Consider the following 72,089-nt stretch of genomic DNA (forward strand, 5'->3'; position numbering starts at 1 on the left):
AAAATAGAGATCATGTGAAGTACATTTTACGCGCTATTCGCTTTCTTTGCCACCAGGGTCTTGCTTTGAGGTGTCATGACGAATCAGAAACATCTGCAAACCGGGGTAACTTAGTTGAATTGATAAAGAAAATGTCTAAAGGCAACGAAAATCTGAAGGCCCAGTTACAACACTAATTTGGTCACTATTGCAGTCATCAGTACTAAAATGACGCAGTTAAACTGATAGGAAATGCTTTACGCCAAGATATTCTTTCAGAAGTAAAATCAGTTAATTACTTTGCTATTCTTGTCGACAAGACAAAAGATGTTCCTAGAAAAGAACAATTAGCGATCCTACTCAGGTACATATCAAACGGAAAAGTAGTAGAGCGACCAATCGGCTGCAATCACATGAACAAATTAGACGCCGAGAGCTTATCCACCTCGATTTGTGAAACCATAGAAAAGTATGGTGTACATTTGATGCGGTGTATTGCCCAATGTTATGACGGCGCATCCGTAATGAGTGGGGAATTTAACGGAGTTCAAGCAAAGTTTAGGGAGAAGGTACGTCATGCAGTTTATGTACACTGTCACGCCCACAAATTAAACTTGGTTTTGACAGACTGCCTAAAAAATATCAGCAAACTTTCAGAATTTTTCTCTGTGGTGCAAAGACTTTACGCATTTATATCATGCAGCAATACTCAACACGAGCTATCTATGGAATCCCAGCGTTTTAGCGGGCAAAAAGTCTTGGAGCTTGAGAGGACTGTCTAGACTCGCTGGTTTTACGCAGTCCGCTCTATCTCGAAGGTGAAGGCAAGATTTTATTGTATTGTTGCTGTGCTTCCCACAGTCTCTGTTAGTTCCAACGGCGAGGCAGCATGTTAGGCAAAAGGACTACTGGACAAAATCAACTCTGCCTCTTTTGTCTCAATTTTGCAGATAATGGAAAAGGTATTAGTCATTGGAAATTGTTTATGAGAGCAACTACAATTCGAAAATTTTTTGATTTATAAGGCCTTTGCACTGATTTCTGGAACATAAGAGACACTCCAAAAGCTAAGAAATGATAAAAATGGAACAACTTAAGTGAAAATATATCCAAATTCTTGGCTTTACACGATATCCAGGAATACAAATCTCCACAATCTAAAACCAGCGCTCGAAGCAAGAGAAGCCATTTCCATTCGTCTCAAAGATTTTTTTTCAAACTCAACAACCGGTAAACGCATTACCAGTCAGCCAGTTCAATCAGACTCCGGTGAATTTCTGTACTTTGAGGTAATACACCGTTTTTGCGAGTGGAATGGGCCAACGTTTCATGCAAAATATACCTCTGCTCGACGCTTTATCTGCCTTCGACCCCTCAAGTTCCGATTTTCTCGAACTTTCGAAAGTGGAAAGGTTTATGTGTCATTATCAAGGGATTCTCGATAATAATGACCATGCCATAGAATCCCAGCTTTCTCTTGCAAAGCTGTATCTGTCGAAAAGTGATATTTCAAAGATGGAGCTTCTTTGAGCTATCAAATCTTATCCGACCTCCCATTTGCCTATTCTGCAGTGCTAAAACTGATGAAGCTAGTTGCTACTTTGCCTGTGACCACTGCCAGCAATGAACGATTCTTCTCGGCATTAGGGCATGTGAAGGACTATATGCGATCGACGATAGGAAACGACAGACTCAGTGATCTCATGATAATGGCCGTTGAAAAGCAGAATGTAAAGAAACTGGATTTGGATAGATTAGTCGACAATTTTTCCAAGCAGCGAAGTCACCGCTACCCCCTGTTTTAGGTATGTTTGCTCAATGCTGCTCAACTTCTCAACTTGCTCAACTTCTGAAAGGAGAAAAAAAAGAGAAAAAAAAGAAAAAAAAAGGGAAACAAGAGGGAAAATTAAACAAGCAAACTTGCCCACTCGTGCTTTAAAATTGCTGGTTTTGTTTTTGCCGGCTAATAAGTGTCTCAACAGCTAGATTTGAGTCCGCTAGGTTGTAGCACCGAATCAGAAAACTATTTTTTGTCCAAGGTGGCAATTTTAGTAGGTACTTGGCCAAACGGAAAAATAAAGAGCGGAGTTTAGACTTTTCACGGTTTGCCGATAATTTCCAGAAAAAGGTCACATATAATATATGTGGCAGAGCGGTAGCGTTGTAAATACTTGCCAGAAGTTGACGGTTTAATCTCAGAGTGGATTTAGCGATCAAAGCATAGGAGCTGGAAATTCGCCGTTCAAGATGTGAGATCAGGAGGGAGCGGGTATGCTGTAATGAGGTACCTATTGGCAGCCCCAGATATACTATTTTATCAACTGGTTTTGCTGAGCAATCACCTAGTGTGATATTAGTAGGAGGGTCATTCTTCCAATTTTAAAGCAAGACTTCCGACTTTTGGGAGTTAAATCTCAGACCGACTTTCTCTTAATTGGACTGCAGACATGAGAATATTTCTGAAAGGCGATAAAGCGTCCGGCTGAGATTCAGCGTGTCATCAGCATAGCATACTAGAGAGATATCAATGGAACTGAGAATGCTGATGAAGGATAGCTGTCTTGAGGCTCAATAATGTAGTTGTTGAAGAAATTGGGGGATAAAACTGCCCCCTGACGGGCACCTTTACGGACTGGTATCAAAGCTGACCGTGGGGCTGGCGGAAGGCCTTTATCGGGAGGGAGCTTGAGTCGCACGTGAAGGCGAGAGTAAAGATCACGGAAAGCCTGAATGATATTTGAGTTCGCTCCTCTTTTAGCTGAGTTTAGCAACATAAGTGCATGAATCAATGAATCAAACGCTCTCTGCAGGTCTAAGCCCCCGATCACTAGGCTTTCTTCTGCTTTGTGTGCATCCAGGAGTGCATATGCAACGATATGGAGAGCTTCAGCACAAACAACACAGAGCAGGAAGTTGAATTATCTTGGCGGACGGTTTCACAGTTTTTCAAGTTAATCTACAAATAAAAATTCAAATCACTTACGTAGAGTAGTAGAAATCATGCTAGGACGGACTAAAAAGTGTTACATGGTAATTTTTCCTTTTTTAGAAACTGGTATAAGATCTCCCACTGATACAGTGGTTGAGGCAATACCCTGAATGAGGATAATCTGCATCAGGAGAGTTACATGATTAATGAGAGCGGCCCACCGCTTCTTAGATGGAGTGCGCTGATCCCGTCAATTGCGAAAGACTGTTTAGGTTTTAGGTGAGAGATGGCCTTGCATACAGCTCCCTCTGTTACAACATAATCACCCTAAGGACAACTATCTAAGAAGTCGTTCAACTCAGCTTCTTATCTTTCGTTGAGGGCTGGGCCAGGAGGCAAAAATTCTGACCCATAGTACGCGTACCATTCAGAATCAGGGATAGCAGATGCGGACAAAGACTCAACGCTTTTAGAGGACAGAAAACGCCAAAGGAGAGAAAGATTAATTTTGACCCTTGTAGATTCTATATCAATCATCTTTTTTCTGTGAGCTTTTAGCTCCTTCGCGAATTTTCTTTTTGTGAGCAGGCGGATTGAATTGACTACCCCTGAACGGGGTCGTCCACAAGAAACCCAAATTTGAAGCCAAAATTTAGACTTAGAATGGGTATCCACTAACTCTGGATTTTCAGACCAGCCAGGAAGGGTAGGATGACGGGGTCTACTTAGAGGGACGGCAGCTTTTTTCAGCACAGCGAAGGGCATGACCAATTTCTGCGCAATAAGTATCGACTGATAGTTGTGTTTCCTCCTTAAAAGAGCAGTTTATCTAGAGAGAAGAATGAAAGGGACACGGATCTTACTATGGACTCTGGCGGCTTCTTCTTGAAATAAAAAGGGTTAATTTTACGTCAATCACGGCGAGACCTAGGAAGTGTTTTCGAAATTGTTTGTGTTTGTGTATCTGAGCTGTGGCAAGGAATCTCGGCTGAGAACTGTATTGGTAAGTGATCAGATAGCTGAAAATCAAGCACAACCTTGAGAGGTGAAATCCTGAGATTTGCAGACGCAACGACTTGATCGAGATCGGATTTAGACATTGAGGCGCGTACGTGTGTAAAATTTAAATCTTTGCTTTTGAGATCAAACTGGTTACCAAAAATACTAAGCAACAACGTAGAACGTAAAGACCTAGCATGTCTCGTTGAAATACAAGTTATTTCTGAGCGCAAGCTAGACGAGTGGAAAAACTCCAAAAGAAGCTTAGTTAATAGTGTTAGTTTTAGTAATCCAAAAGATAGGTACCCACTAACAAGACCCCAATTTTGCAAAACTTTAAATTAGATCATATCCAAGATACGGAATTAAGAGAAAAATTATGCGAATTGCTCTGGAACTTTAGATATATATTTTCTACGTGTGAATAAGACATTGGATTGATACTGTTCTATGAACATTCTATCAAAACTACAGGGCTGCCTGTAGCTAAACAACCCTATCGTATCCCTCATTCCTACAAAAATTGGTTAAAAAATAAAATTCACGAATTAGAGAGAAACAATATTATACGCCCCAAGTATAAGCTTGAACTTAGTCCCTGTTATACTAGTGCCAAAAAAGAACAAGGACCTTAGTCTCGTAGTAGACTACAGAGCCCTAAACAAGCAAGTAGTTAGCGACAAGTTTCCCCTGCCCCGAATCGATAAAATCCTAGACTCTACCTCAAACAAAAATAAAATTTTTACATCTCTCGACCTGACACAAAGTTATCATCAAGTCAAGATAGCAGATAATGACGTTTATAAAACGGCATTTCCTACAACTGAATTTGGCTCTTATGAATATTTAAGAGTACCTTTTGGACTTAAGACTAGTTCAAGTGCATTATGTACACCATTGTTACATTTATTACGAGGCGTAGAGAACATTATTCATTTTTTGGATGATGTAATTTGTGTAGGAAAAAACCCGGAGGATCATTTAGCTATATTAGCCAAAGTTTTTGGAAAGTTCAGGGATGGTAATCTGAAATGTAGAGCCGAAAAAGTAAATTTACTTCAACCTAAAATACAATTTTTGGGAATGATAGTGACCCAAGGTCAAATATCACCAGACCCTGACAAGATAAAATGTGTAAAAAATCTCAAACTCCTAAAAACTATAAAACAATTGCGAGCAATTCATGGTTTGACAGGTTATTTTATAAAATTCATACGCAATTACGCGCAAATTGCCAAACGTCTAACGGAATTAACTATAGGGACCCCCCAAAATATTACCTGGTCACAGAAAACTCAAACTTCCTTAGACACTCTCAAGAAAGCACTTACCTCTGAACCAGTATTGTCGCTACCTGATTTCGAGAAAGGACAATTCGTAGTCACCACTGATTCCTCAGCTCTGGGCATCGGTGCAATCCTTTCCCAATTAATCCTTTCCCAACTAATCCTTCCCCAGTTAGTCCCAATGAAATTGGTAACATCCCCCTATCATCCGCAAGCTAACGGGAAAATCGAAAACAGGCATAAAATATTTTCAAATATCTTAAGCATTTATACAAAAGACAACAGAAGCGATTGAGACCAAGTCCTACCTTATTTAACCAATGTAATCAATACTTCCTATTCAGAAACTACTAAAGAAAGTCCTTTTTATTTATTATTCGGCCGCGATTTCAAAATACTGTATCAGGAAGTTATAGAATCCAGACAGTATTACAATAATACAGAGGATTATAAACAAGAGTTTATAAATAGGATGAGGAAATCCTATAAGATAGTTAGACAGGAGTTAAAGAAATGTATAATAAACCAAGAGTTGAGAAATGAACCCAAAGTCAAAGGGAACATAAATTTTAAGATAGGAGATTATGTCTACCTAAAAAATGAGGAAAAGGTGGAAGGCAAAAAACTTTCCAATAAATATTCGGGACCTTACAGAATAATCAAAAAATACGACTATGATTTTCTTTTAAAATGACAAACCCCGAAAACAGAAGGACATATAAGGCAAATGTTAGTCGGATAAAAAGGGCCAAATTCCTGGAAAGACTGGTACTGAGACCCTCATCTACCGATTCGTTAGACGCGGAAAATGAGTCTCCCAAATCAAGATTGGGCGAATTAAAACCTTTCAATTTCAAACAAGATTATTTCGAAAATGATAGTGACGAGGAAAATTTTGAAGAATTCTTAGCTATGAAAAATCTAGTCGTCCCCAAAAGAAAATCTTTAATACCAGTAGAAATAAAAACCCCAAAAGGTCCAAAAAGTTCATCGTCAGAAAGCTCAGAAGAGTCAGACTATACGCTATCCCCAAAAATCCAATTTTTTCCGGATAGAATTTCGACTCTTGTCCCCCCAAAAGTTTTCCAGAAGATATGGTATCACCAGCAACCCCGATAGAGAGACCCCTATCATTACAGGACGAATTAAATAGAGCTATTGAAACCCCTGGTGTAAAAATAAAGAAAACTCCACCCAAGGAAACCAACAAGAAAAATTTGAGAGAAACTATAGACATAATCAATTATCCCATAAAAACAAGGCAAAGTACCCTGCCTTGGACACAGGAATCCCCTAAAGATAAAAATCTAGGACAATATCATCACAGAACGGCATCCAAAGTTAAGCCCTAGGAACTATCCTCCTGGAGACAGACCATGCTACAAAAATACCCCAACCCCCTGAGAATATGGTGTTTAAAAAATGGAGACACTCTCCACAAACATTTGACTCCTCCCAGAGTTCTCAAGAATCTTTTAACTCCCCCAAAACAAGAATTCAGCACGAGGAAATAGAAAATAAACCTTCTATTTCCAGAGGAGACGAAATATATGAAGTAAAAGCAGTTGATACTCCAAAATCGCAAAGGACCACCCCGGAAAGCAATAATGGTGAATCTTCAGAGACCAGTTCTACTGAATCAGACGAAGAACCAGTTCCAGACGAGCCCCAAGACGCACAAAAACGAAAACCAACTTCGGCTGCGGCCTATGCGAAGGAAGCTAAATTAAGAGGTCAAAAATTCTTATTGAAGTAGTACAAGAAGTTTGACGTAATCTCTATGGGAAAGTCTAAAAAATAAAACGCCCGAAAGCGAACAGGAAGTTACCACAAAATCTGGCAGAGTGGTTAAGAAACCAGATAAGTGGAAATACGTCTAGAGACCAAGTACTTAAAAACTCATAAAAAAAGGTTGATTTGAATTCGAGTAGGATAAATAAGCAAAAAAAAAATCCTTAAAACAAATGTGTTTAGGTACGAAACTTAAATGAAAGATATCGGTAATAGTTGAAGGAAATTAATGGTTAACCTTTGCAGAAAAGCTGAATCCCAGTTTGATAGAAAACCCTGAAGGTAGAAGCAGAATAAGAATTGTTCAACCCTTCCCCCCCCCCCAAAAAAAAACTGGTGCCACCCCGTTGCTGACGGAACGAATATGGACCAATTACTTCAGAGGCGATTGAAACTCCTAGATGCGTCGGCACAATTGATGACAGAAAGATTGAAAAACGAAAACATGATAGAAGTCACACTGAAATCTCTTAGTGAAGTTAAGACCTTCAAGCAAAAAAATAAACAAAAACATAAATTAGATCCTTTTGACTAAACAAATAGACAAATTAATCGAGACTGAGTTTATGGAAGTCAAGGATCAGGCTGCAAAAATCCAGAATGAAATGGATTCAATAAGCGATGCCACGCTTGTTAAGGGATACAATTATCTCGATAAGCTTCTAAAATTACAAGCATTAAGCAATAAAATGCAAGAAATCGGTAAAAAAGTGGAAGACTATAGAAACAGTACTGTCCTATCTGCAACAGCAGCGGTACAAGAAGCTCTGGTACCTGAACAAGTAAAGCTCCTAAACTTACAGCATGAATACGACCACTTAAAAGCACAGAAAGAAATAATTAAACTACGACAGGAGAGCTTAGAAAAACAACTGAAGGAAAACAAAGCCGAAATCAACAGAAAATAACAAAAACAAAGAGAATTCTGCTCAAACCTAGAGAAAATGGTGGAAACCAAATTTACTATTGACGTCGACCTACCCCTCAACCCCCAATTGGAAAATATTCTTGCCAACAATTACAACCAAGGGCCACCACAACCCTTGTATTTCACAATTCAAAATCAAGCCCAGTATCCCCTTATAAACCCCCGAATGGAATCTACTCTAAAAAACGCTCCAACTTATGACAGCGTGACCACTAGGATCCAATACCCCACCACCCAAGTAAACGATACAACTGGCCAAGGCTCCTCAAAGATCTCTTCACCACAAGGAACGCCCAAAGCGCATCCGTTACCAGCCGATACAGAACACCAAGAAAACATTGATCATGGATGGTACTTAAATTCAAAAAGGAGATAAAATTCTTTTCTCGCTTAAATACAAAAAAAAGAAATATTTTTTTTACAAGTTTAGTATAGTAAATTGTGCAAGCAAGGGTATAGCGATAATCTAATACCTCGTGCGAGATCACGTTAAACTAGAGGACTAATGTTTGTATGGTGTTGGTAATAATGTGGGACGTTAAGCTGGAAAGCTTATATTGTTGCTAACGCCAGAGCAAACAATGTTAAATTCTTTTAAGGTTTTTGATTTATTTCCTGGTTCTTTAAATAATCTAGTCTATACCCGCATTCGAAGATGAATAGAATACAATGCTGTATTTCGAATTCAGCAATAGAAGCTGAAGTATAATTGAAGCGGCAGTCTTAGTTTTACCTGCCCCTAGTGAACCCCATAGCTACCTACTAATTCAGAAAAAGCGAACCCTAATTCAAAAACAAAGTAAAATTCTTTTCATTAGAGCTCTCCAAGTATTGAATTTAATTATATTTCATTACACGATCCCAAAATCACGTGAATTTACAGTACATACTTTTGATCATAGTTGAAATACTAAAATACTAAACTTTGATATATTTTGGCTGTAAAATCATCTTCATGAGAAGAAGATGTCACTTTTGAACTTATTTTAGTCACCTTTGATTCATTAATCTAAAGTACCAAAGGGTATATTCAAACTAAATATTTTATCGAGGCACCTACTAATTAAAAAAATACTGGAGCGTCATTGCCCTATTAGAGACAATTTAAAAAAAAAATTACTGCTAACACGGGGTTAATCTTACATTTTTAGCAGCTAATTTTATCGGATGTCTTATCCAAATTTTAAAAACTACACGCGATCAACATAATCGAACATTGTATTATAGAATATCCTAACCTTTTTTCTTTTACCTTCATCAAAACACATATTTAGTACTTTTTTTTTATTACGGCATTGGAAATCTTGACAATCCGTTTACACAACTGGTCAAAAGTAAAACCTTATCTTAGCAATATCTTGTTATCATTAGTATTATCACGACAGCCAATCATAAGACATGCAGCAATTAATGAATAAGGCAATCTTTAGGGGGCAAACTTAATCACTCCCCCATAAACTAAATAGATAATCAACATTTTGGTTTTACCTAAAACCAAACTTCAAAAGGGAAAGGTGTGGCTGATGTAATTAATCCCTTCTGATGTTATTAATCCTTCTAATCTGAAACATAATTCGGAAGAACCAATCAAAATATCGGTTCAACTAACCAACATTAGCGTATACAGAATTATGAACCGCATTTCAATCGATTTATCGGCGCATTCCTTTTCCTCAACTTAAAAAAAAAACTTTCCTCTTACCTCGAAACATTAGCGATTGGATCGATTGACCTGTCTGCTGTTTTATATTCTAAAAATATTCCTATTAATAAGTAATCAATTCGCCTAGTTTTGCTAGAAAATAATATTTTTTCTTCAAAAAAAGACATAGCTAAAACGCATACCTAAGTGGTAAAATGTAAACTAACCCTAAATGTAAACAACCGGTAGGCTCTTGACCAAGCTCTAAAATTCAAAACATATTCATCAGAAAACAAAAAAAAACAATCTTAATCACACTCCCTATAAACTAAATGAACATAAAACATTTTGGATTTTCCTAAATACCGTTTACCTCGGATATTATCAACCGTGTAAAAAATTCGAATTGGCCCCTTGTAAAATGTTAATCCGAGATAATAACTTTACGCCCGTAATTTTCAAACGCGTCTGAGAAACCACAAAAAAATCAATGGCAAATTAGTCGGTAAGTTTACGCACTTTTTCCTAAAAAAAAACTTTCCCTTTTTCATTTTTGTAATATTAGCAATTAAATTAATTGACCTGCGTACTATTGTATATTCTGAAGTATTTTAATATCCTTATTAATAAGTAATCTATTCGCCTAAAATCAAAGATAATATGAACAATCAACTTTCTATGCTAAACTGTTCACTAAAAAACAATCATAAAAATGCCAATTTCAGAAAAAAATGAGGCAATTATGAGTCTTTTGGTGTCAGATTACGGATCTGTTAACTTCATCGAGTTAGCTAATGCAACCGTTCCGTAAGATCAGAAGCAGGAAAATAACTCCCAAGCATTTTTCTTCATGATTTTGTCTTCGTAATTTTTGTCTTCGTAAATTTTGAAAAAAAAGACTTGCCTTAATAAAGTCGATAATCATTTAATCTAATTTATCCATTACCACTTTTCTTCAAAGTCAATCACATTACAGATGTTGAGTTGAATTTTTTTGTAATTAGCTTACGTTACAGAACGTATGTAGGCTACGCGACGGAGCTTATGTCAAGTAGGGACCTTAAGTGGAAAAGTAGAAAAAAAAGACTTATCTAGTGTGAAACCGGTGGTTTACACAAAGCAAAAAAAAACAAGAAGCGAAGAAAAGATTTCGCCCTTTCATTGTAATTTTTGTGGTGCAATCCAAAGCTAATTCACATACCTCAAGTAAAGTTTGACACACGCCTTAAATAAAATGTTTCGATAACTGACCCTCGGATTCTAGGAATCAATTGTAGGTAGCCCGTGCCAAAATAGTCAATCCAAAAAAAATACATAAAATAGTATACTATTCTGTTTCGAAACCTAAATGAACAAAGAAGAATAATCTCCAGAGAATTGACGCAACGCAAAAACAAACTAATCACTACCCTGAACATAAAAATAAATCAAAATTGTAGCATTTGAAATACTGATTTTGGCCCATAAATTCCAACCTAGAGAAATGCGATATAATCCTTACTAGGAGACATGTCCGTAGATACAAACAAAACCTCAAGGGCAGTATAATTCTTAAGGTAAAAAAATTAAGCTCCAGAAAAGTGTAAAACATAGGAAGACCTGAAAGGAAAAGTTTTATGGCCTTAATCTATTGATCCCTTCGGCTTGATGTACTTTTGTGTGACATAACCCAATTATAATTCACAGATCTTTTAAGTCAAGTTTGACAATCACCTTGAATAAAAATAGTTCAATAATTGTCGTTTGCAGTTTAGAAACCAGTCATATGTTATTCATGTAGAACAGGCATTTTAGTGAAAAAGGCTATTCGTAAGCCCAAAAATGCAGATATTTATGGCACCCTATATCGTGCCATTAAATAGCGTAATGACCCTTGGATTAACAACAATAACTTCAGTATAGCGACATAATAAAAGCAATAAAAAATACAAATAGATTTATGTCTCATGAGCTTAACAATAAAAATATTGTTCTGCTTCAGAACCTAGATAAAGAAAGAAAGATACCTTGTAAAAGAAAGGAAGTTGCTAAAGAATTAATCAAAACCCACCGCTGGGAATAAATTGAGAATTACCGCAGGTATACCATAGGAATGGCCCGTAAACTCAACAAGCAGAAAAAACATAGCTAAAACGTATATATATATATATATATATATATATATATATATATATATATATATATATATATATATATATATATATATATATATATATATATATATATATATATATATATCCTGCAGAAAATAACCCGTAGAATAAGTATAAACCTAGAGGATTATGCAGAAATTATTATGCAGAGATTATGCAATAATTCTTGATCAGCATGCCTAAGACTCTAGGCAGGCATGCCTTTCCAAAAACTAAATGTCAGAAAGTGTTTCTGACATGTCGGAAATTTTCGGACATGTCAGAAGAAATTCTCGTGCCGAACCTGGTATAAAGTTTTTTTTTTTACATGTCATGAAATTTCTGTAAGTGACCCACCGTGCCGAACAGTACCGTGCCAAACAGCAGATAGGGCAACCCATTGAAATCCCCCTGAGTGCCGAACATTTTCTCAAGACATGTCAAAAAATTGGTTTTTTTACCCACCGTGCCGACTACGAGATCAGGGAAACCGCCTGATCTGACGGGCGGCCGCCGCACCGTGTCCAAACTGAAATATATCTCAAAAGTTTGAGATATGTCAAGAAGAACCTAGCGTGCCGAACAGGTTATACCCTCAACAGGGTCTTCTTTCCCCGCAGACGTTACCTGGACTATCTGTCTTGGCTTTTCTCGGTCTACAATTACCCAGCCCAGTCTTGATGCAACCTATTGCCCAAAATACTTGATAAATTCAATTCAAATTAATTACGCAGTGACCGTAATGCAGAAATTATTAAACTGAATATCCTAAAAACAAAAGAAATGTACACGAATAACCTTAGTTTTCCAGAGATCGGATTAGAAACCAATAATCTGTACGCCGACACAAACATGTCGCGAGCCCCTTGTCAATAAGTGGTTAAATGCGAAAATGATAAGCCAAATATCCTAAGAGATTGGACAAAGCCCCCGCTTTTCGTTAACGGGAACTTTGAAACTAAATCCGCGCTATAGTTCTCACGACTGTAAGAATAATTTTGTGATTTTAGCCTAATTCTCGAGGATTGCGTAAAAGTAATGCACATTCCGAATTCTATATGTTCTTGCAAAAGACGCAAGTTCCGCAAGACATTTCGTTAAGACGAGTAGGTCAAAATTGGACGAATATAGGCCTGCCAATGTGCAGACTAACAGCCGAGATTAATTACGAAATAACGAGTTAAAACACAAATAAACAAATTCTCCCAAAAATTACCATAATTCGTGAACGTTAGTGTAATAAGAACCACGATATTTAATAATTTTTACTAACTTTATGAGCTGGTCACGACACTCGATTCTTGCCAAACCCTATTTTCCCTCAAAGAAGGAGTGTAACATGGTCAACTGTATGTTCTTCAGGAAAATCCAGTTCTACAAAATACATGCTATTTAAGAGTTCAAAAAAAAATTGTATTCATTGAGGCACCTGTGAATTTGAACTAACGTTAATAAAAGTAAAACGATCATTTATACGAATTATGAATGATTCAAAAGTAGTTTCTAATGCAATCGGACAAAAGTGGAAGCCGTAAATCACCGAGATTTGATGAATGGATGAATAGAATTGTACCACCTTTGATGTGCTATAACCAAGGCCTAAAATTAAAATTTATTTCTTGTTCAAAAATACGTTTGAATACCCTGAATTGGAAGGTATATCAATAAAGCTTAGTATTCCAAGAACTTTCTCCTCAAATCAAATCCATGTAAAATGCTAACCAAGTAAAAAAAATTATATATATACAATATTTAAAGTAAATAATAGTTTGTGCCTCAGGGACCGAATCAATTTAAAAATCAGATCAAGTCTGCCCCAAGACCATTTCAACACTCTGATAACGTCAAACTTGTAAAATATCGCGACGAAACTAAAAAAAATAACAAAGAATATATGTTATATTGTATTCAAATGTATGAGCCCCCCCACCATATTGTAGCGTGGTACCTTTTCTGCCACGAGAGCCGAATTGGCAAAGCGGACGAATTCTTTTCAAGGACGTGATAAGTCAAGACACAAAAACTAATTAACTTCAATTGTTTGCGTAAAAGAGAAAGAAAATGTTGGAATTAGAATTTATAAAACCCTTAGTTTTGTGTAAAAATTGGTCAACACTAAACAAGAGGAAAACCCTAGCCACTCAGGCAAATTATATGATTAAAATAATATAAGGTATATAAGTTTTATGCTTGGTGCAATGTTACCAAATATTGCAGAAATCCCAACAAAAGGAAGGGTAATATTGTATTTAAATACACGAACACGCCCACGACGTGGCACCTTCTTCGGCCGCAAAAGAAAAGTAGGCTGTTCAGACAAATTTCTTTCAGCAACAAATGAGTCAAGGCCGCGGATTAAATAATCTTAATTGTTTTCGGCATTGAGAAAATGGAAGATGAGTCAGAATAAAAAAATATGTCTGTTTTACGCTTTGCATAGGATTGAATAGTCCACGCTAAAAAAAAATATAGGGTAAATAAAATTTTATGCCTTACATCATGCGTCTATCTCTTGACTTCTCTGTTTCTAGTAATTTTCTAATCGTCTTAGAAAGGTACGGATGATTAGCAGATTGTTGGATACGAGGGGCCACCAAGTATTCATATTGGACATGAAAAGAAAAGATGCCCACATTTATTTTTGAATAAATTTTTTTTAACCCTTTTAAATTCATTGTTAATTCGGGCAATAATTAAATCCAGCTTTTTCAGAAGTGTACCGTTTTTCTTTCTGTTAATTTCTGGTTTGCATTTATTCAGTACTAGTGCAGACGGGATTAACAGAGAATAAGACCCTATACTAGTTTCGACCATAACTATTTCCGTCACAACACTTTAGACAGAGAACTTAGCCGTCACTAAAAATTAAGATAATCACGTGAACGGTTAAATGAACAAAATACTAACTATGCCTCACTTAAAATATGCTACAATTCTTTCTTTAATGATTTAAGCTCGAGAACCCACTCAAAACTAAGTAAGAAGACACTTTTAGCTAAAAAATCAGTAGGGATACCCCTCACACTCCGAGAGGTAACCATAATAATTTTTTTTTACTCTCGATAAGTAATAAAATCTCAATATACATGGCGAAACTCTTATATAAAAATGAAATAACCAAATAATCAGCAGAAAACCCCATGAAATGCTTGGAAATCGATTAAGGACGACTTATTCAAATAAGCCACAGGGATTAAAGTGAGATTAGTGAAAACGGATGGACCCCCAATCGTGGGAAGTTGACACCAAGGGCTGGCGTGGCGTATATCATCCCACTACGCAAGCACTTGATCCTCATTTTCCTATAAAAAACAACTATATGAATACGAGATGTAAATACACAACAAGGAATCATATAGAAAGGGATTATAAATGTTATTTTTTCAAACAAATGGACCCTCAACCATGGGATGCTGAAGCTGATGGGAGTGGTAAATGGTGTCATTATTCCGTTACCATTACCATTAGGCCTTGGCTCACTATGAGAAACTACTACCCAGTTAGGAGATGTAAAAGAGTTATAAACTACAATTAAAAGAAATGACCCTACGCCGAGGGGGCCCGCTGGTCAGCTGTTGTGACCTGTGGTGCTTTTATCCCATTGGTAATAATGGCTTGACCGGGGAACCCTCATGAAAAGATCAACTCATCCCTCTATGAAAAGTGACCCGCAAGAATTACCCTACATCACCCCTTCCATTAGAAGAATCACTTTAACAAAAATGACCATACGGAAATCTGGAATGAAGATGGACAAGAAGTCCGGGACGTGGGGAATACGTTGGCAAGGCGCGGGAACACAGTTTTATTATTTTGTGGTCAAGCGCCGTGCCAATGTATTTCCTTACGAAGAACAACTTTTACAGGAAAAGGAACCCGAGAATATTAATAAAAAATTAAACACCATAAAATTAAAATGGCCAAGTAAACAACTATAACTTATCATAAACATTATTAAATTGAAAGTGCATAGCTATTACGTAATCATTGCCATACCTTAAACTACTTTAACTTAGATAATTTCTTAAACCACATTGGCCTGACATCACATAAAGAAATAAAAACGAGCAACACGTTTCTTGGATTTAGAACTCAACCACCTTAGAGATATTTTATTTGGGAATGGTTATCCAATTAGTTTAATAAATTCTGTAATTATAAAACGCATTAAAAGATTATCAGATAGTTCCACAGAAAACACAAATCAAAGGGAAAATTCAGTTTATCTTGGTCTCCCATACATTAAAGGTGTTTCAGACAGTATTTCAAAAAATCTAAGAGAAAATGAAATTTAAACTTATTATATACTCAGAAAAACCATAAGGTCCAAAATTCATATAGATAAAGACGCTATCCTAATAGGTGAAAACTCCGGTGTCTACAGAATTCCTTGTTTATTTGTTCTTTGATATATCGGAAGAACTAATTAGCGACTAACAGATAGATTAACTCAGCACTCTAGTTCAATTAATAATACACTTAAAAAGCGGAAAAAAAACAGAAAATTCTGACTCTGCCCTTGCAGAACACAGTTTCGAAAAACCAGACCATACTATTTTGTTTAATCAAGCTAGTCTTATTTCACATGACAAAGGTATTGTCCAGCACTACAGAGAAGCTGTTGAAATTTATAAATACCAACATTTAGGTCTAGCTTTAAACAGAGATTCCGGTGATTTAAGAATAAACGAGTCATATTTCGGTTTTCTCAAAAGAGAAGCCGATACGTTAGTAATCCCTGAAATAAACCTTGAACCACTTTCCCAGTCATCTAATCAAATAAGTGAACAACCCCTTAGGTCACAAAGGGTGTCTGCAAGAAATGCCTTAATTAAAATGCGAAATCAAATGACATAGTTTTCCAACTTATTTAATTGCTGGTTCGTTTTGTTTTTTCGAGTGAATGAATTGATTCCTTTCCTTTGTCAGTTGTTTGCTAGTATTTTTCGATGGCAGTTCATGTTTTTCTGGATTTTGTGCAAATCGTGGATATTGGCGAATAACTCGCTTTTATGGTTGTTAGGTAGTTGGTTTTAATTCTTTTAATTTTTGGCTTTTATTGATACATCGTTTCGTTTCGCGCTGAAGAAGAGAGGCGTTTGTCTTTTCGAAATATTCGCTTTGTTTTTTCAGTATCTTCATTTGGCCTATAAAAACCCCATTTTTGCTCGTTTTTCTTTCTTTATGTACTTTAACTTAACATAATCATTTTGAAAATATATTACTATTATGTAATCATTTGCTATATAATCATTGTTAGATGTTATATAATAACAAATTTGCAGATACGGTACGTGAGTAACCGTTGGCCACTGGTTAAGTGAAACGCCAAAACAAGTGACTATACGGTACGTTGCTTATATTAACCTAAAATCAAGTAGAATAAATCCAAAAAAAACAGCAACTATGATAAGATTCCCAAGCCAACCACAGTTAAGTAGTTGTAGACTAAAGAATATAACGTCATGGAAACTCAAGAAAAGCCAAAGCATGGATAATATTAATGATTACTTAAAAGAATGGGTTCTTATCAAAATGGTGGATAATCTCGACTGTCCCACGCTACACTTTCTTTTAAAATCTCCAGGGAAAGTCTTGGAAGACAGAATAATCCTAAGATTAATAGCAACATTAGTTCATTATAATTTTAGTAGACGTACGATGACAAGAACGATAGAATACACCAGGCTAAACGCCAACCTAGAATTCCAAATTTTAATACAAAGAATCCCAATGACCAAGTATGCCTTATTATCCGAGTACATCACAAACATCATTTTGTATGATCAGAATGATAATAACGTCACTACAATTTGGCCCATTAAATTTTTCTCCATTTTAATAGACCGAGGGCATATGCTAAAAGGAGAAATCTTCCTTAGGGCCCTATACGTCAACTGCGTAAATAACACATACCTAAACCCAATAAACCCTGCAACAGGATCCGCTAATTTTCAAATCACCCCAAGAGATTATAAAGACGTAAAGAAAATAATCCTGTATTTCTTCCAACAAGACGAAAGTTTCGGAATCAAAATATACCCCGGCTTCAACGTAATTGTGCACGAGCAACTATGTTGATGCCAATCGCACATAAAATTAAGTTTTTCCGTAGTAAGAACAATCCGTTTTCATTATCTAAATGGTGCCAAAAAGTCATTCGACAAAATATGCGAAGGAATGACATAACTGCCACTTTAGAAGGCCTGAACCTCCCAAACCAATTATTAGTATATTTCATGCATTTGAATACGACAAAAAATGGTAAAAATAACCTAGTATACGAACACAAATTTCTCAGTCCCCACGTATCATCATGGGAAAATTGTCGACTTACCGATATGTTGGCATCCTCAAGCTCAAGGGCGGTACTGCCTGGCGATGCACATATACTTAAACTGAATGCCGATACCCATGGAAGAAATTGTGTATATAAATAATCCCGTCAAAATAAATAATAGAAGAGCCCACCAATATTATCTGAATTGTTATGTCTAGGTAGATCAATTTTTATTTGACAAGTGAATTATATGAATAAACTAATAGTGTATTAATATATTGTAAAACTATGGGTCAGAGATTGAATATCCAAGGATTTATATATATATCGTTGGTTTAAAAATAAAAAAAAGGTAGTTACTAGAAAATCTCCAGACTTTTAAGCCTCTATGGAACTTTAGAGAATCGAATTACGTATGAATACACAAATAGCCAAGTGCAAGGTGGCACTGGTGAACAAGTAGTTCAACCTCGACCTGAAGTTGCCTTACATTCCACTCAAAAGTAAATATTCATTATTGGTTAATGTGGAGCTTTAGAAGTATCGAATTCCGTCGAACGAATAAGTACCCGAGTATGAAGAAATAATGGCGAAAAGGTAGTTTGATCTCGACCTAGAGTAACCATGATTCCAACTAATCTTGAATAAAAGTAATTAGACAAAAGCCAATAGAAACTACCTTTCATTTCAGAACAATGGCCAAGGCAATTATTGACACAGAGTTTATAACTATCAAGTATGCAAAAGAAAACGTGATATATTCTGCAGCAATCCTCATCGTGAATAAATCGCGGGAAGAATTTTTCGCGAGAAAAGTGGAACGTCAAATATGATTTGAGTGAATATAACATAGAATCGTATCGTTTTGGACTATGATTGGCAAATAAACCCAAATATCGACCCGTAACAGGAAAATTTGGAATAAAATACAATGGGAGAAAGGATAAGTACCTTCAATATATGCAGAAGCAACGTGGCTGACGATGTTTGTTGTTCATTCAAAATTCAAAAAAATAAAATCGCGAAAAAAAATATATAAGAAATAGATTACATTGCAATATAAATTAACACGTATTAACTCTAGAATGGAACAGAACGGTGCGACTAATGACTATTATGATAATCTTCGTTGTTTACGCAGCAGCCAAAGACGTCATAAAGCAGGAAATAATACCTAAGGATGGGAACTACCCCCAAAATAGCTGTAATGTATGAATAATAAAAACTCTTCTATTCGCAAGAGAGACCAAAGATAATCATGCGGAAAGCCAATGTGGAGTGTCTTCAGCTCATTTCAAGTGGAATATTTAGTCGTTTACGATACTGGAGCTCATTGATTCCCTAACAATGAGGATTGTGTTGATCCAAGTTATGGAAAAATTATGAGACCCCGGAGAGAAAACCCAAAGAAGGATCATATTTAGCCAAGTGAGATGCAAAACTTAAACCCGGAACTCCCTGATAACCCTTAAGCCAAAAAATAAGGGAGGACATGATCGAGCGAATGGGAATAGAGGTCCTCATTCATACCATGTCCAGTCCCTCCTCTATAATTATTGTTTGCGTAAACCGAAGCAGCTGTAAAGATAAAATATGCATATCGTAGGTGGCATGGACGCGCGTAAACAGTAAAGGTAAACGTAAACAGTAAACAGTAAAATTTATAGTAAATAAAGACCTCTCATAAAGCCATGTAACCTACCTCATGTCTAGTTAGATAGTTGAAAAGTAAATGCTAAAGTAGTTGAGTGTTGAGAAACATTTAAAATATATTAAACACTGAATATGCGCCAAATATATATATAAATATATATATATATATATATATATATATATATATATATATATATATATATATATATATATATATATATATATATATATATATACATATATATATATATATATATATATATATATATATATATATATATATATATATATATATATATATATATATATATATATATATATATATATATATATATATATATTTATATATATATATATATATATATATATATATATATATATATATATATATATATATATATATATATACCTATCTGAGAGTATAAACCTATCTGAAGAAGGATCCTTCGGAGCACAGACTTTGTACTTCATTGCATGAAAAAAAGAACAGACAAAATATCTGCCATGGATGCACATGATGAGGGATGCCCAGATTTGCTAGCGCTTGTGGCAAGAATAGACTGAATTCTCAGTCTATCAGCAATAATTTGGAGTTGTTTCGACTTTTCAGAATCCATTTTGGACATTTTCTTCCTAATAAATTTGATAACTTCAAGACCCGTCACTTTTTACGTCACTTTTTAAATTTTCTTAATAAAATGTGCTATAAAATTAAACTCAATTTTTATTACAATTAATCGATATATTGAGAGCAAAATGTTGGTAACAGCAGTAATGTTATCCATATATATAATTCCTATTAACTAAATATATGCACTATTTTATGAGAGATTTTAATAAAAGAACATAGTAGAACTTAAAGTTTCTCCTTGTTGTCTGCCAATACTACCTGAGATTGACTGAGGTTGAGATGAACTGGTATTATTTATTTCAGGATCATATTGTTAACTATTATTACCACCTTGGTTATCAAATGGACTGAAAATGGTTGCATCTTTGACTTTTTCCCCTGTTTGAAATTTACTCTGAATTTATTGAACAATTTTGCCCTTTGATCTATTCCCTAACTAGGCCTAGAAAAATTTAAAACTACTGGCATTCTATCCACTTAAGGAGTTTCCCTCCAAACTGATTCACGAAAAACGCTTCCCTTGCTGTTCCTTGACCTATTTGGCAGCTGGCTGATTTCTACAGCTTTTTGGAACGTGGGGTTTCGCTGGAGGATCACTGTGGTATTTTCATAGGTTTTAGGAAGCGTGGGTGTACAGTGCGGTGCATTTGTTTTCTCTAAGTTCTTGTGGAAGAAAAACAGACTGGTAAAGCATTTTAGTAATTACATATGGCCCAGGAAACTTCCTGTCTAGGCCCCTTGCAGTGAAGTCCAGTACATATGTTAAGTCACCTGGTTTTAGTTCAGGCAATTCATGAACTGTTCTTCACGGGATTTTTTCATTTCTCGTGTGCCGATTTGGCGAATAAGAAATAGCGATTCGTATAGAGCGACTATGTAATCCTCGTGTCGAGTATATTCTGTCCTGTTAGGATGATTTAATTGTAAATCAAGAAAGGTAGTTGGTTGTCATTTGATACGGTAAAAATTTTGTGATTACGAAAATGCCGGTGTTGATAGCAAGCTGAATTTCGGGGAGATATTAGCTCCAATTACTTTGATCTTGGGAGCAAAGGCTCTGGCAGTAGCCTTGATTTTCTTAACTGAATTGTCACATTGTCTTTTAGATCGGGCGTTATATGGCGTGGTGCAGCAGTATTTAATATTCATGCTGTCTAGGAATTTTTGCATTTGTTGGGAACGATAAGTAGGATCAGAATCACTAATCAAGAGCTCGAACAAACCGAAGTACCCTATCACCTTTTCCCTAAGGAAATCACAAATTGATCTTGCCGTTATGTCTTTTAACAGAGCAAACACGACGAATTTAGTATAGTGCTCTATAAGTGCTACTATGTGTCGAGCTGGAGCACCAGCGTCATTAGGTGAGGGTGGGAGGGGACCTGCGGTGTCAATGCTAACTATTCTAAGCGGATTCATTGCAGTATCTGTTTGCTTTAATATTGGATGTATGGACTTCGGTACCTTATTTCTTCTTAAACAAATATATCAGTTCCGACATACTGCTTTTACATTTTTTCATATATTGAAAAATACAAATTCCTTTTAATCTTTCAAGTGTTTTTTTCGACCGAGCCATGTGCTTCTAAAATTTCATTTGAGTGTACAAACTCAGTATAAGAATCCATAAGATTCCCAGGTAAAACAATTTTTGGTGTTATATTGATCCGAAGTTTTCCTAGTTGTTCCTGTGGATAATAATAGAGAGTTGTATTTGTAACCCGTAATCCGTCCATGATTTTGAGTAACCGTGGTTTTAAATTTCGCTATTTATTTTTGCTTTACTATGATTAGCGACCATCGTATCAACTTCGATCAATCGCTCTAGCTCCTGAACTGCAAGTTCCAATGTCTGAATATTTTTGGATATTACCACTCTATATAGTTTTGGGGGTAGCCCTTGCAAAAAGGTATTTAGGATGACTTTTTCATACAGTTGCCCCGAACCACTTCCGTATTTTGCCTCTACAGAAATGCGTATATTATCAAGGTATTTTTTTATATTCTGTGAAAAGTCAAAGCTCACTGTTCCGTGTTTTAATTTGTTTATGGAACTGATGTCCATAAACCTATCTTTGAATGCTTTTAACAAGTTATCAACCGTATTTATTGGCAAGTTGGCGTTATTGCCTATGGTATGTTGTATCTGTTTTATGAAGGTTAAGGCCTGGCCTTTTAATCGTAGTAGGAGCATGTCGACTAAAGCTCCTAGGTCAGTTTTTGTTACTTGTACGAACTGGGTCAATTGGATATTAAATTCATCAATATCTGATTGACCATTCTACTCCTGGATAGATTTAGCTATTTCTATATTTTTCGCGACGAACTTTGCACTACTAATAAGTCATTAAGGTCGTCCGACATATTTTTTTTTGCGTTTTATTCAACGTAAAATAAATTTTATTTTTTCACTTATCCTATTTTGGGGAGGCTATTATCTCCTATGAGATATACATTCTCATAGGAGATGTATTCTCCTATGAGAGCACATCAATTTTCAGCCTTCACCAAAATGTCATAAGAATCAAATTCTAAAATATCACAAGCATGTATGCTAACTTCCTAAGACAAACAGTGTTGTCAAAATAGAGTCAAATAAACTCAATCATGCGAAAAGAATTCTAATACCTTAGGATGATGATGCTATATATGCATAAATGCTAAAATAATCAACAAAGAATTTAAACTTCAAAAACAAATGCACTGAGTGCTAAGGAATCATTAGAGTAAATTGTAAACGGCCTTCACTATACTATTTGCGCTAATACCGTACTTCTCAAGAAGGGCCTCAGGGGGACCAGATCGTGGAACCTCATTGACTGCTAGACGTAGACGTTTGACAGTAATGTTTGTATCAGTCAACAGGGCAGAAGCTACAGCTTCACCAATACCACCCTCTGGATAATCATATTCAAAAGAGAGTATCTTGCCACCAACCCGCAGAGCATGAGCTCGAATGATGTCGGCATCCAAGGGTTTAATGGTGAAAGGATCAATGACACACACATGGATGCCGTTACTGGCCAGGGTATCAGCCGCCTTCAGACCTTCGTGCATAGTTATACCCGCTCCAATAAGGACAACCTTGTCACCAGGGTTCTCTCGGACTACCTTGGCTCTACCCACTTGGAATTGTTCTTCATTATCATAAATAACAACGGTGGCTGGCCTAGATGTCCTAATGAAACAAATACCTCTTGTGTTGGCTGCCAGTTCACAGGCTCGTTCGCAGCTCACAGCATCACTGGGATAGAATACAGTGCAACCAGGGATAGTCCTAAACATAGCCAAATCTTCAAGCGCCATTTGACTCGGCCCATCTTCACCAATACTCACACCAGCATGTGATCCGACACAGTTAATGTTTGTCTGAGAAATGGCACCCATTCTGAGCTGATCAAAAGCACGAGTGAAAAATGCAGCAAAAGTAGAACAGAATGCAACAGTTCGGTTACGACAAGCTGCACCAATAGCAACTCCAACTAAATTTTGTTCGGCAATGTAGCATTCAATGTAATTATCAGTGGAAACCTTCTTGATCTTTTCAGAATAAGTAGAATTCTTTGTATCACCGTCCAAGCCAATGACCCGGGAGTTGTTCTGTGCAAGTTTCATCAAAGCAGTACCGTAAGCAACCCGAGTGGCAACTGTCTCACCTTTTTTGTAAGTCGGCGCTTAAGATAGACGAATGTTTGTAACGCTAACGACTGGGGCATCTTCAACTGGAGACTCAGCAATTGGGGCAGAAACATTGCTGCTAGCTATACGCTCTTCAATATTCTTAACAATGCTAGCTGCCTTGTCACCTAAAGGTTTTCCATGCCAATTTTCATGATCAGCCACCCCATCTAGTCCATGACCTTTGAAGGTTTTGGCAATGATGGCAGTTGGTTTTCCTTTAGTTGCTGCTGCTTCGTCAAAAGCCTGTATTATCTCTTCAATGTTGTGGCCGTCAATAACAATAACATGAAATCCAAATGCATCTGCTCTCTTTCTGTAGCTCTCGACATCATGTTGCAAAGCCGTTGGCTCAGACTGTCCGAGACGATTAACATCAAAAATAGCAACAAGATTATCGAGCTTGTAATGACCAGCAAAATGCATTGCTTCCCAAATGGATCCTTCAGCAGACTCTCCATCTCCAATCAAGCAGTAGCTTCTATAGGAAGCCTTGTCAATATTTTTTCCAACATATGCCATACCAGCAGCTACACTAAGTCCTTGACCAAGGGATCCAGTGGCAACATCTATGAAATTCAAACGTGGGGTTGGATGACCCTCCAAATCACTATCGATTTTCCTCAAGTTCATTAGTTCACTCTTGGGGAAAAGTCCAGCTTCAGCCCATGCTGCATAGAGTATAGGTGCAGCATGCACTTTTGAGAGTATAAACCTATCTGAAGAAGGATCCTTCGGAGCACAGACTTTGTACTTCATTGCATGAAAAAAAAGAACCGACAAAATATCTGCCATGGATGCACATGATGAGGGATGCCCAGATTTGCTAGCGCTTGTGGCAAGAATAGACTGAATTCTCAGTCTATCAGCAATAATTTGGAGTTGTTTCGACTTTTCAGAATCCATTTTGGACATTTTCTTCCTAATAAATTTGATAACTTCAAGACCCGTCACTTTTTACGACGTGTCAAGTATCAAGACCCTATCAAAAATCAAAACTAATATAAAAATTTTCAGGTGCTTTTCTAGTTTTAACTAAAATATTAAAATTATTGCTCCTACACCATAAATATTTTTGCAGTTTACATAATGACTTTAGCGATCCATGATATAAAATTATTTTCATTAAAATTTTCAGCAATTACTCTAGTTTCAATTCACCAATTATTTTTTTTTATCTGGGTTGCAGCGGTAGCTAGCAACCTAGTAAGAGACGATCATGCCCAATAGTAAAAAATAAAATAGTCCATAACTTCTAAAACTAAAATCGGATCAAAAACAAAGTTCACTATTAGAACCGCATTGTCCAGTACCCCTATATAGGAACCTTCAATTGGCTTGAAAAACAAGGAAAATATATTGGCTGAAAATCAAGAAAAATGGCTAAAACCACGATGTTCCGCATCGCCAACAGGTTTTTTTCTGTTTTTCCCCTCAGCTAGCTGGGCACTAGAAAGCTGTATTATAATGGCTCATTTTAAAGAAAACTGATGTATTTAAAAATCTTTCATAATTAACAAAAATAATTAAAAAGATAAAATATTATTTACGAAAAACTGCGTTTTTATACAGCTCTTTAGTAGAAAATATTGTGCTTTCCTCCTGGAGCCAAACTATTTTTTAGCTGAACTCCTTAAGTACTTATCTCTAGAACTTTGTGCTTTATTTTTGTAGAAAAACAATATTTTTTTTTATTTTAGTTCTTAGTTCAGGATCGATAGAGCTATTATGTAAACTGAAAAAATATTTATGGTGTCCAAGCATTTTGTTTTTCATTTAAACTAGAAAGAGAGCTGAAAAATTTTTAAATTAGTTTCACTTATTATGTCATATAAAACGAAAGAATTGAAAGCAATATATTTCAGTTTAGAATCGCTAAAGTTATTATGTAAACTGCAAAATTATTTACGATACCTGAGCAATAATTTTAATGTTTTCATTCAGACTAACAAAATATCTGAAAATCTAAAAATTAGTTTTTTCTTTGTTAGGTTATGGGTACTTGATACGAGACTTAAGAAATTATAATAGGATAATTAAAATATTAATAAGATGCCTTCCAAGCGAGTTATACGTAATTTAAAAAAACAGTACTACACAAAAAACAGAGATAGCTTCTTGAAAAGAGAAAAGCAAAGGTATTGAACTGAAAAGGCGTATTGAGATGTAAAACTAGATAGTGACAAACAGCATTATTATAATGATGAAGTTTATATACATGCGAAAATTGAGACAGCCATACAAAAGAGCAAGGAACGGTATGATAATGATAAAGATTACCGAAAAAAACATAAGAAAAAGTTGCTACTAGAATAAAAGGGGGCAAAAGCTATAATAAAAAATTAAAACCTTTGCGAGGCTTTACCAAAGAACGCATAAGAACAAAGTGAAAAACTACATTCAGAAGTTTTAGAAGATGGCAAAAATGCATGCTGATCTTCGTTAATTGAGAACAATTTTACGAATGTTTTACAAGGATTACGAAAAGTATTCAAAATTACAGATTAAAATTCTCTTTGAATCTGGGTTGGAGCGGTAGCTAGCAACCTTGTAAGAGACGATCATCACCCAATGTTAAGAAACATAAAAACCCATAGCTCCTAAAAAAAGAGTCAGCTCAAAACAATAAGTACACCATTAGAACCACCTTGTCCGAAGACCCTATAAAGGAATCATAATCGTATACCAGCGGTAAGATCTGAACCCACACCTCTGACGAGACTGGTGGCCAACACCAACGCCTTGGATCACACGGCCCTGCTGCCTCTCATAACTATATCCGGATTGCAGCGGTAGCTAGTACATTAAAGAACGATCTTCAGTCCATAGTAACTGAAGTGTTATAAAAAACCCTTATATATATGATGCTTACAGCAATCAAAGGTTACCAGTTGAAAAGATATTAAAAAACTATCATTAAATTTTCAAACCATTGTGAACATTGGAACTAGTTAGCCACTTGATTGTTTAAGGGTCGTCTCTTACTATTTGAAAGAAGCAAAAGCCGTAGGCTTTTTCTGTTTGTACCCGGGTCATTATTAATGGTTAATGGTTCAGTTTATATTAAATTTTGAAGCAAATTGCTACATCTAGTGTATTGTGCAATTAATTAGGCAAAGGATGATACTGCCCTTGGGCTTGAGTAACAAAGAAAATATATTGGCTTGAAAATCAAGAAAATTCACTTTAACCACGTTATTCTCCACAAACGGCATATTTTTTTCTTTCTTTCTCTTCCACAGATAGCTTGGCACTGGAGCATCGCAGAGAGTTGTTTAATGGCTCATTTTAAAGGAAATCTCTAGATCTAGTGCCATTCGTACTTAATTTAAAACAAATAAATCATTTTTTACAAAAAAATTATTTTTTATATACAATATTGATCAAAGACGTCATAGTCGTTGGATGTAAGTCAGTACATAAAGGCTCGATCATCGAATCTAAGCTTAAACTAAGTAAAGGACAATTATGCCTCCATATATTCACAGTGATGTATAAGATTTTCCATTACTTTTTTAGTAATTCCAATAAGAGGTGCTATCAATGAAATAATATTTTTCTAATATTTTTTGTTCCGACTTCAAGGTAGGAGGCGATGTATATATTTGGTAAACCAGAAAAGCAAGGACCGAATTTCCTATTTATTGTTTGATACAAAAGAAGAAGAAAAAAAGAAAGAATAATGAGCAATATGTATAGTTCTAGTGAAATGAAGCTTCACAATAATAAATGTGGGATATAAGATGTTTTTTTTTAATAATTTAAAATATTACCAACTACTATCTTTGAGCATCTATCCTAAATCAATGTTTGGTCAGAGCTTAACACAGCTGAGTAACTCTCATTGTTGTAAACGCCTGTAATTACAGTTACTTATAAAGGGTAGAACTGTCTACGTCTATTCATTTCTTACATTACATTAAGTTAAGGCACATAAAGGAAGAATTGCATCGGGGATTATGAAAGAAATACACATGCGCCTTTTTTTCATCCAGAATATCTTCCAGAAGGAAATAATCTTACTATACTTGTTTCAAAAGCTATCAAGAATATCTACTTAGTAACTGCTGAAAAATATTACTCTTAAACTCATGGAAGATTGATTTATGAGTCGTTGATACACTGAGCCTGAATTCTTAATCAAAAGCCAGAAGCATATCTACGGATGATTTTGACATCAGGAGTACTATAAAGAACATGCTACTAAATGGGAAGGAAAAACTCGTATACAATTAGATCATGGGAATGATTATAGTAATCTACGTCAAAATATTAGCAAAAATAGTGGTTTTTTGACATTTTTGTAGCTTATGGAGATAGAATAAGTTGAAAAAAGAAATTAATAAGACGAAGTAGATCCAAACAATTTGAATTGAATTTATCAAGTATTTTGGGCAATAGGTTGCATCAAGACTGGGCTGGGTAATTGTAGACAGAGAAAAGCCAAGACAGATAGTCCAAGTAATTCGAGAGGCAAATGTTTAAATTGCTGGGGCACGGGTAAATGGCAGCAGTATGAATGACTCTCTTATTGGACACATACTTGTCAGGTGGGTTTTTGGAAAGGCATGCCTGCCTAGAGTCTTAGGCATGCTGATCAAGAATTTAAAAAAGAGGCAAACAAGGCACACCCGCCTATGGTCTTAAGAAGGTTGACCAAGAATTTAAAATTGACATAGGACCATAAATTTGCTTGAAATAACTGGCGAAACAATCGTTTAAAGCCATTTTTATCTTTCAAATAGTACCTATTCGTTGCCTAAGCTTAGCCCCACATTCTGAAAAAAATTTGAATTTTTCACACATTTTTTAAATTTTTAAGGCTAGGTTATGAAAAAAACTGTAATTTGGCTTCAATCGCCAGATTTGCAGCTACTGGAGTGGCTCATGTTGATACAATGAACATGAACGTCAATATTTAGGTGGTATGACGAAGATTTGGTTAGTTTCTGTTCTGGACCGGAGTTGAAAAATCAGCTTATGTATCCAGTAAAATTATGATTGAAAAAAATATAAAATTTTACTGTTTATGCAATCTAATTAGTATTATTGACATTCCTATTACTGTAGATGTCAATACGAAATCAATATTAATTGACTCAAGTCCAGTGAAAGGGGAATCAAGATCGTACTTATCAATATCAATAAATCAATTTTCATTAAACGTCTTTAAATATATGGGTGAATTTCTATCTTCAACCAAAGCTGAAAAACCATGGTATATGGCTGGTAAAATGATTTGTAAATCAATAAATACTTCATATTTATGCAAGTCAAAATGGTATCCTTGCCATTCTTGTTACAGGAGATGGTAACACACAATCGATCTAATTAACTCAAATTCATTCAAACGGGTATCAAGACCGTTGTTTCATATGTGGATTTTCCAGAAACTAATTTGCCTTTTGGGGGATCCAAGTTAGGTTCTCGTCTTCATACAATTCAAATATGTAACGTTCCATTGCGTTCATGATGCCGAGCTCCTGCTTATTTAGCACCATATTAATGAAATCGATATAGCTCCAAATGTCATGTTGTGTAGAAATATGCCACTTAAACTCGATTTTCCCACAGCTATATTTGTTCAAGCTGCATATAGAACATTCCGAGGTTTTCCGTGTTGCGCAAGGTGATTTTTAGTGTTGCGCTTGGCCTCTCCTAAAGAAATCATTCTTTTAGATCCTTTTCTGGAATGACCTAAAAGTGAAGAAAAATGTAAGAAAAATCCAAGACTTGGCCTGCCAAGTCAACAAGTTAATAAAAAATACATATGTACACAATTGTGTAATGAGACGTGTCTCTTGGACACATTTCCTTTTTTACTTTATAAGTAAATGTTACTAAAGTCTTCCTACTTTTTTAACTGAAATAAATTAGCACTTGAACAAGGTCTAGACCCTACTCATCCATCCAGTTACCCAGGACAAAACAGTGTATCCAATCCGACAATCCTAAAATCACTGGGTTCTCTCTCACGTGGTTCATTATTATTAGATTCTTTTAAGCAGGAACAAGTTAGCCTTAATATATTAGTTATAATGCTTGCATAACTATTAACTAAAAAGTTCTCTTCTTTAATAATAAAATCTTATTTTTTTTATACCTGTGTTGTCTTGAATATTTTATTACTATGATTAGGATTTTGTCAAGATATCTCTCTCACTTGGTTCATTTCGTACCGTGTCCACACCCGTGGTTCATTTCGGCGGTGTCCACACCCTCTGCTAATTTAAGAAGCCGAGGTTCTCGTTATGAGCCTAGAAGAGGACGGTTTTTGAATAATAGGACCAACTTTCATAGAGGTCGTGGGGGCTATATTCCTCCTAATAATGGCTCATATGTCGACCCCCCTCCCACCGGGGCAATGTCAGAGGAATAAATTCAAGGAATTTTTGGTCTTCTTATAATAACCGAGGTAATTGAGGTCCAAATCAATCTTGCTACTCTAGACGAGGACAATTTTCTAACTCGTTTAATTCTCAAGAAAGTACTCATGGACATCACGGCGCTAATCTGATTCCAATCCAGAAAACTAATGCTAATGCTTCAACTTCCGTTAGTAACAATCCTGATATACAACATCAGAATCTATCATTATCAAGTAAGCTTATCGCAAATAATTTCTGGTCTTCGTTCTCGGTGCGAACAAAAAGCTCCTCCCACTTCTTTCTTCAGTTGTGGATCAGGGTGTTTGCGTCTATCAATCGGGAATGGTTACAAAGTGCATTATTCGTAATAGCGGGTTTCCACTTGTTTCCGATTGTTTCGCGTCTGACTTGCCTACCTGTGAAAAGATCTGATGCCGCTTGTGTTTCTATCTGCAAAAACGTTCTCCGGAGCACTCGCACCCCGGTCCGTTTTTTTATAATGGGTGAGATAGGGAAAGATCATACTGGATAATTATATAAAATATGTATAAAAACCAGAATTAGTGTTTTATGTGTTATATGTAAAGCAGATAATTATCACACTTATAACTGTGAAATTGTTAAAATATTCTGACAGGCTATTCAGTCTGAAAATAGAGACCAGTGTAATTAAAAGATCCAATTAGTACGGAAGAGTATATTTTGGCTTTTCATGATTCAGAATCTCTTCATAAACCTTGTTTTTTAAATTTTTCTAATAGTAATATGAATTCTTTTCCGCTTTTTAATAAGGTTTTAATTTATAATGTTGAGTGAGACTCCTTTTTGAACTGTGGTTCAGAGAAGTCATTTCGAAAGCCTTCTTTGAGTCCTTGCCTCAGCGCAATAGAGAACCTCTAAAACCTACAAATACTCTGATTAAATCTCTTTCAGGACATCAATTAACTGTAGTGGGCCTTGCAAGGTTACCATTGATATTACCTGGTACAAATGATTAATCTTTACTGGGATTTTTTGGTAGTTGATAATTTGCCTTTTGCCGTAATCTTAGGGTTTAATATTATGCAAGAACTGGACAGGTTCTTGCACTTTCATGAAAGGAAATTAAAATTTGGAACCAGGGTCAAAAATCAAGCGGGTCATAATGAAGCATTAGCATACGAGAATGTAGTAGTGAGGTCTGACACACGAGTTGACCCTGGAACATTTAAAAGTGTAGATTGTAAGCTAATTACTGCAGAAAACATTTCAATTATTGACAGCGATAACTTAATTATTAGTCCTAAACCAGAATATGAAGAATTTTTACATGACTATTTAGATATTGTTCAGGGACATTTAAGACATCTTCTCATTTTTAATGACTCTGAGGATACCTTGGAGCTAAAACTTTACACAGAAATAGCATACTTTTCGCGTGTAAGGACATTTAGTAGCATTTTCAGAAACTTCTGCTGAGGTAAAGTCAGGAGGCTACTTGGGAGGATGAAGAATTTCTTTCTAAGTTTGATCTTTATACCCAAAATAGTTTTCCAAGAGTTAGTTCAATAGCTTTTAGTTAATAAAGGTTTTTCAGCCTGATATACCACTTGAAACAGATTTCAAACCACCTTAGAATTTAGCAATTTAGAACTCTCCATAAAATGGCTTTAGTGCTAGAAGAATATATACAAGCTATGCTGAAATCCGGTATAATAGAGGAAAGGACATCTTCTTTCCCTTCTCCTGTTTCCTGCTAGGTTCCCCCACACTCCTAGGCTCCCCCATGGGAGGGTAGCTAGCTTCCCCCACACTCCTTTTTATCTAAAGTCGTCCGATCAAAATTTTGAGACAGCCATTTTATTTGAAAATTCAGATAAGCCGCCCGTCATATAGAACCGGACCCCCCCTAACCCCCCTGGGAAGTGTGAATAATATTTTCATTTACCCGGGGGGGGATTTCCCACGGGGCTAATTTTCAATAGATAGAGAAGTTTCTGGGGAGGGGGAGGGTGTTAGTATCAGTAAAAAAATTTACGCATGGGAAATATTTAAGAATTGTTTGGCAAAATTGAAATTCCAAAATGAAAATTCCTATACCATATTAAAAATCAAAACGAACAGAAATTATTACATGCATACGAGGGTTGGCCCCATCTCAATACGTCACTCTTTAAGCTAAAGTTGGACTTTTGTCCCAATTCTTTAAGAACACCTCCTGAAACACAAGGGTCGGTTAATTAGAACAATGTGTAGCTCTTTTAACAGTACTAAAAATAAACTATTTTGTGAAAACCAAGGTGGGTGGCAACCCGAAGGCCGTATCCTGAGGTGGGGGGGTGGCGGGCTTGACCCCCCCCCCCCATTAATAAACAAATGTTTTATTTTTTTAAATCTTTTTACCCCCCCCCCTCAAACAAACATCCTGGATATGACCCTGGGCCCACTCCCTCATATACGTAACACTTTCTGTTCCTTTCGAGTTTTAATGTTGTTTCTTACTTTTTTTTTACACAAAAAAGAAAATAAAACAGGTATTAAGAAAAAAAAAACAAGGAACGGAGTAATTTGCTTATTATGTATAAATTGCTTATTTAATTATTAATTTTTTTATATTTTATAATTATGAGGGAGAGAAAGAGAGAGAGGAGGGAAAGAGAGAAAGAGAGACAGATAGAGAGAGAAGAGAGAGAGAGAGAGAGAGAATCTTTATAAGAAGTGCAGTATATTCAACCTGTTCGGTAGTTTTATATTTAAAAAAATGCAAGCCACTTTATCGACAACACAAGTTTCTTCCAATTTCTTTGAGATGATTGATAAATGATGTGTATTTATTATTTTTCCCCGGAGTGAAGAAAAAGTTCGTTTCAAAATAAAATAAAATTATCTTTTGTATTTTTTAACTAAAGAATAGACTGCCACAAGAAATAAAATATTAATTGATGATATTTGTAAACAGGGTTCAAAATGTTTTCAACCAAGAATTTTGAGATGACAAATTTTATTACAAGAAATTTCAATTTCTGTCAATTTTGCAACATATCAGGAATGCTAATGGTAAAATGGTATGTCATGGACACTTTTTGGCTTTTTCTTGCGCTTCTTTCTTATTTTAAAACCAACCTCTCATAAAGAGATTGCTAAGAGTTTAAGTTTAAAATTACATTCAATGTACAAAAAAAACGAAGTATATATTTCGTAAAATTAACAGAATTGATATTTGTCACTACAAAATTGATAATCCACACTTTTATTTTGGACAAATGCACTGAAATACAAAATTGCTTACCTCTCTCAGATTCATCGATAAAAAATCATTGAACTTCCGTCAGCTCTACATCTGGTTTAAACCTCACATACTGTTTGGTTTTAGGATTCATTTGCAATTGCACCTCTTGGAAAACAGCATTTGTTATCCCTATTAAAAGAAGAATAAATTTTTTCATTTAATCCATAATAACGTTTTATTTTTCTTGTAGTAAGATATATATTATTCAACCAACTCATTTAAAATATTTCGACTACCAGATTGTGAAAGATTCATCGAGATCCTCTTTCATCGAAAGAATCTTTGAGATCCTCTCAAAGATTCATCGATACGAATATAGTGAACTTTCGTCAGATCCCGTTTAAACTTCACAGACTTTTTGGTGGTTTTAGAAGGTTCTGTGGGTTTTTTTGATGGTGGTAGGTTAGGATTCATTTGTAATTGCTTTTCGCTCCACTCAGTTAGTATCTTCATATAATAAGAATGAGGTTCTAAAAGAAAAATGCTAATGAGAATAATGGTGACAATATTAACTGATAATAGATAATAATAATAATACCTCTTGGAAAACAGCATTTGTTATCCCTATTAAAAGAAGAATAAATGTTTTCATTTAATCCATAATAACGTTTTATTTTTCTTGTAGTAAGATATATATTATTCAACCATCTCATTTAAAATATTTCGACTACCAGATTGTGAAGACTCATTTCACTTCAGCTGTATTCTTTGTGCTATCTCCTAATTTTCTAGTTTACCACCAACAATTATTTTACATTATTAATTTGAGAAAAATGATGCTCATTTTGGGGTTTAATGTTGCTCTTTACTTTCAAATTCTGCTCATTTTGGGGTTTAATGTTGTTCTTTACTTTCATAATAATAGTGTAAACCGAAAATACTCCTATAAATCATAAAAAAGTAGATAACGATATCAAACTTTTGTTACGTTTTTTTAAAGTTTCTTTTGTTAATACCTCCCCCCAAACAAAATTTCTGATTGTGGCCCTGGGGAGTATACAAAAATTTCTACTTCCCCCCTCACATCGTCTCTCCCTTAGAATTAATCCTGTATGACTATAGAAATATAGTCATAATAAATATAATCATAATAATCATATTAAATATAGATAATATAGTAAAAACTTAATTTTAACAGATTATCTGGTGTTTTTGCCTCGTAATATTACTTTGAAGAGGACTTAAGAAGGTATGTTAAGGGCGCTGGAAAGGAGTAACGAATTGTCCCAATGTCGGAGTTTATGTAACTTGTTTTTTCTGGCCTTGATAATTTAAGAGTACCAATTTCAAGAAAAAAAACCATTTCTGAGATAAAATACATACATGAATACAAATACAATTACTGCTCATTTAAAGGTAATTTTTTTTTTGTATAATTATCATTATTATCTTTATTTTTCCAATCTGTTTTTTATTCTGTTATTATAATTATTCTATTATACAATTTTTATTTTTATTTCCGTCTTGTAGTTTCTGTTATTTTTTACCATCATTTCTTTAAATCAAAATTTGCACTTATAAGTTTTGAACTTGGTCGCTTTTAGGCATCCACCGTCTATGGAGCAAAACTTTCATAGTTATAAGTTGCCTAAACTAATCGGGTATCAGTAAAGGCAGCAGTTCTTTTCCTATTCGGATTCAAAAAGCTTTATTACGTGACAATAAACCAAAAGCAAAACTCTTCTCTCTCTCTTTCTATACAAAAATGGAAGAGGTAAAAAAGGGTAAAGAGGGAAGATATGAATAGATTGGTATGGAAGAAAAGTGTGCACCTGGATCCGTCGCTTGCTGTCTGGTATCAGAGTGAGTTATGGGTAGCTGCAGTAGAAGTTATAGTTTGACATAAAAGCCTTTACATCCTTTGATCATAATTGATGATTGATCCAAATAATACTATGAAAAAATTTGAATCTGTAAATTTCATCAACTTAAGTCTTCAATATAATGTAAAGTTAAAAAAAATTAGAACTATGTTGGGATTGAGTAATCCAAACAATTCTTAAGGTAAAATAACCAGATAATATCATAATATTAATATTAAATAGAATGTCATTAAATTAATACAAAGTTTTATCCCCTGTAAAAGTCAGCTTACTGGCCCAGTGAGGATTTCACGAAGCTGGGAATAGCCAACATACCGACACCAAAATTAAAACATATTTCATTACGGTTTCCCGAAAGAGTTTTAAGGGAAAATTGTTTTAAAGGGAGCAATAAGCGACTTTAGGTGATCTAGAAACTATCAGAAGTGCTCTGTATTGAATCTTTTTCATGTGATTCTTCTGGTCCAAACTCAGGCTTAAATGCCAAACGGGAAAAGCATATTCTACCAGCAGTTGGATAAAAGTAAGGAAATACGCAATAAGTGTGGGATTTTGAGGCGAACCCCCCAGCTTATTCCCTGTTAATGCAAGTTAGTTTCACTAATGCTAATCTTCGGGCCTATTCTTGCGCACTGATCCAACAAAATATCCAAAAATCATTCATTTGCTGACATTTTTATCTAAAACGGTCAAATCATCAGCATAATTTAAGTCCGTGGTTTTACTTACCGAATGGATTCCATGCTCTAAAATGGCCTTTGCTGACTCCATTATGACAAAGTCCATTAAATTGACCTGTGTAAATGAGTATAGAGGGCAACTCTGCTTGTCTTCTGATTCAATACAAAAAACACCACGATTGTCTTGTATTGCATCAATCTTTATTGACTTGTCTGACGTAACTCGTGATATTGGTTCTGCTTTAAGATCTCCTATAGAGTGGGGGGAGGGGAGCTGGTTGCTCTCAAATCGCTTTTGAATATTAAAAACGCCATTATAACTTTCCATTTCAAATTTTGGCCCTGTATTCATTACTGAAAGTTTCATTTTCCTAACCCTACCCCTTTCCAAGATAGCAAAAAGTAGCTAAACTTGATTATGACAAGCCACAATCATTCATAGACTATCTTCTAATTGATTTAACAGTTTGTCAAAATATTGGAAATGAGTTAATCAAATCAACTCAATTGACAAGGCAATCAACTCTTACAGTTCTCAATTATTTATCTAAGAATAAAAACTTGGCCGACCCATCCTCTGCCCCTCCTAAAACCATGCCCTTTCTCTTTTAGAACTCTCTCTACATTATCTCTAAGCCTAAAAGTATCTTCATGATTATCTTCCTACAAAAAGTATCTAAAAGTATCTTCCTATAAAAGTATCTTCCCACAAAAAGCAGGCTAATGCTTCTATAATTACTACTCTCGCTCTTTATCCCTTTTGCACAGAAAAGTTTAATTTATGTACAGAAAAGTTTAATAATGTACAGAAAAATAAAAAAAAAAGTTTAAAAGAATCGCTTTTGACTTCCCTTCTTTCAAAAATTACTCAAAATCTTCTCTAATTATCTCTTAACTTTGCCTTTATTATTTTTCAACCTTATAATCCTGTCTCTAAATTTCCTCGCAAAATGAATAATCCTTCTTTTGTCACAAACAAGTCTCACAAACTGTTTAATCATAGCTTTATTGTTTCTTGTAACTATATCACAGTTTAGAAGAATCTCGAACTGTTCTGCCCATCTCTCTTCAACTTATTTCTTATAAAAAATTATTCCTCTTTTTAGATGGGAGAAACCCAGCTTGACTATTGTCTCTCAGTTTTCTACCTTGCCAGTACAATATTTTATTGTTAATTCAGTTTGGCTGTATTTTCTAGATCTTCAGGAGTTCTATTCATGGCCTTCACTTCATCACCACCTCAATTCATATTTAACGCTCTCTCTACTTTCTTTACATTCCCCTTATTTTTACATGATAAATACTCAAATACTTTTTGTACAAGCCCGACTTCTTTTCGTGTCCCTGTATTGTGTCTAACATTGTGTTACAAATTTTTGCCTTCCAATTGCATGCTTAATAAAGTAGCAATATGTTATTATAACATTAACTAACACAATCTACTCAGTGAATTTTTATTGTATATACTCGATCTAGTTTGTTGAATTGCTTAAGTATTTTGGCACAAAAGTAAAAGCCGAGCTATTCAGATTTGGCAAGAAGGATGTTTGGAAATGACTTGAAACCTCCAGGACTAGCAATAAAGGTGACGCTCTGTGCTGGTGGGATGGAGGAAAAAGATTTTTAAGCCAGCTGGTGACGAAAGATTTTAAGCCAACTAGCAATAAAGGTGACGCTCTGTGCTGGTGGGATGGAGGAAAAAGATTTTTAAGCCAGCTGGTTTCTGGAAATTTATTGATATAGGGGCTTTTATCCTAATATTTGTTTTGTGTATTATTATCATGTGCTATTATTTCGTGTAATTTTTTTTTTACCATGAACTAAAGCCCCTTCTGTTGAAATGTCTATTTATCTATGTGCCATTAGGTCTTCCTGAGGTATTACGGATAAACCTAAATTTCTACACACATAGTGTCTTTTGATTTATTTAAGTTCAACATCCCCCTCAGACCTACATGAAATTTTCATCTTAATATCCTAAGCTACGGGTTTCTATGGGATTTTAGCACTGTTAGACCATGCTTAATCTTTAAATCCCAAACAAATTGCATGGAAGATTTAAATCTAACCATGAGGTGGAAGGAATTGAACTACGTGTCAAAGGACACCTTTTTAGGACACCTTATACATGCCGTTTTTACTGACAGTTTTATTTTCTAGTCATAATCCTGTGGCTTAATAGTTTTTAGGTCGTCAGAGGCATGTCAATAATAACGACCGGAATAGTTTCTTAATAAAACAGTAATTATAGTCATGGCTAAAGCCAGGCTCATGGCTAATACTTTTTTACAGTTTAAATAATCAAATTCACTGATCAAAATTGGATAATAACTCTTGACAATAAAAGGCACAGCAGATTGTGTGTGACGTTATTCTTGTTATAAATAAAAAATCAAAGTTCTTCTGATTTTGGACAGGCACGAATCTATAGAATAAGGTCCGAATTAAAATATCACAACTGGGATAGTCGACTGCGAATTTTCCTGACCAGTGAAATTCACTCTTTCTCCACTGCGTCTCAGCTTGGTTTTTTTAAGCTTTCAATACTTTCGTGTGGCTGTTTTAAGATTATTTAAAAAAATATTTTTAGTGTTGATTGCTACCTGGTGTCGTTTTTAAGGATTCTTCTATAGAAGTCGCGAGTAAATGTGGCGGCATCAAAAGTGGTAATTTTGATCTTTGGTTCTTCAATAGATTTATTTTGAGTCTAGAAATTAATTGTTTAAGCTCTTAATTAAAGGGTTGTCCTCCGGCAGTGCCTGGAACGTTTTTTTTAAATATAAATTTTGTAATTTTTTTCTTTTCAGTTTTTAGATTAGGCTTTTAATTTTTTCGCTTTTACTCACTAAAAAGTGAACAATGTTCCGATAAATAATGTTCGTGAATTTCTTTTCAGTTTCGTCAAAGATATATGAAGAAGAGTACAGTTCCTTTCACGGATCTTAGGGTAAAACTGAAAATTAGTATAGATTGGGTAAGTTTTCTAATTTAGTATACTCTTACTATTTTATTTACTCGCTTCTTATGCTAGATTGTTGAAAAATCTGTTTTTTAGAGGTTTTGAAGAAGAACAATCAAGGAGAACAATTGTCTATCCTGGCGGAAAGATTACCCGAATCTTATCAAAGACATACTTTTTCAAAGCCTTCATTTTTGTCCTGGCGTTTCCTTATAATATATACTTACACTGATAGCTAGAAGCATTTCCATAAGCGAGGCTTGAACCCACCGCCCCATATTTTTCTCTAGGTAATAATTCGGGGCCAAGCAATGATGATACATTTTCTAAACATTTACCTTAAGTTGACTCAAATCCTTGCCGGCAAACTCCTTACGGGAAAACGAATAATGTTTTCTTTACAAACGATTGAAAATTCGGACCTTACGATTTTTGGTGTTTCATAAACGATAATATCGGACCTTACTTCATATTATCTAAGGTTAAAGAATTTAAGACCTTCATTTAGGCATTTAACAATATATAGCCTCCATGTTTTTTTCTTTACAATGTCTTTCTGTTGGCAATCTCAATGGTCAATTAAAGAAATCGACTGAGAGATGCTGTAGACAAAGTTGTAAGAGAAGAACAGTGCGGTTTTAGATAAGGTAGAGGATGTGTTGACCAAATTTTCACTCTTAGGTTAATTATTGAGAAGTGGCTGAGTTGCCAAACACCTTTGGTCCTCATTTTAATTGATTATGAGCAAGCGCTCGATTCTGTTGAGAGACAAGCTTTAGCAAAGATCTTATCCATGTATGGTATACCAGACAAGTACATCAAAGTGATTAGTACTATGTACAAGAATAACATTGTTGCAGTAAAGGTAGGAAATAAGATTAGCCGCTGGTTTTGCATAAAATCAGGAGTTAAGCAGGGTTGTTTTTTATCCCCCTTTTTATGGATCTTTTTGACGGATTTTATCTTAAGGAGCACAGGAATTGCAATGGGAGACCACAGAATTGAATGAGGAGGAAAACTCTCCTAGAATTAGAATATGCTGATGATTTAAGCATCCTAGACGAAAGTGTGAGCAAAAAGAATGAACTTTTCGAGGTTTTGTGACTTCAGGGTGCTAGAATAGGTTTAATCAAAAGTGATCAAAAGATTGATCTGGTTGGCAGCTACACTTACCTTGGTAATATTGTTAGTGAAGACAGTGGGAGCAGTGAATATGTCAAAAGTATAATAGCTAAGGCTCAGAGTGCTATTTCACAGTTAGAGATTAGAATATTGGAAGTTACAGTGATGACACTTGTCAAATATGGCTCTGAAGCATGGGTGCTCCGAAAAGCGGATGAAGATTTGCTAGATGTTTTCCAGAGAAATTGCGTACGGATTGTTCGGGGTACCCGACTGACTGACAGTATTTCAAATACTAAGCTGTCTGAAAATGAGGTTTAATCCCCTTTTCAAGGGCTATAATGAAAGAAAAAGATGACAGATTGCCGAACACTGTCCTTTTCGTCTAACCGCTTAGGGCTAAACGGATAGCAGGTTTTCTTCATCTGGGGTGGGAGGATATAATAAAGAAATATTTAAGGAAAATTGGAACTTCCTGCAAGGGGTGCGTAGCTGTGTTGGCCTTAGGCAGCTTGGTGCTGTGGTGAGTTGTTAGTAGTAATAAAAGACATTTAATATTCATTATTGGATTATGATTTAGAATAGCTCATCAATACTAATTTTAACAGTCAAAAGTTATTCATCAAGACACATTTATAGGGCTTTAAGATTTGAATAAACAAAAAGTGTTTTGTTTGATAACCTTATATAATCAAAATCACATCTTAATTTTAAATTGAACAACCTCAATCTCCACCATAACTCCTCTAGTTAGGTTTGTATAATTCTCGTCTGGGAATAGGTGGCAACTAAGAAAAAAGTAGAAATTCTCCATATAATGATTATCATCCAAAGATAGATTACAAGCCCGACTACCTTTACACTTTCCCGAGTTTAATTCCCCCCCCCCCTAAGAATTTGAAATGTTTTATTGTCTTTACAGGCTGTCACTGAATTCTTGTTTTTGGGTTGAACGTAATTTAATATTTACAAAAGAGAGGTAACGTATTTAAGTTAAATAGAAATTGAATTTTCTTATGTTCTTTACCTTTATTTAAGTTAGTTAAAAATTATTTTGGTAATTTGGGTAAAACTTCGATTTTTTGCTTTTTCAGAGAGAGAGATAGGGGGGAGAGATAGTTCTGTCCAAGACAAAGCACTTATCTGAGGCTTGTCACAATAATTTAACTTTCAAGGAGAAGTAATGCTCCCAAAAACAAAGGAGAATCGATGTTATCTTAGTATCTGTATTTTCTTAAACTTGCTTTGAAGAATAACTTTCGACACATTTATTCGTATGATTCTTTACCTAAAAATCACATCCCACGCTTTATATCTTACATATATTTACTATCTTTAGTTTGTATGTTTGGAATCCAATTTCTCTGACTAACGTATTTCGAAAATTAGGAATGTTGAACTGTATTAAAGAAAACATTTCTTCTTGAGAGTGCTAATTGACAAAATGCTTCTAAGATGGCTCCCAACAAAAAAAAAAAAAAAAAAAAAAAAAAAAAAAAAAAAATCACCCAGCTGAAAGTAATCCTTTAAAATATTCTTCTGAAACCTACAAAATATTTGTTTTGAAACACTTATATATGAAATTTGTTCGCTCAATTATTTTAATAACATAAGAAACTTATAATAAAAATTATTTAAAAATAATTTCAACCGAGAAAGAGACGTTTGTTGAGTAGCAGTACTAAACATAATGGGTGTATCATCCTATTGATGTTGTTGTGTAGCAATAAAAGTTAACGTAACGAAGAAAATCGTAGTAGGTGCACAATTTTCCTGAAAAAATCGTAAAAAATCATGGTTTTCAGTTTTTAATAGGTAAAATATGGAACCAAATGTGGAGCAAATGGTGGAGAAAAAATGTTTTTACTTTGATGTCCTTCGTTCTTTAAGCGTTTAATAGTTGAAAAAACAAGAAGAAGTAAAAAAAAATGTGGTGATATAAATCTGGAAACAAATGAGAATCAGTTCTACCCTACACTAGAAAAAAACTGGAAAAATGAGACAAATTCATTATAAATTGTTAGAAATGGGCCTTTACTGAGTTTTAAAATCCTGAAGGCCACTGTACTTTGTTTTTACAAATACAACATCAGAACTGTGTCTAACATATGCATGGTGTCTAAATATAATATAAATGGACTTATAGGATATAGGGTTACTATCAATTGTAGTTACATAAAATAATGTAATCGTATAGTTCCGGCATTTTAATAATGACAAGTTTATTAACAATCTTTTTTTAAGGCCCTTCAAAGAGCATATTAGATGTGGACCAGTTGTTGAAAATAGGTAAGATGCATTTTTATTTGTCAGTTCGTATTTCAGTTATGAAAAATTTAAACCCCTACAAATGTAACTACTAGAAATAAGATATTTAGGTATTAATAATAGATTTAGGAAGAATAGATTGTCAATGCTGCTAAATGATATTGCCAGATAATGTATTAAATTTTCTTTTTCAAGTCCTACTGATGACGCAATCGGTTGTACACGCCGGTCATAGGCATATAGCGCGTCTACATGCCTAATGTGTTAGGTAAAACTATTCTGCATAGTATGTAATAAGATTTATTTTTTACTTCACACTGTCCAAATGCTTTACAGTATTTAATAATAATAATTAATAACAAAAGTGCTAGAAAAAACATCGAAAAATCAAGGTATATAAAATATGAAAATACCAACTTTCATTGGGGTGTGATCGTGCTTTGTTTTCTTTTATAGAATTTGAAATTTGTTAAATTGTTAACTATTTAGTGTTTTTGTTTAAAAGAGGCGGAACGCGTCTACCTGTCCCCTAATATTTGGATACAGTGCTTGGTTCCAGTTTAAAAATAGTTGAAAACGTTTACTTCTTAAAAGCAAACACTTTGGGAGTCGGCTTTTTCGGCCTTTGGTCTTTTGAATGGCTCGTCTTATATTGAATAAAAGCAGTTCATAATTCTAGTCTGAAAGAAGATCTGTAGTAACCGTCTGTTCTATTAAAGTTCGCATGTCATACATTATTTAATAAGGGGGGATAATATTATTGGCTAGTGGGTCCCGCACGATTCCATATATTCTTGTGGCATCCACTCCTAGAATACAAGGGAATGGTAGCTTTTTATATACAATTGCTGTTACCGTTATTTCATTATTCCCTGTGCTAAAGTATAAGGGACATTCCGTAAAAATTGTCAGTTTGTGCCCGGTTACAAAGGTCAAGTCTCTCCCAAGCCACTAATTATACCAACGACCTCCTCGAAATTTTAAGAGTATGGAGGAAGATATATAGGATTGATCGATTTCTCCCTGTCTAATGAAAAAATTGCTACACCACAGAAGGCTTGATTTGATGAATCTACGGCATAGTTTGGATGTATGATTACTTACGTACTGTCGAATTTTTCTTCATTTATGTAGATTATAGATCCGCGGCTCATTTGGGATGGAGTGGGGCGCAGTCAGAACATGACTGTTTGTTATCAATGACCCACTAAGCATATTTCATTTTCATCTCCTGGATTATATATGTTGATCTTTACCATCCACGGAAGGCTTCACTCATCTGGTTCTAGATGAACATGCAATCTCAGAATACCCTTTTCAGAATGGAGACTTATGTTTTTCTCCATTATTTTAACATTTGTTTTCCCGCAACCAACCACCAATTCCACACATAATCGAAGGCACACAATCTGACGGACTGTGGAGAAATATTTCTCCACATATTTCTCCACATTTTGTCAGAGCTCAATTAAAAAATATAAGTAAATAAAAAATATACTAAGAAAAACTTTAAAAAAAGATAATGATTATAAATACAACTTTAATCTTACTTGGGTTAAACACTTGCTTTGGATGAAAGACGAAGAAGGTTTTCACATCTTTTTTCAACTGGTAATATCAATTTGGATTTCCGATTCTCTTTCATAGATTTTGTTAGTTTGAATTTTCTAGGAATTATAGATTTTTCATCATAAGTAGCATTTTTGACATTTGTGTTGTCACTGGCAATGCCTTGATGCAACACATTAGGCCTTATACGCCTATAAATTTTTTTCGGTTTTGACCATTCGTGAAACTTATATTTCTCTCAGTAACTTCCCTGTGATAAAAAATTTTCAATCTATAATTCTAACATTAAAAACACATATAATCAATCCTACAGTCATGATAGCAGTTATGAAATACCCCTAAGTTGAGGCTAATAAGCCTTCATAATAAGTGGCTCTTTCTATTTTGCGTCACCACAGTAGACCAAATTGAAATGATTCTACTCCAATTAGGATTGATCCCAAGATTACTCCTAGAGACCACGATGTGACTGCATTAAACATATAATTTAATAAATCGTATTTTACCTCAGGAGGAACGTATCTATCACTATAGAAATAATTCAGGTCGTCCAAGTTATGGCAGAACCAAAACCAATAATTATAATTTTATTTAGTATATAGCTTAATTTCTACAAAACAAAATACGTCAAACATAACATCAGTGGTGGAATACAAATTTTAGCCCGCTTGGATTGAATTCCTGAACTGATGTGGTTTAAATAGTGGTCCAAAATACGCATAGATGATATATCCGATCTACTTGTTTTTGTAGACTTGATACGACTCAATTTCTTTTTCTCATACAATAAATTGCTTTTGTTTGCTGTCAATTTTTCTAGAGTTGAACGAGATTGTCTTATCGCTTCCCAAATGCTAGGAATATATCTAAACCTTGAACGGTTAAATCCTGCAATTGTTAATAGATTTTTCAAATTTGTCCACACCGAATGTTCATGTTTCTTCCATACTATTTTCAGTTGTGTACAGTGGCAAACTGGATTCTTTTTCTGATGTTTGCTATTGACTGGGTTCAATTCCTCTAGCTTGGCTTCTTTTTCTCGCTTCTAGATTCTTCTGGAAAATTAGACTCTGGTTTTGTCAAGTAATTATAGAACTATGGTTGTCCGGAGATGATCTATCTAATTTCTGGTTCCTTTTCACTTTTCAACTGCAAACAACTGGAAAGTAAATCCCACATCAATTTTGAACATCTCAGCTTTTTCAGTCTTCTAACAATCAACTTTTTAAGATTTTGCTAACGTAGACAAAATTTAATGGGTTTTCTCCCATTCGAATTGGTCTCGAGATTACTTCTAGAGACCAAGATATGACTGTATTAAATATTTAATTTTACAAAAACGTATTCTACCTCAGGAGGAACGTATCCATCACCATAAAAATAATTCAGGTCGTTGGCTGAAAAGAAAAATCTGTCATCCATCATCTGCACAACGTAGATAAATTTGGAGACCACACTGCCTTTCTTTGACGATAAAATAAAATTTCAAAATAGGGATAAAATCCTTTCTAATAGACAGTGTACAAAAATTTTCTTGAATTCAACGACATTGTCTTATCGCTTTCCAAATTCTAGGGATAAATCTTTGTCTTGGAAACTTCACTCCTGCAATTGTTAGTTGATTTTTTAAATTTGTCCACACTGATAGTTCCTGGTTCATCCATGGTAATTTCAGTTGTGAACTGTCGCAAACCGGATTATTTTTTGATTTTTGATATTGACAGGCTTCAATTCTTCTAGCTTTGCTTCTTTGTTCTCGCTTCTAGATTCTTTCGAAATTTAGACTGTTTTTTTTTCACGTAATTATTTAACTATAGATGTCCGAAGGTGATCTATCTAATTTCTGGTCGCTTTTCACTTTTGACTTTTCAACAACTTGATACTAAATCCAACACCAATTATGAAAATCTCAGCCTTTTCATTCTTCTAACAATCAATTTTTCATGGTATTTGTGCCAGGTCTTGGTTCCATATTTTCTCCCGTTGTTATGCTGGGATTTTGGTTTGAGTGCTCCAATTCACGTCTAGCGGTGAAGATTGTGTGGGCTAATTTTCATAGTGTGTCCAGAGTAATAATTGACTCCTTTACAACTTTCACTAACTTCTTTTCACACATCACGACAATAATTTCGCTATTTGGGATGGAATAGCGTTCGCCTTTGGCCCCCGCAACTGCATGTAGACTGGCCATACTTAAGATCGCCTGATACGGCGATCAGGTATACCTGTGATCTATAATCCTTATGCCATGAATTGCAGTGAAGTAGGTATATCCCTTTAACCATAAGCCTTATATATCCAAATATAAAAATAATGCTGGCAAATGTTTCTTCTAAACTTTCGTTGCTCTGACGAATGTGTGGAAATGTTCCTGGAAACTCTCTCAAATTGTCATCATGGAATCTAACAACGTCATACCTTCCTGGACACTTCCCTTCCTAGTTTTCAAGTCTAAATTAGTCCTATGCAGTAGAAGACCATGATCTTTACTCTTAACATCGATAACAGCACTCCTCTGTGCCATAGTATCTTAAATGAATCCTGCCACTATTTTTTTATAGTAACATAATCAATAGTAACGTTTACGTTACTACATAGTAACGTTAATCAATAGTATATCAGTGTTAGTTGTAATGGTATTTAGCATGTGGATACCATTTAACTTACGGGTCATTTAATGACTAAAGACTTTATTGGTGATTACTAGATTGTTATACCTACAAAACTACTGTCATCTATAACAATTGCAGTTTTTTTTGTCCTTCACCAAGTTCATCTAAACTCGGACAACATTTATTCACATTTAGAACGACCTGAGTATAGGAATCTCGGAATAAAACACCATGTTTATACCTGGAATCTTGTCTGTTTGTTCCTGTAGCTATAAGTAAAATCAATGTACCTCACTAGGACTTCCGCAGTAGGTTCTACAGGAGCTAATAGCTAATATTACTGTGACTGATGCTCTGCACTTTTTGTCATAAAACACTAAAGGCACTGGTTTGATTCATTTTGCATGTTTACCCGTTTCTGCGTTTATTTGAGACCTGGATAGTTTCATTTTGAGAATAGCACAAGAAAGACCGTGAATTGGAGCATGCTTGAAAATGAGAAGAAATAAAGATCAAGAAACGTTATTATAAAATTTTGAAAGTTATACCTGTGAACTGTAATCCATGTGCCACATCTCGCATTGATTCAAGTATATCCCTTTCACAATCAGTCTTACACATCCAAATATAAATATAACTTTGCCAAATATTTTAGCCAAAATTTCATCATTCTGAGCAATCACTTTGAAAAAAAACCATGGAAATCATCGCTGCAGAAATATGCAAACAAATGACAGTCCTGAAGAAGGTAATAAACAACTATCAAATAGTCAATAGCCCCTGACTTGAAATAAGTCAATAGTCCCTTATTTTTTTAAAACCTAAAGATTAAAAACATAGGAAATATCATGGTTTAAACAGAAACCTAAGAGCCATGATTTAACTATTTGGAAGTAAAATAAAACTATACAATTCGAAGTAAAAACCAAAAACCAGTTCATCGGTTACATCTGAAACAAAAACCGATTTTTGTGTTATAGGAATGATAAAATAACTTAATGTGTAAAAGAAGCTCTTTTTCGTACTCCTTAAATGTTATTCTCTACGAAATTTTGTTTTTACCTTTGTATTCAAACATTTTTATGCAATAAAAGCTACATTAGTTCATAGCTAATTCCCAGGAATCATTTTCTCTCAGTTTTAGCAGTTTTTCTAGTTCAAAGCACTCATCTGTTGAACTTTGACCTTTTTTGGAATTCTAGCTGAATCCATAAAAACGACTAAAATTGCCTGGGAGAGATTTGTTGCTGGAAAAGTCGTAACGAATAGAAAAGACTTATAAAATATTCTAAGATAGGAAAATATTTTTCAGACTTTGACTAGATTTGCTATTGAAGTAATGGTGAATTAAGAAAGAGGTATTCTGGAAAAGTTTTAGGCGTAAAAGAAATCTGGTTTATGCAAAACATGGCTAAATGCACTTATAGGTACACTTATAGGTTTTAATGCTTAAGATATATCAAAGTTTTGCGCACTTTAACGTTTTTGTTCAATATTTTCAATGTGATTCCAAAGAGGACCTTGAGAGGACCCCCTTCCTCCCAATGTCAGTTGAATGCACTAGTTAAGTATTTTTGCTAAGTAGTTAAAGCTAGATGGCAGTGAATATTAAGTTTTTGTCAGGTGCATATTCGTAGAAAGATACAATTACACTCGTAAATTCTCACAAGTGAATCAGACAAATTTGTCGATTTTAAAATAATTTTCTTTTTCAAATTATTTTCTTAGGCATTTATTTTGGTATATTTTATAGACTTGAATGCTGAATATTTCACTATTCCCACTTTTCGAAAAGTTGCTTTGAAATTCCTTATTAATTCTTTTTAATTTACATTACTTCTTAACTTTTTTCATTCTGTTTAGTTATTTTATCTATATGCAGTTTCTGTTGTACCAGGTGCAAAAAAAAAGAAAAAAGAACGAAAGAAAACTTGTGTAAAAATCGGTATAACTAAGGTAAAAACAAACGTTGGCAAACAGCTTAGGAATGTCTAGCTTTCCTTTGAAGCCGGAGTTCCCTTTGTGCATCATCAGGCTGTTAACCTTTGATTTTGACCAACGAAAAGCGTTACCAAATTTAAATAATTAATTGTACTAATTTATTTTCAGGGTTCAACGTGACAATACTGACTTAAATATGGTACTGCCTTAATCACGTCATAATTTTGAAACAATCAAAAGAAAGTCTAAGAAAACTTGCGGTTTGGTGTGACTATAGCTAAGATGGGTCCACAAATTTTTATTTTTATTTCAATGTCCTTGGCACTTCAAGTTTTAACGTTTCTAAGTTCTTGTTCAAACAGAAAAACACTGAACTTCTTTGTTTCTACGGAAACGGCCTTGATACCTCCACTCTAGTATTTTAAAACTTCATGAACTTGGGTTTTGTAGTTCTCATTAAGACCACACTCCCTTTTTTAGGTGTTTCTGCCCTGTCACTAATGCCATTGCGCTAATGCCATTGATTGTCAGTGACTTTCTTGTCACTCTAATTAATCACTTTGAAAGAAAAAAACCAAGCCTGTCATCGCTGCATAAATATGACAAAGAATGACAGTCCTGAAAAATGTAATAAACAACTTTATCAAATAGTCAATAGCCCCTGACTTGAAATAAATCTATAACCCCTTAGTTTTTTAAAACCTAAAGATTATAACCGAGACCAATAATAAAAGAAGGTTCTCAGATAAAGAAGCATGGATTAAAAACATAGGAAATGTCATGGTTTAAACAGAGACCTAAGAGGCGAGATTTAACTATTAGAAAGTAAAATACAAGTATAGAATTCTAAATAAAAACAGCTATATAATTATGTCAATTTAACCATAAGCCTTATTAATCCAAATATAGAAATAATTAATCAAAATAATTCTAAAGAGATTTCGTTTCTCTCCTTCATCAATTTGAAAAAAAACCCGATCATTTCTTTAGAAACATGAAAAAGAATGACAGTCCTGAAAAGCTAATAAACAACTAATCAAATAGTCAATAGCCCCTGACTTGAAATAAGTCAATAGTCCCTTATTTTTTGAAAACCTAAAGATTAAAAACAAAGGAACTGTTATGGTTTAAACAGAGACCTAAGAGCCAAGATTTAACTATTTGGAAGTAAAATACAACTATAGAATTTGAAGTAAAAACTGGCCATACTTAAGGCTTGACCTGAAACAGTTGTTCTGATTTCTAATGTAGAAATTTACGTTCAATCGTATATCTGCAAAGTCGAGGTCACTTCGCCACCAACTCTATTCATAATCATCACAATTGAATTGTTGTTTTCAATATTCAAGTCACGCATCTGTTTCACTACTGTACGGGCAGTTTCTTTATCAATAGAACCCATTAAATAAATAAATCGGCGGTCATGCAACTTTTAGGACAAAATATCGAATGATAGGTGTGTCGTCGTCTGCCTGCTGTCTGCCATCACTACTGGGACCTTTCCTTGATTTACTGTTGATTTACCAGACGTGCTTGGAGGTTCCCTCCAATTCTTAGATGTACCTGCTATAGGATTATTCATATCAGAAAATTATTTATCATACATTTTATGATTTGTCTAAGCAACAGGTTTTTGAAATAAATGTTGCTCGTTTGCTTGGAGCAAGTGCTTGTCTTTCCACAATATTGCATGCTTCCAAGGTTCATAGTATGGTCTGCTTCAAACGGCTTAAACCTTTGGTCCTAAAGAACCATTGAACTGGTCGAGAAAAATTCAATTACTACTGCTACTACTAGTAACAACTCACCGCAGCACCAAGCCGCCTGAGGCCAACACAGCTACGCACGCTCCTCCTCTATCCCAATCTATTCAAAGCCTCTTTTTTACACCCGCCAATGAAGTTACCACTTCCTTAAAGTCTTTCTTTATGACGTCCTCCCACCCTAGACGAGGACGACCTGCTTTCTCTTTAGCCCTAGACGGTTGGCCGGAAAGAAAAATCTTCGGCAATCGGTCATCATTCATCAGCACAACGTGCCCTAGCCACCTCAACCTTTGTTTCATTATAGCCCCAGAGAGCGGTACTGAACCACATTTTTCAAAACATGCATTTTCAAACGTATTCTAGCACCCTGAACTCGCAAAACCTCTAAAACGTCATTCACTTTGCTCACACTTTCATCTAGGATCCTTAAATCATCAGCATAATCTAAGTCCAGGAGACTTTTTCCTCCCCAATGGAGTTATTGGTCTCGCATTGCCTTAACTGTGCTCCTTAAGACAAAGTCCATCAAAATAATCCATATATAGGGGGATAGAACAAAACCCTGCTTAACTTCTGATTTAATTCAAAATCAGCTGCTAGCCTCATTTCCTACCTTAAGCACAGCAGTGTTATTCTCGCATATAGCACAAATCTTTTTAATGCATTTGTCTGGTATACCGTACGGGAATAAAACCTTTACAATGGCTCTTCTATCAACAGAATCGAACGCTTGCTCATAAGCGACACCTCCTTAGTTCATATTTTAATGCTTTCTTCCCTTTTTTGAAGTTTCTACAACAAAGCCTATAAAAACCGTGTATGCCAAAAAGGGCATAGCTTAAAACCCTTGCCTCGAGGGTTGTGGGAGTCTCCTCCTCAAAAAGATACCTTCACAAGTCACTTTCAATTAAAGAGTGTCCTCTTTAACGATACCTTCACAAGTCACTTTCAATTCCCCACATTTTTGTTGAGCAACGCTGAAAGTCTTAACTTTGAAAAACTTAATGAATTAGACACCCTTTCCAAAATATATAGATGAGGTGTAGTCGCTATTACTCAAGTTCAAGCTCAGAATTTGCACATGTTAAGGATTAACAATTTTTCTCAATTTATTAAACTCAGACCAGAAAACCACCCTCTGGGTAAGAAAGGTGGCGGAATTCTGTTTTTGTCCGTAATGACTTGTATCCAAGTGAAATCTCAATTCCTTATCTTGCTCCCTTTGATTAGATTATGTGGGTGTGTGATCGACGTAAAGTCTTGCCGCGTCCTTTCAATTTAATTGTCCTGTGTTGTTTTAATTATTCCCCTAATAAGAGATCCGCTGACAAAATAAATTTTATCGAAGAATTGCATGCAAGTGCTGAATTTGTACTATCAAAATACCCAAATGCAGGAATTTTCCTGATGGGTGACGCAAACGATATAAAACTTGATTCTACATGTAATTAAATAAAAAGAAAACAAGTTTTTTTTAACTGAAAGTGAGAACGAAGTTAAAACTTAAAACGAACAGAAATTATTCCGAATATGAAAGGGTCTGTGCCCTCCTCAACGCCTCGCTCTTTACGCTAAAGTTTTTTTTTGTTTAAAAAAAATAGAGTAGTGAGAAAGTCAAACATATGCGTAAAGAGCGAAGGTTGAGGAAGGGATAGACCCTTTCATATACGGAATAATTTCTGTTCGTTTTAAGTTTTAAGGTCGTTCCTTACTTTCAGTTCAAAAAAACTTGTTTTTTTTAATTTAATTTTTGAACGTTTTTAAGTTAATGCAGGTTTTGATTTTTAAGGGCTAGTTGCTTCGGCAGGTGAGTTGTTACACACTCCTACGCGGTTTCCGACCTCCATGGCCACCGTCCTGCTGTCTGGAGCAACCAACTCCTTTCCGTGGGATGGGGAATATGCAGTGGTTTGGGCGCTTTAACCGGACATTTGGTTCATCCCACAGCGCCAGTTCTGCTTACCAAAAGTGGCCCACTAAGCACTCGGATCCGAAATCCTTGCCGCCAACAACACCACGGTCGGCAAGGCATCTCACCCATTGAAAGTTTGAGAATAGGTTGAGGCCGTTACGGCCACAAGGCCTCTAATCATTCGCTTTACCGGATGAGACTCCCGTCTCCTTTGCTTGAGCGCCAGCTATCCTGAGGGAAACTTCGGGAGGAACCAGCTACTCGATGGTTCGATTAGTCTTTCGCCCCTATACCAAGCTCCGACGATCGATTTGCACGTCAGAATCGCTTCGGTCCTCTATCAGGGTTTCCCCTGACTTCGACCTGGCCAGGCAGAGGTCAACCTCTTTCGGGGCCCATAATGTGTTCACGAGGTGCGGCGCATACACACATTAATCAAGGCGACCCGGTGATGAGCCCTCTCGAGCGTAGCCGTATAGCAAATCAGCAGCGATCGCACTTCCTGAACTTTCAGTACGCAATCTCTCTACTCATCGACCTCTGACTCGCTCCCACGTTAGACTCCTTGGTCCGTGTTTCAAGACGGGTCGGAAGGAACTCGCCTACTCTCCGCTCACCCAGGAGACCCACAAAGAGGCTCCCAGCAACAGAAGCCGGGCCGAATCGTTGCCGGGAATCCAGCGTCTTGAAGCCAAAGCAACAAGAGCACTGGATCCTTTCACACCGTTCCAGCCGCGTGCGGATTACGAATCCACCCGGGAATACACGCCATGAGCAACGTAGATGACCAACATGACCAGAAAACAGCCGAGGCTGCCCTCAGCGATCACATCAGCACTCGCTACCCGCAACGATGATCCCGAAGAGGGCTAGAACTGAGACCGTCATTATGTATTACACACCTGTTTGAGGTAACTATCTGTTTAACTATATATAATGTGTTATGTACTCAAGTCACTCTAGATCCTGTTCTCCGATTGTTATCATTGGAGACGTTTGCCATATTTGGCTTTTACAAAATGATTAGCGCTGCATTCTCACGCAACACGACTCTAGATAGACCTCGGAATGCCGAGCGTTATTCCGTCCTAAGGGCATGACACCCTCTCTGGGCAATCGGGCCATATTCATGAGGACTTTAGACTGGACAAACGACGGTCTTACGAGGCTCCCAAACACTGCATCGGTCGAAATTGCCTCCTGAAGGATTCAATTCACCCGTAGTGCTGGGCTTATCCCTCTTCGCTTGCCGCTACTAGGGGAATCCTTGTTAGTTTCTTTTCCTCCGCTGACTAATATGCTTAAGTCAAGCGGGTCGTCTCGCCTGAGCTGAGGCCGGGTTTTTTTTTACATAAACTGACAGGGTCATTTGTTTTTCAAACCAATCATCCAAAGTCACCTGGTCACCACTAACCCTGTAGTGCCAGCAAGTCCCTTGGAGTCAACAGTTCAACATCAAATAGTTATAGTAGTCTATTCCTGTGCCGAAGGCTGTCAGTCAAAGTGTTTTAGTTGAAAAGAATTTGGATTCATCCCCATTGTGGGCCTTCTACTGTGCACAAAACATCCTGATAAAACTCCTCTCCGTCCACCCCCCCTGAGCCCAGGGACCAGGACCCAGGGGTTTGACTAGTAAACTGTTGATAAACACAAGTCAGATCCCTGGTTCATGTCTACTTGATGAGATCACTTGCACTCTTTGCACCATGGAGACCCTCACAATCAGCCACACGAGGCACATGATACCAGCATAACGAGACCAATACCTCTCGCCAAATCCTCTCAACATCAACAGTTTACACAAAACTTAACGAGATCGCTTACATTCTCTATAGGTTGTAATCAACAACAAATAGTAGCAATGAGCCTCGCAGTGATGTTAATCAATACCGTATGATAGCAACATCCGTCTCTCAGCCAGACGTAGTCCAAGCTCAAAAACTGGACATGCGCGTTCAAATTATAGATGCTCCATGTGTCCTGCAGTTTGCATGGAATCACATGTGTAGCTGCGTTCATCTTCGTAATGTGAGCCAAGTGATCAATCCTCCAGGGTCATTCTAATGAATGTTTCAAATTCTCCCTCAACCCCGGCAAATGAAAGTTCACCATTGCAACCATACCTCAAATAGAGAGGTTTTATATATACAAGGCACTAAATGGAGAATTGCTGATGGGTCGAACTTATCCGGTCATAATTTATACAATTTATTAAAAACCAGACTCGAATTATCTCATCCGTAAACATTCTACCCACTACAAAGATATTTAATGAGAAGTTTGTATTATTGCTTGAAAAATCGATGCTACATTATTGGAATCGCAGTGCAAGACTTTGGCTCACCTGAGGACTCACGTGCCTCTCTTTTGACCAAGCCAATCCCTTCGTCTCGCACCACTTGGGCCCTCAAGAAGAGTAGAGAGTGCTTCCTGGGCCCCACCAAAATGTTGCTGGGGCAACAACTACCACAGTGATAGTAATCTGATGTCCACTATTTTGGATGGCATGAATTTGGCCCACAACCACAACTCAAGATTTATCACCAGCTTTGCATGCTCATTTCCACAGAGAGCCCCCACTACAGATCAAGATATAATATCTTGTTGCTGCCAAAAGCAAACCCTCCATCCTTCTAATGGATAAAGACACCAAGACCTCAAGACAATACCCAGTCATCATCTCGTGGCCCCCCACACACAAATATGCTGCTGGGGCAACAACACTCACCTCAGTGTTGGTTCATCTCATCATGACGTCATATTGATTCCATTGAGATTTGTTACCTTAACAGCCTTTGCTCTACTCCAACTGAGAGCCCCAACTACAGAGCCAACTCAGGTAGTGCTCACAGTCAATAATCTCCCCAGTTATACATTAGTAACAAACTAAACTTTGAGGTAATAATCCCCACAATAACTGCCCCAAAGCTCCCTTTCCTCAAGACTCCGTTGAGCACTCCTTTGTTCAACGAATGGCCCCCATGACTGATAATGCACTAGGGTACTGCTCACACGCGGAAAACCTACTTGTGCACCTCAAACACCAAACATGGGAACGTATATCAATAACAAAGATTAGACAAACTAATGACCACAGGGGCCAAGATTCTGCTTTTTGCTTATTAAATGCTAATGATCCTTCCGCAGTTTCACCTAAGGAAACCTTGTTACGACTTTTACTTCCTCTAAAGGATCAAGTTTGAACAACTTTCAACCACACCACGGGCGGCCTGGAGGCTGTCCTGGCGAGTCGTCCGAAGTTCTCACTAAATCATTCAATCGGTAGTAGCGACGGGCGGTGTGTACAAAGGGCAGGGACGTAATCGACGCAAGCTAATGACTTGCGCTTACTAGGGATTCCTGGTTCATGGGGGTCCTTGCAGTCCCCAATCCCAACCACGGAAGAGGTTCAGTGGTTACCCGGTCCTCTCGGACAGGGAGGACGCGCTGATTCATCCAGTGTAGCGAGCGTGCGGCCCAGTACATCTACGGTCCTCACAGACCTGTTATTGCTCACTCTAATATGGCTAGTCGCCTCTTGTCCCTCTCAGAAGAGCGATCAACCACTCTGATCTATCGTCTTTTTAGCAGGCTAGAGTCTCGTTAGTTATCGGAATTAACCAGACAAATCGCTCCACCAACTAAGAACGGCCATGCACCACCACCCACTGACTCAAGACAGAGCTCTCACTCTGTCAATCCGTCCAGGGTCCGGGCCTGGTGATGTGTCCCGTGTTGAGTCAAATTAAGCTGCAGGCTCAACTCCTGATGGTGCCCTTCCGTCACTTCCTTTAAGTTTCAGCGGTGCAACCATACTTCCCCCAGAACCCAAACACTTTGGTTTCCCGGAAGTTGCCCGCGGAGTCATTCAAGTAACATCCGCGGATCGCTGGTTGGCATCGTTTATGGTTAGAACTAGGGCGGTATCTGATCGCCTTTGAACCTCTAACTTTCGTTCTTGATTAATGAAAACCTCATTCTCTTGAGTCTTGAGTCTGGAGTCTTGAAACGACTCCATTTCTGTTTCTCTTACAATAGCTGCTTTGGTTTGCTTTCAATTTTTTTAGAGTTAAACGGCCTTGTCTCACGCTTCCCCAATTCTAGGGATATATCTATGTCTTGAACACTTAACTCCTGCAACTGTTAGTAGAATTTTCAAATTTTTCTAAACCTCTAAACCTTTTCAAATTTTTCTAAAAGTTCTTGGTTCATCCATAATATTTTCAATTGTGAAGCGTCGTAAACCGGATTCTTTTTCTGATGTTTGATTGATATTGACAAGGTTCAATTCTTCTAGCTTGGCTTCTTTGTTCTCGCTTCTGGATTCTTCTGGAAAATTATACTCTGGTTTTGTCACTTATAATTAGGAACCACAGTTGTCCGAAGGTGATCTCTCTAATTTTTGGTCGTTTTTCATTTTTCAATTGCAAACAATTGAATACTAAATCCCACACCAATTTTAAACATCTCAGCCTTTCCATTCTTCTAACAATCAACTTCATAAGTTTGTGCGAACGTAGTCTGGTAAAGTGGTTTTAAGGTTGTAGGGTGAGGTTGTAGTTGATGCCTTTATCACTCCCTTTATAGGAGAGATATTTATGGTCCTAAGGTAATTAAACTTTGGTAGCGTGCCTTAGGCTATGACCTTACTAATGGGGCGTGCCAGCTGTGAATATTTGAGGGACTAAATTGAGATCGTAAAGAGGTTGGCTATAACACAATTCTTTTATTCAGGTAATACACAATGGTACAGGTCTGATAATATATAAGCCGCTTGGACTGGTTGTCTCAGGGAGTCAACAAGTATAAGAAATCTACAATACAATAAGATATTTGAAAACTTACAATGATCCAACAATATTCCAAGCTATTTCTAATAAGAAAACAAACGGACAGAGGTTTGCTCTGCAAGTCAAAGAGTTGTCCCTCAGTCTAAAAAATTCTGAGTATATGTATATATATATATATATATATATATATATATATATATATATATATATATATATATATATATATATATATATATATATATATATATATATATATATATATATATATATATATATATATGAAAAACCAACCGCATCTATCCGGCTATTTGAAATACTTAGCCAGGAAATTGCTTATTGAGCAAGTTTCTTTCAAGCTTACACAATCTAGAGTGTGTTCCTTTATCTTAATAAAAAGTGGCATTTTAAAACTTGTATTTGCGTCTTAATGTTTTTACTAAAATCCCAAATTTGACTTAATTAGAAACCGTCACCACAATACTTCCCTCCTTGAGAAGAGTTATCCAAACTCTAAATATTTCACTTTTTAAACAACCATTTTTTTAATATTATACATGGTTTATTGGCATCATTTTGGGTCATTCTGTGCATATACCCTCAATGGGTTTCTTTAGGGCCATGTTTATGGCCAAATATTTGCCATGTCCTTTCTTCCCAGGACATCAATTTTTGGAATTTGTCCTTGTTATTCTCTTCTCTTTATTTCTTTTTGCCTTTAAGACTATAAATTTCTCTTCTCACCCTCATTCTTATGTGCATCCTCTGTTTTAGTTTGATCCACAGTGGTTTAAGCATCATATTAGTGTTTTTGCTTGAAATACAAATAAAGTTATATTAAAAACTATTTGATTAAATGAGTTTACATTTAACTCGCATCAATACTTAATTTATCTGGGTGATGTAGCTGATTTACCATTTATCATCCGTGGTAAGGAATGCCTTGGATAAATTATACATATTAGAAGTTTACTTGACAACGACAGAAACGACAGTTTTTCTTTCGTTGTCAAGTAAACTTCGAAAGGTTCGATTTTCGCTGGTTTCTTTTTCTTTATTTTTTCTGTTTTGTTTAGCACTGAGGACGAATCGCCGGAGGCCCTTGTCAAAATATTTACTAATTTCTTCTTCTTCAAGGTTCGCCATTGGGTGACAAAATTCTCGTTTTTCACCTTTTTTATTTTATTTTTCATTTTATCATTTTCTTTCCTCTCTGAGTTTCATTGAACTTAATGGATGCCATTTAGGCTGTTAGCTATTTGCTTATACATCACAAACATTGAACATTTCTGATTTAACTTCACTTTTCAGTCAATAAATTAGTAATAAATTTTCACTAAATACTGGATTCTGTTGACGCTGATTGTGGACCAAGTAACTGTATATCAATGCATCAGAAATTTGTTTATAATGACATAACACATGAACCAAAAAAATTTGTTTGAAGTACATCTGACTTTGGTTGATATTGACAAAAATTAACCTACAATTGGTTGAAAAAAGAACTAGGTCTGTGATCTAAAGAAAAAATTTAACTATCTGTATACAAATAAAGCATTAACGGTTGTATAAAAAATAAAAAAAATTACACACTATTAATATACAAATAGTTCTTTTTAATTAAGAGGCTAAAATTTTTTCTCAATTGTTTTCTAAACACAAAGTGCCGCTTAAATAAAAACATTTTGTTTCTGCTTGGTTTTTAATTATATTTATATTGTTTACACATTAAAGTTAGCATTTATTATTAAAAAGACTTAAAAATTGTCATCAACTTAGAAACAACAATAATCAGTACAATACATTTTGGTTAAAATTTAAAAAGTTACTTTAAGACCCTATATAGTAATATAACAATACACAGAACAATTTTTTTTCAAAGTAAATTTATCACAAAGTAAAACTAAAATTTGGTACAGCTTTTTTTCCCAAAAGCAAAACACTCAAAATACCAATTAAATTACAATCAAAAATATTATTACTGACATTGCAAAGAATTTCGCTCCATTATTTTTCATAATTTTTTTTTTTTCTTTCAGATTATTCAATTTTTTTGCGAGTGATTATGGTTTCGTCCAGACAGTGGTTTATACGTCCATCCCTCCGAGGATTTGATGTTTCCTATAATTCCAATATTTAAAAACACATATAATCAATCCTACAGTCATGATAGTAGTTCTGAAATACCCCAAAGTTGAGGCTAATAAGCCTTTATAATAAGTGGCTCTTTCTATTTTGCGTCACCACAGTAGACCAAATTGAAATGATTCTTCTTCAATTAGGATTGATCTCAAGACTACTCCTAGAGACCAAGATGTGACTGCATTAAACATATTATTTAATAAATCGTCTTCTACCTTAGGAGAAACGTATCCATCACCATAGAAATAATTCAGGTCGTTGGCTGAAAAGAAAAATCTGTCATCCATCATCCGCACAACGTAGAAAATTTCGGAGACCACACTGCCTTTCTTTGACGATGAAATAAAAGTTCAAAATAGGGAGAAAATCTTTTTTAGTTGACAGAGTACAGAAATTCAGAAAAAATACCAGATATTTTGGTCACATATACAGTGTCGGTCACTGTATATGTTACCGAAATATATGGTATTTTCTGTGAATTTCTATATACTGTATTAAAAAGGATTTTATCCCTGTTTCAAACTTTTATTTTATCATTCGCACAACGTTCCCTAGCCACCTCAAACTTTTTTTCATTATAGCCCCAGAGAGCTGTATTGAACCTTATTTTTCAAAAATCTTTGGCTTAAAGAGAGAGGTATTGACTAGGAGGTGAACCCAATCCCTTACGTAATATTTTCTTTTTGTTATGTTTTGATGTTGCTCCTTACTTCCAGTTGAAAAACTTGTTTTTTTATATTTAATTTCTGATCTTTTTTTTAATAATGCTGGGATATTTGGCGCCCCCTTCTTAGTAATTTACCTCCCCCATGAAAACTTCCTTTATGGAAAGATCCTCCCATATAACCCCCTACCAGAAAAGATCCCCCTGAAAACGTCTGTATACTTTCCAATAACCAATACTAGATGTTAACAATGGGTAAAGTTCAGAACTTCATTCCTCCCGACGGGAACTTCGAGGGATTAAGTCATGCCAAAAGACATAGTTATCATATTTTTGACCATGCTCAACAAAATGGCTACCTCAAAATTTTTATCGGGTGACTTTGGGAAAAAATGAGCGTGGGAGGGGGCCTTGTTGCCCTCCATTCACTTGAAAAGGGCACTAGAACTTTTAATTTCCGTTCCAATGATCCTCCCACGATATTCTAGGACTACTGGGTCGATTCGATCACCCCTTGAAATAAATAAACACGTATCCATGATCTTTCTTCTGGTAAAAAAATGCAAAATTCCACATTTTTTTACATAGGTGCTTGAAACCTCTACAGTTGGGTACTCTGATACGCTGAGTATGATAGTGTGATTTTAATTAACTTTTAGGGGATCTTCCCCCCTTTTTTCTAAAATCAGCCAAATTTTCTCAGGCACGTAACTTTTGACGCATAAGACAAAACTTGATGAAATTTTTATATTGGAAATCAGCATTAAAATCTTATTCTTTTGATGTATCTATTTTTATCAATATTCCGTTTTTTAGTTTCGGTTACCATTGAGCCGGGTCGCTCCTTACTTACATATCATTATCACAAACTGTTTGATGCTTTTAATTTAAAACAGGTCGTGAAGGTCCCAACTACAAAAGGTAACACTACTCTTGATTTAATCACTAATCTTTCGAAGTTTTACAAACCCGTCTCCACTCTGACCTGTCTAGGGAGTAGTAAATACTTTTGCCTTCTCTTATCTCCGCTGGCTAAAGTTAAACAGTCGTTTTCTATAACTGCAACCGCTTATAGACCTCTTATTGACTCGGGACTTTTCAATTTTGGCTCATGGAGTACTACTGAAAATTGGTCCACTGTGCATCAAACAAATAACGTTGACTTGTGGCTTCGTCCCTCCAAAAGTTATTGAGGAGTAATCATGAATCCCATTTCGCAGAGGAAAAATTTAAAATGTGTTCCACAGATAAGCTTTATATTACTGAGTCTTTAAAAAAAAATTCAAGGCAGGTCGTATTACTTAGGCTAATAGTCTAAGGAAGTTTCTAAAGAAAAATTTATGAAAGGCAGCTTCTAATTATAATAATACTAAAGTCAAAGATCTATATTCTAACAAGCCCAAGCAATGGGACAGAAAAATAAGAGAAATATGCGGAAAAAATCCTGCCGAAGATAATTTTCATCTCCCTGAACCCCCTATAAGATTGCCAACGATTTGAACTTGTACCTTTCTTCCATCGTTCAAAGTCTCCCCCCCCTTTCGCTGGCTCAAGACCAATTATTCCCCCCCAATAGTTCCTTCCCCTTTATTCTCCCTCTGATGTTATAAATAAAATCCCAAAGCTTAGAAAATCAAGCATATGTCCCTTGGACATCCCAGTTGACTTAATTAAAGCCTTTTCAGAAAAAAATACTGAGGCTTTATCAAATATATCCAACCACATCACAAAATTTGGTAAATTCCTAAGTTGCTGGAAACAAGGTTTTATACACAAAAAAAAATGCACCAGTCTGACTTTTGACAACATTTGCCCCATGGCACTCACTTCAGTTTTCTCCAGTTTTCAGATTGCCAACGATTTGAACTTGTTCCTTGCTTCCATCGTTCAAAGTATCCCCCCTTTTCGCTGGCTCATGACCAACTATTCCCCCCCATCAATAGTTCCTTCCTCTTTATTCTCCCTCTGAAGTTATAAATAAAATCCCAAAGCTTACAAAATCAAGCATATGTCCCTTGGACATCCCAGTTGACATAATTAAAGCCTTTTCAGAAAAAAATACTGAGGCTTTATCAAATATATCCAACCACATCACAAAATTTGGTAAATTCCTAAGTTGCTGGAAACAAGGTTTTATACACACAAAAAAAAAAAAATGCACCAGTCTGACTTTCGACAACATTTGCCCCATGGACTCACTTCAGTTTTCTCCGAACTTTATGAAGTCTTCATCATTTTTTTTTATCTCAATCAAGATTTTTTATCTCAATCTTTTTTTTTGGTTTTGCTTTAGTTTTTGCCTTTTTAACTTTCTTACATTTTACACTTTTTTTAGACTTATGAATGGATTTGCCTTTCTGATATTGTTGTTTTTGGCATTGTTTAGACAGTTTTTTAGTCGTTGTGCTATTTTTATATATTTTTTTATTATATGAACCCGAAATAAGAATTCAGCCTTTCGGAACTTGTAATAGTCATTTTTTGAAATAAATATTTTATCTTTACATCCAGGGAATATCCATTCTTCCTCGGTATTCTTCCTCCATCCTTTCAGTTGTAAACTGCTAATCAACACAAACAGGAACAAGCAATTTTCATTTGCTCTGCAAGAAATAAATGAAATATGAGTATTGTAGTAAAGATGTGGGTAAATTTAAATTACACTGAATAATTTGCAATCTTTATTATATCTTCCGGTTAACAGTAAAAAAGGCTACTAGTTGCCATCATGACAATGAAGAAATTACATGAAAATAGAAACTTATTTTGCGTTCTAAGCACTTTAAAACCACTACTTAGAAAAGCCACATTCAAACATCGCATTGACAAATAATTTATTAATCTACTATCTGAACTTTGTCTAAATTTAACTAAGCGCCATTTACAGTTGCCAGAAGGTGTTAGACAACAGACAAAGCAACATCGTTCCACTGTACGGGCCTTGGCTTTCAAAAACAAAGGAAATTTTTTTGAAAGAAAACTTCTTCAGGTGAATGGTAGCTTTTTTACACTTTTACTGCCAATAATTGCAGGACTCGAAAACAGTTTCAAGTCAGTTTCAGCAGTTTCAAACAGTTACTTCAATTTATATGGGTGATGTGGTTGATTTACCATTTATTTTCCGTGGTAAGGAATGCCTTGGATAAATTATACATATTGGAAGTTTACTTGACAACGACAGAAACGACAGTTTTTCTCTGTCATTGTCATATAAACTTTGAAAGGTTCGATTTTCGTTGGTTTCTTTTTCTTTCTTTTTTCTTTTTTTTTAGCACTGAGGACGACTCGCCGGAGGCCTTCGTCCAAATATTTACTTATTTCTTCTTCATGGTTCGCCACTGGCTGACAAAATACTCGTTTTTTTTACCTTTTTTTTATTTTATTTTTCATTTTTTTTTATTTCCTCTCTTAGTTTCATTTAACTTAATGGATGCCATTTAGGCTGTTAGCTATTTGCTTATACATCACAAACATTGAACATTTCTGATGTAACTTCACTTTTCAGTCAATAAATTAGTAATGAATTTTCACTAAATGCTGAACTCTGTTGACGCTGATTGTGGACCAAGTAATTATATCAATGCATCAGAAATTTGTTTATAATGGCATAACACATGAACCAAAAAATTGTTTGAAGTACATCCAAATTTGGTTGATATTGACAAAAATTAACCAACAATTGGTTAAAAAAAGAACTAGGTCTGTGGTCTAAAGAAAAATTCTAATATTTATATACAAATAAAGCATTAAGGTTGTATAAAAAAGGAAAAAAGTTACACACTACTAATATACAAATAGTTATTTTAATTAAGAGGCTAATTTTTTCTTACTTGTTTTCTAAACACAAAGTGCCGCTTAAATAGAAACATTTTGTTTCTGCTTGGCGTTTAATTACATTTATATTGTTTACACATTAAAGTTAGCATTAATTATTAAGAAGACTTAAAAATTTTCATCAACTTAGATACAATAATTATCAGTGCAATGCATTTTGGATAATATTTAAAAAGTTACTTTAAGACCCTATATAGTAATATAACAATAAACAAAGCAATTTTTTTCAAAGTAAATTTATCACAAAGTAAAACTAAAATTTGGTATACCTTTTTTTTCCCAAAAGTAAAACACTCAAAATACCAATTTAACTACAATCAAAAGTATTATTACTGACATAGCAAAGAATTGGCTCCGTTATTTTTATAAATTTTTTTTTTAATTTTCTTTTAGATTAATAAATTTTTGTGCGAGAGATTATGGTTTCGTCCAGACAGGGGTTTTTACATCCTTCCCTCCGAGTATTTGATGTTTTCTATAATTTTAACATTTAAAAACACATATAATCAATCCTACAGTCATGATAGCAGTTATGAAATACCCCTAAGTTGAGGCTAATAAGTCTTCATAATAAGGTGCTCTTTCTATTTTGCGTCACCACAGTAGACCAAAATGAAATGATTCTACTCCAATTAGGATTGATCCCAAGATTACTCCTAGAGACCACGATGTGACTGTATTAAACATATAATTTAATAAATCGTATTTTACCTTAGGAGGAACATATCTATCACTATAGAAATAATTCAGGTCGTCCAATTTATGGCAGAACCAAAACCAATAATTATAATTTTATTTAGTATATAGCTTAATTTCTACAAAACAAAATACGTCAAACATAACATCAGTGGTGGAATACAAATTTTAGCCCGCTTGGATTGAATTCCTGAACTGATGTGGTTTAAATAGTGGTCCAAAATGCGCATAGATGATATGTCCGATCTACTTGTTTTTGTAGACTTGATACGACTCAATTTCTTTTTCTCATACAATAAATTGCTTTTGTTTGCTGTCAATTTTTCTAGAGTTGAACGAGATTGTCTTATCGCTTCCCAAATGCTAGGAATATATCTTAACCTTGAACGATTAAATCCTGCAATTGTTAATAGATTTTTCAAATTTGTCCACACCGAATGTTCATGTTTCTTCCATACTATTTTCAGTTGTGTACAGTGGCAAACTGGATTCTTTTTCTGATGTTTGCTATTGACTGGGTTCAATTCCTCTAGCTTGGCTTCTTTTTTCTCGCTTCTAGATTCTTATGGAAAATTAGACTCTGGTTTTGTCAAGTAATTATAGAACTATGGTTGTCCGGAGATGATCTATCTAATTTCTGGTTCCTTTTCACTTTTCAACTGCAAACAACTGGAAAGTAAATCCCACATCAATTTTGAACATCTCAGCTTTTTCAGTCTTCTAACAATCAACTTTTTAACATTTTACTAACGTAGACAAAATTGAAATGGGTTTTCTCCAATTAGAATTGGTCTCGAGATTACTTCTAGAGACCAAGATATGACTGTATTAAATATTTAATTTTACAAAAACGTATTCTACCTCAGGAGGAACGTATCCATCACCATAAAATAATTCAGGTCGTTGGCTGAAAAGAAAAATCTGTCATCCATCATCTGCACAACGTAGATAAATTTGGAGACCACACTGCCTTTCTTTGACGATAAAATAAAATTTCAAAATAGGGATAAAATCCTTTCTAATAGACAGTGTACAGAAATTTTCTTGAATTCAACGACATTTTCCTATCGCTTTCCAAATTCTAGGGATAAATCTTTGTCTTGGAAACTTCACTCCTGCAATTGTTAGTTGATTTTTTAAATTTGTCCACACTGAAAGTTCCTGGTTCATCCATGGTAATTTCAGTTGTGAACTGTCGCAAACCGGATTCTTTTCTGATTTTTGATATTGACAGGCTTCAATTCTTCTAGCTTTGCTTCTTTGTTTTCGCTCCTAGATTCTTCTCGAAAATTAGACTGTTTTTTTCACGTAATTATTTAACTATAGATGTCCGAAGATGATGTCTCTTATTTCTGGTCGCTTTTCACTTTTGACTTTTCAACAACTTGATACTAAATCCAACACCAATTATGAAAATCTCAGCGTTTTCATTCTTATAACAATCAACTTCTTATTATTGTACGAACGTAGACCAAGTTGAAATGGTGCTTCTTCAATTAGGTGTAATCTCCAGACTACTCCTAGTGACCACGATATGATTTCATCAAATATATAATTAAATAAATCGTCTTCTACCTCAGGAGGAACGTATGCATCGCTATAGATATAATTCAGGTCGTCAATTTCCCTGGCAGAAGCAAAATTAATAATTGTTACAGTGTAGGATTCCTCACGAGTATATTATCGCATTTCAAATCTTTTTCAAGATGGCCGTGAAACATTTCGTCTCCTGGTACCATACATAGTACACCTGAAGAAAGGATCGAAGATCGTCGTTTTCCCCAGTATTTTTTTTACAAATGCCTGTATCTTTAGGCCACCTTTTTTTCCAACTTTAACCCACTTTTATCTTTTACTAACCTCTTTTTTCATGGTATTTGTGCCAGGTCTTGGTTCCATATTTTCTCCCGTTGTTATGCTGGGATTTTTGTTTGAGTGCTCCAATTTACGTCGACGGGTGAAGATTGTTTGGGCTAATTTTCTTAGTGTGTCCAGAGTAATAATTGACTCCTTTACAACTTTCACTAACTGCTTTTCACACATCACGACAATAATTACGCTATTTGGGGTGGAATAGCGTTCGCCTTTGTCCCCAGCAACTGCCTGTAGACTGGCCATACTTAAGATCGCCTGATACGGCGATCAGGTATACATGTGATCTATAGTCCTTATGCCATGAATTGCAGTGAAATAGGTATATCCCTTTAACCATAAGCCTTATATATCCAAATATAAAAATAATGCGGGCAAATGTTTCTGCTAAACTTTTGTCGCTCTGACGAATGTGTGGAAATGTTCCTGGAAACTCTCTCAAATTGTTATCATGGAATCTAACAACGTCATACCTTCCTGGACACTTCCCTTCCTAATTTTCAAGTCTAATTTAGTCCTATACAGTAGAAGACCATGATCTTTACTCTTAACATCGATAACAGCACTCCTCTGTGCCGTAGTATCTTAAATGAATCCTGCCACTATTTTTTTTATAGTAACATAATCAATAGTAACATTTGCGCTACTACATAGTAACGTTAATCAATAGTATATCAGTTTTAGTTGTAATGGTATTTAGCATGTGGATACCATTTAACTTACGGGTCATTTAATGACTAAAGACTTTATTGGTGATAACTAGATTGTTATACCTACAAAACTACTGTCATCTATAACAATTGCAGTTTTTTTGTCCTTCACCAAGTTCATCTAAGCTGGGACAACATTTATTCACATTTAGAACGACCTGAGTATAGGAATCTCGGAATAAAATACCATGTTTATACCTGGAATCTTGTCTGTTTGTTCACGTAGCTATAAGTAAAATTAATTTACCTCACGAGTACTTCCGCAGTAGGTTCTACAGGAGCTAATAGCTAATATTACTGTGACTGATGCTCTGCACTTTTGGTCATAAAACACTAAAGGCACTGGTTTGATTCATTTTGCATGTTTACACGTTTCTGCGTTTATTTGAGACCTGAATAGTTTCATTTTGAGAATAGCACAAGAAAGACTGTGAATTGGAGCATGCTTGAAAATGAGAAGAAATAAAGATCAAGAAAAGTTATTATAAAATTTTAAAAGTTATACCTGTGAACAGTAATCCATTTGCCACACCTCGCATTGATTCAAGTATATCCCTTTCACAATCATTCTTACACATCCAAATATAAATATAACTTTGCCAAATATTTTAGCCAAAATTTCATCATTCTGAGCAATCACTTTGAAAAAAAAACCATGGCAATCATCGCTGCAGAAATATGTAAACAAATGACAGTCCTGAAAAGGGTAATGAACAACTATATCAAATAGTCAATAGCCCCGACTTGAAACAAGTCAATAGTCCCTTATTTTTTTAAAACCTAAAGATTAAAAACATAGGAAATATCATGGTTTAAACAGAAACCTAAGAGCCAAGATTTAATTATTTGGAAGTAAAATACAACTATACAATTCGAAGTAAAAACCAAAAACCAGTTCATCGGTTACATCTGAAACAAAAACCCTATTTTTGTGTTATAGGAATGATAAAATAATTTAATGTGTAAAAGAAGCTCTTTTTCTTACTCCTTAAATGTTATTCTCTACGAAATTTTGTTCATACCTTTGTATTCAAACATTTTTATGCAATAAAAGCTACATTAGTTCATAGCTAATTCCCAGGAATCATTTTCTCTCAGTTTTAGCAGTTTTTCTAGTTCAAAGCACTCATCTGTTGAACTTTGACCTTTTTTGGAATTTTAGCTGAATCCATAAAAACGACTAAAATTGCCTGGGAGAGATTTGTTGCTTGAAAAGTCGTAACGAGTAGAAAGGATTTATAAAATATTCTAAGATAGGAAAATATTTTTCGGACTTTGACTAGATTTGCTATTGAAGTAATGGTGAATTAAGAAAGAGGTATTCTGGAAAAGTTTTAGGCGTAAAAGAAATTTGGTTTATGCAAAACATGGCAAAATGCACTTATAGGTACACTTATAGGTTTTAATGCTTAAGATATTTCAAAGTTTTGCGCACTTTAACGTTTTTGTTCAATATTTTCAATGAGATTCCAAAGAGGACCTTGAGAGGACCCCCTTCCTCCCAATGTCAGTTGAATGCACTAGTTAAGCATTTTTGCTAAGTAACTAAAGCTAGATGGCAGTGAATATTAAGTTTTTGTCAGGTATATTCGTAGAAAGATACAATTACACTCGTAAATTCTCACAAGTGAATCAGACAAATTTGTCGTTTTTAAAATTATTTTCTTTTTGAAATTATTTTCTTAGGCATTGATTTTGGTATATTTTATAGACGTAAAGGCTGAATATTTCACTATTCCCACTTTTTGAAAAGTTGCTTTGAAATTCTTTATTAATTCTTTTTAATTTACATTACTTCTTAACTTTTTTCATTCTGTTTAGTTATTTTATCTATATGCAGTTTCTGTTGTACCAGGTGCAAAAAAAAAGAAATAAAAACGAAAGAAAACTTGGGTGAAAAATTGGCATAACTAAGGTAAAAACAAACGGTGGCAAACAGCTTAGGAATGTCTAGCTTTCCTTTGAAGCCGGAGTTCCCTTTGGGCATCATCAGGCTGTTAACCTTTGATTTTGACCAACGAAAAGCGTTACCAAATTTAAATAATTAATTGTACTAATTTATTTTCAGGGTTCAACGTGACAATACTGACTTAAATATGGTACTGCCTTAATCACGTCATAATTTTGAAACAATCAAAAGAAAGTCTAAGAAAACTTGCGGTTTGGTGTGACTATAGCTAAGATGGGTCCACAAATTTTTATTTTTATTTCAGTGTCCTTGGCACTTCAAGTTTTAACGTTTCTAAGTTCTTGTTCAAACAGAAAAACACTGAATTTCTTTGTTTCTACGGAAACGGCCTTGATACCTCCACTCTAGTATTTTAAAACTTGATGAACTTGGGTTTTGTAGTTCTCATTAAGACCACACTCCCTTTTTTAGGTGTTTCTACCCTGTCACTAAAGCCATTGCGCTAATGCCATTGATTGTCAGTGACTTTCTAGTCACTCTAATTAATCACTTTGAAAGAAAAAAACCAAGACTGTCATCGCTGCATAAATATGAAAAAGAATGACTGTCCTGAAAAATGTAATAAACAACTTTATCAAATAGTCAATAGCCCCTGACTTGAAATAAATCTATAACCCCTTAGTTTTTTAAAACCTAAAGATTATAACCGAGACCAATAATAAAAGAAGGTTATCAGATAAAGAAGCATGGATTAAAAACATAGGAAATGTCATGGTTTAAACAGAGACCTAAAAGGCAAGATTTAACTATTAGGAAGTAAATTACAACTATAGAATTAGAAATAAAAACAGCGATATAATTATGTCAATTTAACCATAAGCCTTATTAATCAAAATATAAAAATAATTAATAAAAATAATTATGATGAGATTTGGTCTCTCTCGTTTATCATTTTTAAAAAACAACAACCCGGTCATCACTGTAGAAACATGAAAAAGAATGACAGTCCTGAAAAGCTAATAAACAACTAATCAAATAGTCAATAGCCCCTGACTTGAAATAAGTCAATAGTCCCTTATTTTTTGAAAACCTAAAGATTAAAAACAAAGGAACTGTCATGGTTTAAACAGAGACCTAAGAGCCAAGATTTAACTATTTGGAAGTAAAATACAACTATAGAATTCGAAGTAAAAACTGGCCATACTTAAGGCTTGGCCTGAAACAATTGTTCTGATTTCTAATGTAGAAATTTACGTTCAATCGTATATCTGCAAAGTCGAGCTCACTTCGCCACCAACTCTATTCATAATCATCACAATTGAATTGTTGTTTTCAATATTCAAGTCACGCATCTGTTTCACTACTGTACGGGCAGTTTCTTTATCAATAGAACCCATTAAATAAATAAATCGGCGGTCATGCAACTTTTAAGACAAAATATCGAATGATAGGTGTGTCGTCGTCTGCCTGGTGTCTGCCATCACTACTGGGACCTTTCCTTGATTTACTGTTGATTTACCAGACGTTCTTGGAGGTTCCCTCCAATTCTTAGATGTACCTGCTATAGGATTATTCATATCAGAAAATTATTTATCATACATTTTATGATTTTTCTAAGCAACAGATTTTTGAAATAAATGTTGCTCGTTTGCTTGGAGCAAGTGCTTGTCTTTCCACAATATTGCATGCTTCCAAGGTTCATAGTATGGTCTGCTTCAAACGGCTTAAACCTTTGGTCCTAAAGAACCATTGAACTGGTCGAGAAGAATTCAATTACTACTGCTACTACTAGTAACAACTCACCGCAGCACCAAGCCGCCTGAGGCCAACACAGCTACGCACGCTCCTCCTCTATCCCAATCTATTCAAAGCCTCTTTTTTACACCCGCCAATGAAGTTACCATTTCCTTTAAATCTTTCTTTATGACGTCCTCCCACCCTAGACGAGGACGACCTGCTTTCTCTTTAGCCCTAGACGGTTGGCCGAAAAGAACAATCTGCGGCTCGGTCATCCTTCATCCGCACAACGTGCCCTAGCCATCTCAACCTTTGTTTCATTATAGCCCCAGAGAGCGGTATTGAACCACATTTTTCAAAATGCATTTTCAAACCTATTCTAGCACCCTGAACTCGCAAACCCTCTAAAACGTCATTCACTTTGCTCACACTTTCATCTAGGATCCTTAAATCATCAGCATAATCTAAGTCCAGGAGACTTTTTCCTCCCCAATGGAGTCATTGGTCTCGCATTGCCTTAACTGTGCTCCTTAAGACAAAGTCCATCAAAATAATCCATATATAGGGGGATAGAACAAAACCCTGCTTAATTTCTGATTTAATTCGAAATCAGCTGCTAACCTCATATCTTACCTTAAGCACAGCATTGTTATTCTCGCACATAGCACAAATCTCTTTAATGTATTTGTCTGGTATACCGTACGGGAATAATACCTTTACAATGGCTCTTCTATCAACAGAATCGAACGCTTGCTCATAAGCGACACCTCCTTAGTTCATATTTTAATGCTTTCTTCCCTTTTTTGAAGTTTCTACAACAACACCTATAAAAACCCTGTATGCCCCCAGGGCATAGCTTAAAACCCTTACCTCAAGGGTTGTGGGAGAGTGTCCTCCTTAGAAAGATACCTCCACAAGTCACTTTCAATTAAAGAGTGTTCTCTGTAATGATACCTTCACAAGTCACTTTCAATTCCTCACATTTTTGTTGAGCAACGCTGAAAGTCTTAACTTTGAAAAACTTAATGAATTAGACACCCTTTCCAAAATATATAGATGAGGTGTAATCGCTATTACTCAATTTCAAGCTCAGAATTTGCACATGTTAAGGATTAACAATTTTTCTCAATTTATTAAACTCAGACCAGAAAACCACCCTCTGGGTAAGAAAGGTGGCGGAATTCTGTTTTTTGTCTGTAATGACTTGTATCCAAGTGAAATCTCGATTCCTTGTCTTGCTCCCTTTGATGAGATTATGTGGGTGTGTGATCGACGTAAAGTCTTGCCGCGTCCTTTCAATTTAATTGTCCTGTGTTGTTTTAATTATTCCCCTAATAAGAGATCCGCTGCCAAAATCAATTTTATCGAAGAATTGTATGCAAGTGCTGAATTTGTACTATCAAAATACCCAAATGCAGGAATTTTCCTGATGGGTGACGCAAACGATATAAAACTTGATTCTACATGTAATTAAATAAAAAGAAAACAAGTTTTTTTAACTGAAAGTGAGAACGAAGTTAAA

General features: G+C 35.3%; 2 protein-coding genes, 1 long non-coding RNA gene and 4 pseudogenes across 3 annotated transcripts; 1 reads left to right on the forward strand and 6 right to left on the reverse strand.

Moving 5' to 3' along the window:
• Positions 1-22,750: 22,750 nt before the first annotated feature.
• Positions 22,751-23,865, reverse strand: LOC148943066 (transketolase-like protein 2). Its single transcript, XM_089102760.1, has one exon. It carries the CDS (start codon positions 23,863-23,865, stop codon positions 22,972-22,974), a length of 894 nt encoding a protein of 297 aa, XP_088958886.1. The 3' UTR covers positions 22,751-22,971.
• LOC148943067 (transketolase-like) lies at positions 23,797-24,819 on the reverse strand. The gene has a single exon (XM_089102761.1). The coding sequence runs from the start codon at positions 24,721-24,723 to the stop codon at positions 23,926-23,928; it is 798 nt and encodes a 265-aa protein (XP_088958887.1). The 5' UTR covers positions 24,724-24,819; the 3' UTR covers positions 23,797-23,925.
• A 14,141-nt stretch (positions 24,820-38,960) lies between these two features.
• LOC148943068 (uncharacterized) lies at positions 38,961-59,890 on the forward strand. The gene is made up of 3 exons (XR_016143071.1): positions 38,961-39,041; positions 42,393-42,437; positions 59,043-59,890. It is a non-coding gene; the product is annotated as an uncharacterized LOC148943068 (long non-coding RNA).
• On the reverse strand, positions 44,102-45,407 carry LOC148943069 (uncharacterized; annotated as a pseudogene).
• LOC148943070 (5.8S ribosomal RNA) lies at positions 54,124-54,273 on the reverse strand (annotated as a pseudogene).
• On the reverse strand, positions 55,347-56,506 carry LOC148943071 (small subunit ribosomal RNA; annotated as a pseudogene).
• A 4,654-nt stretch (positions 59,891-64,544) lies between the features above and the next one.
• LOC148943072 (uncharacterized) lies at positions 64,545-66,457 on the reverse strand (annotated as a pseudogene).
• Positions 66,458-72,089: the final 5,632 nt, after the last annotated feature.

This window comes from Artemia sp. Qi Xiang Cuo, chromosome 16 (genome assembly GCF_049724085.1).
Source record: "Artemia sp. Qi Xiang Cuo chromosome 16, ASM4972408v1, whole genome shotgun sequence".
Lineage (NCBI taxonomy): Eukaryota > Metazoa > Arthropoda > Branchiopoda > Anostraca > Artemiidae > Artemia > Artemia sp. Qi Xiang Cuo.

What these genes read in the sequence shown, in the direction of transcription:
- LOC148943066 (XM_089102760.1), bottom strand. Translation starts at nt 23,865, where the DNA reads ATGAAACTTGCACAGAACAACTCCCGGGTCATTGGCTTGGACGGTGAT.
- LOC148943067 (XM_089102761.1), bottom strand. Translation starts at nt 24,723, where the DNA reads ATGGCAGATATTTTGTCGGTTCTTTTTTTTCATGCAATGAAGTACAAA.